The 69,414-nt window shown below is 40.3% G+C and overlaps 2 protein-coding genes across 3 annotated transcripts; one reads left to right on the forward strand and one right to left on the reverse strand.

Moving 5' to 3' along the window:
* The first annotated feature begins 2,067 nt into the window (after positions 1 to 2,067).
* On the forward strand, positions 2,068 to 11,607 carry SFRP4 (secreted frizzled related protein 4). Of its 2 annotated transcripts, XM_065883502.1 has the most exons (6): positions 2,068 to 2,813; positions 4,115 to 4,195; positions 4,296 to 4,361; positions 6,284 to 6,482; positions 9,054 to 9,117; positions 11,066 to 11,607. In XM_065883502.1, exons 1-6 carry the CDS (start codon positions 2,369 to 2,371, stop codon positions 11,249 to 11,251), a joined length of 1,041 nt encoding a protein of 346 aa, XP_065739574.1. In that variant the 5' UTR covers positions 2,068 to 2,368; the 3' UTR covers positions 11,252 to 11,607. The 2 variants fall into 2 exon arrangements, with proteins under 2 accessions (XP_065739574.1, XP_065739575.1); XM_065883503.1 differs by lacking the exon at positions 4,115 to 4,195 and having other exon boundaries at positions 2,092 to 2,813.
* A 13,952-nt stretch (positions 11,608 to 25,559) lies between these two features.
* On the reverse strand, positions 25,560 to 58,284 carry NME8 (NME/NM23 family member 8). The gene is made up of 14 exons (XM_065883893.1): positions 58,216 to 58,284; positions 57,192 to 57,231; positions 57,056 to 57,113; positions 56,751 to 56,857; positions 54,068 to 54,139; positions 50,431 to 50,547; positions 44,195 to 44,261; positions 42,845 to 42,918; positions 41,291 to 41,383; positions 40,015 to 40,202; positions 36,329 to 36,501; positions 27,801 to 27,945; positions 27,014 to 27,121; positions 25,560 to 25,674 (listed from the first exon to the last, which is right to left on the reverse strand). Exons 2-14 carry the CDS (start codon positions 57,222 to 57,224, stop codon positions 25,632 to 25,634), a joined length of 1,278 nt encoding a protein of 425 aa, XP_065739965.1. The 5' UTR covers positions 57,225 to 57,231; positions 58,216 to 58,284; the 3' UTR covers positions 25,560 to 25,631.
* Positions 58,285 to 69,414: the final 11,130 nt, after the last annotated feature.

Raw genomic sequence — 69,414 nt, forward strand, 5'->3', positions numbered from 1 at the left:
AGTCCCTGGAGGAGACTGAAAAGGAGCTACCGGAGAGAAGCCACCAACCAGGGGAACTTCCCCAGTTACATGAGCTTTTGGCAAATCAATGTCAAGTATGAGGTAATGGATTGAGTGCTAAAGCCGGGCAAGAAGATGGAGACTGGTTGACAGACTCTCCGGATGAATCCCTCAACAGTGCCACCCTCTCCTAGAAACGCTAAGGCCAGACTACCAAGAGACCTAATGGGATAAGCAAAGAGCTTTATGGAGAAGGGTTCTTAACTTCCCCTCTCCCTTTCTTAAAGGACATGCCATCTGCGAACATGAGGGAAGCACCTGAAATGTCGCGATTTGGTACTTGCATAGCTAAACTAATGCAGCAGGTTCAAACTGGCTGCAGAAGTTTGAGTCCTCCTCAGGTTTGCCCTCCTCAACTAACTCCAGGAAAAGGACAGGGAGTCCAGCTCTCTCAAAACTGTATCTTCTTCCCTGGTAGGAACTTGGGCTGAAAATCTTTTTCACTAAGCCAGGCATTTATACCTACTGGAGTTTACTGCTGAAAACGGCTTGAGATCTCATCTGGGCCATCCCCTTCGCTTGATATTTCACTAGCCTGCATTGGCATTTTTGAAGCTTGAGATCTGTTCTACAGAAAACTGGAATATCTCGCCAAATTGGCCTGCCTGTATTTGGTCACCCCGGCCTTCCCACAAAATAGAATTGGACTCCTTGGGTGAATACTGAAATGTATTTGTCTCTTTTACCCTTTCAGCCTACCGTGTTTGATTCATGTTCCTGGGGGAAAAAAAATAAGATCATGCATTTAAAGCACTTAGCACTACCCCGAGCCCATTGTACATGCTCAGTAAATGTCAGTTGTGCTTTTCCTTTCCTGGGCTATTTTAATCCTCAGTCCTGATCAGGGTCAAAACTAAACTAACTTTGTGGATCTAAGCTTTAGAGACAAAAAAATCTGTCCGCCTCAAGTTCAGATTTCCAGTTAAATCATGTTTTTAAAGATTAACATTCAGATAACGTGTTTTCATATTCTAATGCCCTAAGAAAATATCATATACCAGAAATCTTACTGCCTGAAGATTGATGTACACTTGGAACAATAAAGCCTCCCTTTTCTGTGGATAGCTGAGCCAGCAGTGGATTCTACTACCTCTTTCTAATAAAAATAAAAGAGAAAACAAAACATACATCATTGTTCTCCATGGTACACAGCTTCTTACTTCATTTAAATAACAGTTTCCAAGCAAATCAAAAATCAAGATGTTAGACTGCTGGGTTGGAAATCACTTGGCATGAAGGAGGGAAAAAAAATCTTTCAAATTGTGGTATCCAAAGTCTTCTATGTTTTCTGCTTTCATTCACGTTGGAGAGAAGAATAGGGAGTCAGGAGAAGGAAAAGGGGATGTTGGTGGATGGAAGACGTTCTCAAACTGGAAGATGCTGTTACACCTTCAGGCAGTTCTGTTCCTGGAGCAGGTACAGATCAGAGGCCATTCTGGAAAAACTTGAGCCCAAAGTAACGTCTACTAGCCACAATAATAACAAAAACAAATTCCATACAACTCGCGGCTGGGAGGGGGGCGTCCTTCCCTCTGCAGCTGCACGCTCCCCGTCCCACACAATAGTCTCACCGCTCAGCGCTTCTCATGCCCCCTACTGGAGAAGGCAAGTATGTTTCAGAGTTAAAGAGCTGCAGAAGTTCCCATTTCCCTCCAACTCTACAGTTGGGGAACCCATAAGGCAGAGGGCGCAAAGTTCAGCTTTGACTGGAAAGGCGGTCCCTCCCTCTCTTGAAATCCTCTCTTGCACCTTCTTGGATCCGGTGTCCAAAACGACTGCCAGAGGCTCTTTTTCTTGGTCTAGAGAAAAAGGACTGGCCAGACTAAAAAGGACGGACTTTGGGGGAATGCAGGATTCCAGCCCTGGGCTGCGGCCCGGAGGAGATGATGTCACCACTTCTGCAAGAGAGGGCCGAGGGTGGGGCGGCCGAGGGGGAGCCCGCGCCGCGCCTGCAGCTGCCAAGGGAGCGTTCCCGAGCCCACGTCAGGGGAGGTGTCGGGATAAATAGGTCCCGCAATGGCCGGGACTGGCTGCGCTCGGAGCTGCCGGGCCGGGGGCTGGAGCTACCAGGGCGGGTTCACGCCCCGGAGGCTGAGGGCTGGTGCTACTCGTGCTGTGCGCGTCGGACGGCGTACACTCCCAGCCGGCCCCCGCGGCCCAGCGTTACTGCCCACGGGAGTTTGGGACGAGCACATCCCCTGTGCCCTAAAGGACTTCCTCCTTTGGGAAGGGAGGGAGAAAGCCTAGGGGGACGGGGAGAGAAGGGCCCGTTCTGCCTGTCGGGGTGGCGGCGCGGGAGAGCAGTGCCATGCTCCTCTCCATCCTGACCGCGCTGTGCCTGTGGCTGCGCCTGGCGCTGGGCGTGCGCGGCGCGCCGTGCGAGGCGGTGCGCATCCCCATGTGCCGGCACATGCCCTGGAACATCACGCGGATGCCCAACCACCTGCACCACAGCACGCAGGAGAACGCCATCCTGGCCATCGAGCAGTACGAGGAGCTGGTGGACGTGAACTGCAGCGCCGTGCTGCGCTTCTTCCTCTGCGCCATGTACGCGCCCATCTGCACCCTGGAGTTCCTGCACGACCCCATCAAGCCGTGCAAGTCGGTGTGCCAGCGCGCGCGTGACGACTGCGAGCCCCTCATGAAGATGTACAACCACAGCTGGCCCGAGAGCCTGGCCTGCGACGAGCTGCCTGTCTACGACCGGGGCGTGTGCATCTCGCCCGAGGCCATCGTCACTGACCTCCCGGAGGGTGAGGCCCGGGGAAGGACCGAGGGGGGTGACGAGGCACCCTGGGCTGTCGCTGCCACGTGAGAACCCGACGGCCACACCTACAGCTGCCAGCCGGTGGTCGAGCAGCCCCCCGTTCTACTTAGGAGAGCTGGAGGAGGTGGGAAGGGCAGTGACTTGATTTCGGGAAAAGTCTGCTTTCTCTACTGGAGTTTTGGGAGCTAAGGAGCACCATGTCCCATAAGGAGGGGCGGGCGATTTTGCTTAGATAGGGGACCACTGGGGACATTTTCCTTTATAGTAATAAAATAAATAGTAGCAGTAGTAAACAAGTATATAGGGTTTAAGGTGGATCTGAGCCAGCTTTAAGTACTTCACATGTTATCATTTAATTATTAAAATATTCCCACCAGAATTCTTCATTTAATGTTAGCTCTTGAAAGCTCTTCTGAAAAAGCAGTACTAGTTCTCACTCCCCACCAGGAGTGCAGTTTGTAAATTTAGTTGCCCTGGAAAACTGTGACATCTGTTTCATGGTCTTTGACCCAGGGCCAACCTCTGTGGCATCTTAGTCAACTCGAGCTCAACCACCACTTCCTTCTTTTCTCTTTGGTCTTTTTCCCTGCTTTTCTAGGAAGAAGGAGCAGGTTTAAATCCACTTCTTGAAATAAAACCTAAGTACATTTTTGCCTCCTTTTATGCCTAACCCAGGTTGCTGCACATTTAAAGAAACTATGGTGTTGCTTTAGTGTAGTTTCTGATGTTATACCTCAGAGCATTGCCCAAAACGTGGAGGAGAAGAAGTAAAATGAAGAGGAAAAATCGAAACTCCTCTCTAATTCAGAGTTTTAGAAAAAACATATTCATTGCTTAAATTATAGAAATGATACAGGGCTATGCTTGTTTGGGGTACCTAGGGACTGTTTCTGCAAAATGTGAGGTGGGGATTTGGAAATATTTGGGTTATTCTGATTAGTGTAAACTGTCAACTTGAAAAATCAACATTTTAAAATAGGTTTGGGGCGGAAGGATGTAATTTATCCAGGTTGACTGTATGTATCAGCCAGTTTAAATGGACGTGCCTTCACATCAATTTGTTCTGGATAAGCAGTCCCAGCCAAAAGTCTTCTTTCCTAAGCCCAGAGAGTCTATATGAAAGAAGTAGTTGACAATCACATACAATTTTTACCATTCAGGATTTGTGTGTGCGTGTGTGTGTGTGTGCACTGCTGTGTTGTCAGTGTGTCCAGATGATTCCTTATTCCAACTGGGTGAACAGACCAAATCACTGACCACACCCATGTGGCCCTGTGTGTGTTTCAGACGTTAAGTGGATAGACATCACTCCAGACATGATGGTACAGGAAAGGCCTCTTGACATTGACTGTAAACGCCTAAGCCCTGGTGAGTTCTTTGTCCTCAAGGCTCCCTCTCTTTTTCTTCTCCCCAGAGTGATTTCTGAATCTTTTTTTTCAATTTTTGGTCTCTCTTTTGTCTTCTTTAGACCGGTGCAAGTGCAAAAAGGTGAAGCCGACCCTGGCGACGTACCTGAGCAAAAACTACAGTTACGGTAAATCATCTGCTGAAACCATTGGGTTGGGGACTTGGCACATGACAAAGCCAGGTCTGCTAGTCATGAAGTGGTGAAGAGGGATTTTTCTAGTTAATCATGTGGGCTCTAGGTGGCACAATAGAAACTGTAAAAACGTCTTGCTTTTCTGGGTAAAGCACCCAGATGAGAAGGGTGGTGTGAATTAGCGTGATTCCTTATCCTACACGTCCTGGTGAGAAGTGCTGTCAGCCGGGAGAGCACCTCACTTTTCTCAGGATTTCACTGCTGCAGGAAGGATGGGTGACGATCCATGGATTTGACCCGAGGCCCAGAGACCCAGGAATTAAGATCTGCACATGTATCTTTTTACCTATAAATAGCTAAAAATATTAAACACCTTAAAGAAATTGTGGGAATATGTTAATCACAAGACCCTGTGGCTGTAAGTATTGGCATAGCTTAAATGCCCTCTTCTCTTATTTGAAAGACCCAGACAGCACTTTCTTCAGAGAATAAGTCAATCATGCTACTTTGAATGTTTTCAGCAAATTTAATTCTGCTATCATCATTTGAAAGTAGATTTAATTAAAAATGTGTTCCTTTAAAATATCTTTTTGGGTTATTTTCTGGGGTTTTTATTTTTGCATTTCTTAAATTATTTCTACTGAAATAACAGAAACTGTTTGGGGAAAACTGTTCATTTTATTTGCTAACTCAGCTTTCCATATTTCAAACTGAAATTTTATATCATAAGAACCTTTGTATTATACAACCCACATAAAAGCAGGAAGACCATGGCACTATAAAAGTCTGAAAAAATAACCTCTTATTTAGGTTGTCGGATTTTAGAATCACACATAGCCGAAGTGCATAATTCAACCAAAAAAAAAGTACACTATCTTTTCTAGTAGCTTTTTGTTGTTGTTATTTTAAACCTGTTCTATGTAGATATCATCGTAATCTGATCCACAAAGTCCCTCATCTGACACTATCCAGCCTTAGTTACTTAGTTGTCCAGTCTGAGTTTCACTGTCATGCTGTTCTCTGGGGAAGCATTGCTTCAAAACCACTTCGATAATGAAACTATTTTCTATTTACATTGTTTAGCTGCTTCATAAACCAGCTTCCTAGGATGGAATCCAAGATAGAGCCACCCTCCGCCGATTACAGCTCCACTGCAGGCAGTAATAGCAAGGGACCAAAAGAGTCAGAATTGAAAGCAGGATCAGAGACAGTGGTATTACCAGCCATCTGTAATAACAGTTCTACCTCTACCCACCATGGACCCTGCTTGGGCAGTTTGGGAAATTAAAGGATTGAGAACAGTAGTCTTCAGAGACTCCTTCCGGTGCAAAAATGTTATGACTGTAATAACTTCCTCTGGAGCAGAGCGAGTTCAAGCAGCAGATGGGTGATGGAACCACACAAACTTTCAGGTGGCTTCTGAATCTGAGAATATATGATTCTCACTTCAAATCATTACATGACAGAGTAGAAGCGAGTATTGTTTCTATAAAATTTTATCGACATTCTATGTAACTCAATTTCCTGATATGTTTCTGGCCCCCAAAAAACCCCTAATCATAGAATTATAGGATTTTAGGGCTGAGAAGGATCCATGGGATTCTCTATTCAAATCCTATCTGTGGTCCATTGTGGAGCAGTCACTGACCCAGAGACAGATCCCAGACTAAGCCTGCTTGTGAATTTACTTTTCCGTCTTGCAGCCTGATTCAGAACTTTTAAGACATTGTTGACAATATGCGAGGCCTTACATTTAGCACATGATTGTGTGGGCTTTTTTGCCTGCATTCGGGCAGCTTGGACATGACCATAATTACAGGAGTGATTCTTTAAGAGAGACTCGGGAATTGGCAGGAATAAACCATCCATATTTTTCTGCAAAGCTTCAATAACACGTATCGATTTTTCAATTGCAGTCATTCATGCCAAAATAAAAGCTGTGCAGAGGAGTGGCTGTAATGAAGTAACTACAGTGGTGGATGTGAAAGAGATCTTCAAGTCCTCATCACCCATCCCTCGAACTCAAGTCCCACTCATTACGAATTCATCCTGCCAGTGTCCTCACATCCTGCCCCACCAAGATGTTCTCATCATGTGTTATGAGTGGCGCTCACGGTAGGCACAGACGGGAAGAAAAAAATTACACACTGCCTAGGAAAGACATAAAATTCCACTTAATCGTGGTTTAAAAAGGAAAAAAAAAAACGGCTCTAGCTTTTTGAAAGATCAGTTTGAATAGATGCCTTGGTTAGGATATCGTATCTCCTAAATATCGATTAATTCTTCATAGAATTAAGGAAAAATGGAAATATATTTGAGTGGACTCTTTAAAAATCAATTTCAGAATTCGTTACCTGATTTCAAAAACTTATAGACAAATATATTACTTTGAGTAAAACCAATTCTTTTCAAATCAATCTTAGTGTGGCAAATACTGAATTTTCTTAAGGTCTCTTTAATAACTTACAAATCAAAAGAAAATGGCCATTTGAGACTACACTTCCACACATTTTCTTTACACTGAATTTACAACATTTGTTGGTTGGAGTGTTACATACACACACACGTACACACACGTGCACACTCACATCTATTATACGCGTATCTCTAGCTGAAGGTGTCTCCCCACACATCTTTCTTTAGCATCTTTTTAGTTTTCCTTATAATATAACAAGTCCTTAAAATATAAAAATCAAACACTTCAGTGCAGGTTCCAGACTGAGTCCCATAACTTGCTGCAATCTATTTCTCCAGCAGAACTACTAATTTTTATATAAAAAGTCTTCCCTTTGATTCTCTGCCATTAATAATGCTCCCCTGTTTCTTCTGGATACAGCTCAAGGTTCTATTTCTGAAAAAAACAAAAACAAAAAAAACACCTTTTGAAACTGACTTCACTTGAATACTTACTTTCTTGTTCTGGAGTCTATCAGTACTTAGTACCCTCTTCAAAATTCCTTGCGTTCTTGGTTTTAAAGCTGTTTTGCTGCTTATATCTTGCCTTTCTAAAGACATTGAGTGAATGAATGTTGAATGAATATTCCTGGGCTGGTCTCTTGCTTTTGCATCCGCTCCAGTACTAGAAGCAGTTCTGGGGATGTGCCGGGTCGCTGCACAGGTGAATGGATTATACATGAGTTAAATAACAGCCTTCGTGTCATTTTCCCATTAATTTATAGACAGTGTAATTCTGATCAAAATCCTAGTAAAAATTTTATGGATGATTGAGATTTATGTCTTCACAAATAATGCTAATGATCATTTGGAAGAATAAACTGGTAAGGGCATGTAAAGGAGGTTCTGAAAGTAAGAGGGATGAGAGGAAATGTGCCTTATGAGACAACAAGACTAGTATAAAGCTAGTTCAAACCATGCGGAGCAACAGTCGATGTGTAGATAAATAAAGCAGAGGAAAAAGTCTTGCAACAGATTATAATTCATACAAGAATTTGTATCATGAAGGGAATATGGCAAATCAATAGAAATGAAACTATTATTTACTAAATGTTGCAAATAGCTTTACTTGGAAAAATAGTATGCATTTTCACTTTGTACTCTAAAATAAATTTCAAATGGGTTAAAGAGGTAACTAGTGGGCTTCCCTGGTGGCGCAGTGGTTGTGAGTCTGCCTGGCGATGCAGGGGACGCGGGTTCGTGCCCCGGTCTGGGAGGATCCCACATGCCGCGGAGCGGCTGGGCCCCTGAGCCATGGCCACTGAGCCTGCGCGTCCGGAGCCTGTGCTCCGCAACAGGAGAGGCCACAACAGTGAGAGGCCCGCGTACCGCAAAAAAAAAAAAAAAAAAAGGTAACTAGTTTAAGAACCTAATCAAAAAGGATAAAGTTCGGTAAATAAATGTATGCTATCTGAAAAGCAAAGTGGTTTGTAAACATAAAAGTAATGTAAGAAATTACGAGGGAAAATGTCAATGCACATATTTGATGACACTATTGTGTACATAAAAATCAAAAATAAAAAGAGAAAGACAAAAAGTACTTGCAACAGGTATGACAAAAGAATAGTAATCTTACTCTATAAAAAGTTCATATAAATTAATATTTAAAACATTGACTACAGTATAGAAATACATGTACATCTGTAAATCTATACAAAGTTGCAGAAGTACAAGTAGTAAATAAACATTAAAATATTTATCTCCTAATTCTGCAACGCAAATAAAAACAAGATTCCATTTTTACCTAGTCTTAGTGTTGGTGAATTAAATGACAGTTCAGCCGTTTTGAAAATAATTTAGCACTATGCATTGAAAACCTTAAGAAAAAAAAACATACTCTGACCCAGATTTCTACATTCGGAAGTCTATCTTAAGGATATAACTAGCCAGGGCACACTAGCGATATTCAATGCAATGCTAATAATAATAGCTAAGCAAAAGAGGAGGTTCGACAGTGGAGAAATAGTTAAATATATTATGGCTATCCATAGTTATAATTTACATGGTTATGAAAGTTATATTTCTTGAATTATTCAATTATATCAGAAAATGCATACAATGCTAAAAGGAAATATACAATGTGATCTAAATATACAGTGTGATCAATAAAATATAAATGGGGAATTGTGGGGTAAACAGTGAAGAATTTTGTTTTTTTACAATTTTTTGTATTTTTGAACTTCTTACTTTCCTCATAAGTATTGCTTATTAAGATAAATTACTTTTTTTCAGGATGATGCTTCTTGAAAATTGTTTAGTTGAAAAATGGAGAGATCAACTTAGTAAAAGATCCATAGTAAGTATAATTAGCAATACTAGGAATATGGATTTGAATGCACGTAAAGAAATTCTATAGAATTTGGGAATTCTTCACATTCTTTCATCTCCAGGCTATCGTAGGAGCCGACAATAGCAGCAGTATTTGTCTTTTGAATAGGTAGTTAAGAGAATAATTTTTCTCACTTGGAGTTTCTACCATAAATTTCTCTTTAGCTTCAAAGTTCATTTGGTCGCGTCAATACGGATCTACTGGTTATTTCCAGATTAAATTCGTTTTTTGGTTGTTTTAGCAAACAGTCAAGTACTTGAACAGAATTAATATCCAGTGGGATTAATACAGACATATACATGTAGGGGTGTGAATACCTAGTTTTAAAAATCACCCTATCACTCTATAAGGCAGAATCTTTCCCTGTATTTAGAATAATTTTAAGACTTTTGTCCAAATAAATCATATACACAAAGTAATACTTTTGTGGCCAGACCCATAATTTTAGTAGTAACATCATAGAAATATTGGCAACTCAGAGGAGTTAGAATAATTTTTTGCCCGGACATGTGAAATCATTCCAGAACTAAATAAATCAGGTCATTGGGATGGAATTTTTAAAGCATCCCTTCTCCTGAAAATATATTTAGATATATGCAGGAGAATTTGTGTTGCCATGTTCACAACAGATACTGCTACTGCCCGTGTTCTCTTACTTTGCAGGAATAAAAGTTCCTGGGCAAGGGGAGAGTGTATATTAATACTGATTTTTGGAGAAGGTAGTTTCAACACAGCCTCTCCTACTGAGTGCATTTCTGAATAACAGACCCAAACACTGCTCTTGCATCTGAGCTAAACATTCATGAGCTGCTCAGGAGCACGCTTGGTCTTACTGGACAGAAAATTCTAGCAAAATTGGTTATCTGGTTCCCAAAACTGCAGTAGATTAGATGACTCAACCTAGAAGGCAAGGGTACCATAAAAACCTGACATTGTTGAGAGGAAAGAAAGCTTTCAAGAATCATAGCTGTTTGGGTCATTCATGTTGACAGCAAATACTCCAACTTAAGAATATGAAAATATAATCATGTAATAACAACATACAGTAATGAGTTTATTATTTTAGAACAGACTAGAGTTGTGCCCTAGGAGGGTGGGGACAGTGTTTTTCATTTCACTGTATTTCCACTGCCTGGTCTATGGTCATGTTCAAATATTTTGCTAATTGAAATATACTCTAACAAAGCAGGGACTTACGTGTTATAATGAAAAGTAATGTCTATTCAAGTGGACTCACTTTTTCATTTTTTTCTTACACATTTTCATATTTAAAGAGTAAATCCTTTTCTATCAAGGAGACTTGAATATCTAGAATGACTCATTTCTCATTGGCTCTGGGTAGCTAACACTTGATTGGATTACTGGTTGTGGGTGGAGCTTCTACCTTCCTTTGGATGTAAGAGTTAGGTGAACCCGTAAGTGTGATAAGAAACCCTGACTTTCTAGTGTAGCTGGAAAAATTTCTGCTTTTAGCCTTGGTAAAACGTTTTTTAGAAGGCTTTGCTGTATAGGAAAGTTGCATTAGAGGGCCTATGGGAAAAGTTGCATGAGCTAGGGCCCTGGGCTCTGGAGTCAGGCTGGTGAATTTGAATTCCAGCTCTGACATTTGTCGGCTGTGTGACTTTCTGCAAATAATATCACTGTGCTTGTTTCCGGGGTACGACAATGGTGTCCACCTAGAAGGGCTGTTGTTTCAACGAAATGATTGCTTGTCAAGATGTCACCATATACTCAGCACTTTCCAGAGCATCTGGTACAGGATACATGCTCACCATCGTAGGGTAGGGGAGCTATTGTAATCTTGGATGTCTTGATGAATATATTACAGTGAAAGTCCGCATTATTTTGGATATTAGTTTAAGAGCATAAAGGGGTGAGATGTACTTGACAGTCATGTGTACACGTTGCCTCCCAGCAGTGGGAAGAGAGGCTGCAGGAACAGCAGAGGACAATCCAGGACAAGAAGCGCACAGCGGGGCGCACCAGCCGCAGTAACGCCCCGAAACCCAAGGGGAAGCCGCCTGCCCCCAAACCAGCCAGCCCCAAGAAGAACATTAAAGCTAGGAGTGCTCCAAAGAGAACAAACCCAAAACGAGTGTGAGCTAACTGCTTTCCAAAATGGGGACTTCCTCTCAGGGTGAGGCCAGGCGTTACCCACGCAGCCTGTAGAAGGCCGTACACCCCTTGCCTTAACAACTGCAGTCCTTTTCATAGACACGTCTTGCAGCATTTTTCTTAATGATATGCTTCAGTTTTTCTTTTTAAGTCACTACAAGCCATAGTGGTAGGTATGCCTTTTGGTATGGAAGGTATATGAAAGCTGGTCGAAAGAGCTTATTGAGTTGAGAATAAACCATGTGCATACTCTGTGGGAGCTCCACGTGGGGAAAATGCTTTTGTTCTTACAATTTGACCTAATATGTGCATTGTAAAGTAAATGCCATACTACAAACAAAACACCCAATTTTTTTTTTACGATATGTTTTATTTCAGCTGGTTGTTAGGATGTTAGCGATTTTTTTAAAATGTGATTGAAAATGTAATGCTTCTAAGGAGGAAATCAAGAGGAATGAATGTCTAAAAGATCTTATGTGTTTACTGTTTGCAGAAGAATTTTTGTGATGAAAGGGGATTTTTGAACAATCCAGAAAAGTAGGATATGGAAAATTGTAATGAGTTTGGTTTTTGGTTTTTTGTTTTTACAAAGAAGCCTTTCTGCTCTGTTTTTAGCTAGAAGCTCTAAAAACGAAAACAATAGTATTGTTAAATAAATAAAAGGGAAAGGCAGACAGACAAAGTCTGGATCCTTGTTTTCTAGTTACCATGCCATGGTGGAGATGCTCTGATTTTATATGCACAGTGTTTATCAGTTCCCTTTAAGTAGCACCAGAAACTGTTTGTTTCTCCTCTTATGATTTAGGTACCAATCAGTCAACCCCAAGCATCTTACACACGTGGGTGTGGTGCTCATCTCTTCCCAGGACGTCCCGGGTATCTTGATGCCCAGTCTCTCTGCTGATTACTGGTGCTCCCAAGGGTGCCTTGGGTCTGAGGTGGCAGGGTCAGAATCCAAAGCCCCTGGTCCCCAGCCTGCTATGGCACCCTTGCCACACACCATCTCTGCACTTGGAAAAAGCAACTGTAATCACTTGTTCATCCAGCATTCAAGAATGTAGAGGAGCAATCTGAAAGCTTAAGAGTAAAATCTCCTTTCGATGTACCATTGTCCCTGCTTCTCAGAGAAGGGGTAAGTTACAGGTTGCATTCACACATGACTTTTTAATTTCATCTCTGTAGCCATTAGGACACAGAAGTGAGGTGTGTGGGTAAGCCAGGGGAAAATGGAGAAATAGCGTTAATGAGGATGCTGGCAAGGGCACCCATCTCCTCCTGAAAGTGTAACTTCATCTGCATCGCTACCCCAGGGCAGCAGAATTGAAGGAATCCAATAGATCCACCCACACAGGGGTATCAATAAAATACTCCGCTTTGGCCCTTAAGGAAAGCCAGACAGGTGTTTGGCATAGGATCTAAATTAAAGAAACCTAGGAAAGGCCATGAAAAGGCATTGGTACCCTAGCTTACCTCCTTAGCATAGTAGGAATCTGGGGAGGGGGGCGCGGGGAGGCGAGTTACAACTCTCAGTGGAAATGAAGAAAAAACGCTTCTGTGAAACTTTTTTTTAAAAGTGCAAAACGACATAATAAGAGTTTGGAGATGACTTTACAAACTTCAACACTGTTTCCTTTGAATATTTAACTGAAATCATATACTGCATATCACACAAAAACGTAATTAGGCACATTTATTAGTTTTATTAATTGATAAAAGATCGAGGCCACTGTTTGGATATTTATTATAAAAAAGTTGAAAATGAACAGCAGCCCTCACTGAGAGTAATATAACAAGTGTGGAAGTGGCTTTTGTGTGAGAGCCACGAATTTATTTTTCTCCCTTAAAATATTTTCTCCACCTAGATACATATGAGAGGTAAATATAAATATATGGAGAGGAAGGCTGTGGTACTATCTCCGAAATAGGTATTATTCGAGAGTTGGGTTACTTTAATCAGAAAAAAATAACAATTTTGCAATATGTTCATCAACAAATTTCATAATTGAGGACAACTAGAGGCATTTATTTTTAAAAATACTTTTGTTGGTCTTTCAATGATACAGTAAATATGTATTTTCTATAAAGCATTCAATAAATACATAAAATAAAAAAATAATGGAATTAAAATCCTACCTAATCCCACTCACCACTCTGCAGAGATAATCACTGTTAGTATTTTGGTATATAATTTTCCAGGTGTTTCCTCTGCATTTATATAAATACTCGCTCTGTACGTCCATTCTTCTCCCGAGTTCTTGTATCTTTTTTTTTTTAACATCTTTATTGGAGTATAATTGCTTTACAATGGTGTGTTAGTTTCTGCTTTACAACAAAATGAATCAGTTATATATATACATATGTTCCCATATCTCTTCCCTCTTGTATCATCTTTACGATTGTTACTCTGAACTCTTTCTCGGGTAGATTGCCTATCTCCACGTCACTTAGTTGTTCTTCTGGGGTTTTATCTTGTTCCTTTGGAACATATTCCTCTCATTTTGTCTAAATTTCTATTTATATTTTTATATATGTGGAAGGTTAGTTACGTTTCTTGACCTTGAAGAAGTGGCCCTCTGTCGGGGACGTCCTATGTGTCCCAGCAAGTACACTCCCTTCTTGTCGCCCAAGGTTCACGGACCAGCTGGTCCCAGGGTAGGTTCCGATCTGCGTTCTCAGACTCGATTCCGCAGGCTGCTGGATCGTGGCTTCTTCGCTTCTGGTGTCTGCCGCCCGCTAGTCTAAGTGGCTCGCGCAGACTTCCTGGTGGGTGGGGCGGTGCCTGCCCACTGGCGGGTCTTGGCCCTCTGGTGGGCAGGGCCATGCCTAGAGGTGGGTGTGGGCTCAGCCTGTCCGCGGATGGGTGGGGCTGCGTCCCCGCCCTGTTGCTTGTTTGACCTGAGGCGCCCCAGCCCTGGAACCTGTAGGCCTTTGGGCAGGGCCGGCTCTTGGTGCCCCCATGGCATCCTCCAGGGACTTCCCTGGTGGTCCAGTGATTCAGACTCTGCTCTTCCAACGCAGGGGGTGCGGGTCCTGGTCAGGGAACTAAGATCCCACATGCAGCACGGCAGGGCCAAAAAAAAAAAAAACAACAAAAAAAAACCCAAACCAAAATGGCCGCCTCCAGGAGCGCTCGCGCGGAGGACTATTCCCCCAGGACCTGCGCCTCCAGTGCCCTCGCTCCCACAGTGAGCCACAGCCGACCCCCGCCTCCCCCGGAGACCCTCCAGGACCCCCAGGTAGGTCTGGCCCAGGCTTTGCTTTGCCCTGGGTCCCGGTGCACGTGAAACCTTGCGTGCGCCCTCCGCGAGTGGAGGAGTCTCTGTCCCCCCAGCCCTGCGTGGCTCCTGCACTCAAGCCCCGCTGGCCTTCAAGGCCAAGTGCTCTGGGGGCGCCTCCTCCCGAGGCCAGACCCCCAGGCTGGGGAGCCTGGCATGGGGCTCAGAGCTCTCACTCCTGTGGGAGAGCTTCTGCGATATAATTGTTCTCCAGTTTGTGGGTCGCCCACCTGGGGGTATGGGATTTGATTATATCGCGAGTTCGCCCCTCCTGCCATCTCGTTGGGTTTCTTCTTTGTGTCTTTGGATGTAGAATATCATTTTTGGTAGGTTCCAGTCTTTGCTATCAATGATTGTTCGGCAGTTAGTTGCGATTCGGGTGGCTCGTGAGAGGGGGCGAGCCCACGGTATTTCGATTCCACCACCCTGTTTTCTTGATGAAGCCACTTTCTTCAGAAAACTCCCAGTTCTTTCAAATTCCATCAGTTTGGTTACCAAATACTTTCCCCCTGGCTTCTGCTGGTTGCTAGCAATGCCGGGCATTCCTCGGCTTCAGGCAGGGTAACTCCCATCTGTGCCTCAGCGGTCACATGGCGCTTGTCCGGGTGTCTGTGTCCAAATTCCCCTCTTCCTGACGGTCACTCCTCTCGCGGTCCACCATCTCCCTCTATGCCTTTATATAATGATAAAAAAAAAAAATTAGGAGCCTATTATACATACTGTTTCATAACCGTCAGTCGGCCCTTTATATGAAGTAGCTCTCATGTCAATCAAGCCCAGGCCAGCTTATTTATTATAATGGCCACGAGGTATTCCGTGGTGAGCATTACTCAACAGACCCTCATGTAATTAGGCATTTAGGTTGTTTCTTAACTGAATATACTGAATAACTGAATAAACAGCTTGGTAGCTAATATCTATGCACATCCTTAATTAGTTCTGGGGGATATGTTCGTTTAAGTGGCATTGCTGGGCCAAGGAGTATGCCCAGCAAGGCAAGTTCTTGATCCTATTGTCAGTAACCCTCCAGAATGCTTGGCCCATAGGTGTATCAAAGTGCTGATTTTCCAGCTCCTTACTAAAATGATCTTCTCCTTCTCGTAACTTTTATAAATTTTAGCTGGGAACTAGATGTCTCTCTTCATCTATGAGCCCTCTGCTGGCAACATTCTCCACACTCCAGGCAGCTGGGGAATGAATGACTAGTTTATTTTGTCAATAACTTGTGAGGATGGACTTTCGAATGTGGCTCCCAAGGCATGCCAGGGGAGGACAGATTTTTGTGACCCAAATAATTTTCCACTGTTATTGAGTTCTCAGGATCAGGAAAAAAAATGAGGCGCAAAAGAATACAATCCATAAATGCTTTCTTGTATTTTGTCTAATGAACATGTGTTGCTTTTATAATTAGAAGATACTACAAACATATTATGAAAGAGAGAGAGAGAGAGATTGAATGTATCAATAGTATGGATTTAAGCCAGGTAGACGCGCAGACATGAAAACTGTTTTATTGCTTGCATGTGTGTTAGTGAGAGAGAGCGGCAGGAGGTGAACAGGGCTGGGAGAACCATGACAGAGGGGGAAGCGGGACGGAAAGCTGGCGAGGAAGCCCTCCAGACTGCCTCAATGTCTAAGGAAGGTTTGGCAAGGCTACTGGGGAACTTGGACCCAAGCCAGCCATCAGGGAGTCCCTAGTCTCCAGCGACAGCTCTACCTTCCTATCCTACAGATCTTAACAATATTTACTGTTCTACCTAAGAGAGGTCTCTTTCTACTAGAATGTAAGGAAACCTTTTTTTGAAAGGAAAGTTTTGAAAGAAACTCTGTGGCGTGTAATTTTGCCTTTACAATTTCAGGCAGTATATGCATAAGTCTAATATATCTAGTAGCAATATTTATATGAGAGTAGTTTTATAACTAGATAATTCTAAAACCTGTAGCTGTAATATCTAGATGAGAACCACTTTGTAATGGCAAGTTTGGATCACATTAGTGATATATTTTAGAGGGAAAAAGAACATACTTGATTAGCAATTAAATATAGATGAGAGGGAAGACTCAGAACCAAGAGTGCTGATCCCAAATCTCAAAAAGTTGTAATAACATGAATAATAGGATGAGGTCTAAAAGCAAAAGCAAAAGATGGTATTATGAATAAAGTTCCATCATGGTATCAAGGGATATCTAAGATGCTGTTGTTGAATCAAACAGATGAGTGTTTAAAATTTGTTAACATTTTTAGTCATCTAATGGCTTCAGATATTTATTGTCATTGAAATATTTCAGCAGCTGAAAATCACGTGAACCATTGCTTAGTAAACTTTCTTCCTTTCTGAAAAGCATTTAAAAAAACTGGCTTTGGAGGTCATCCAAAGTAGCTTCCAAGGGGTGAGCAAGTTCGGACAATACAGGCAAGCATCAGTAGCAGCAGATTTTTTTTTTTTTTTGGCTGCCTTGGGTCTTCGTTGCTGCGCGCGGGCTTTCTCTAGTTGCAGCGAGCGGAGGCTACTCTTCGTTGCATCGCACTGGCTTCTCGTTGCGGAGCACAGGCCCTAGAGTGCGCAGGCTTCAGTAGTTGAAGCTTGCGGGCTCAGTAGTTGTGGCGCACGGGCTTAGTTGCTCCGTGGCATGTGGGATATCCCTGGACCAGGGATCGAACCCGTGTCCCCTGCATTGGCAGGCAGATTCTTAACCACTGCACCACCAGGGAAGTCCCCAGTAGCAGCAGATTAACTCCAGTGAAAAGAAAGGGCGCCAAGAGACTCCAGGAAGAGGGCCATAAAATAGAGCATAGCATATTTTAGGAAATCTGTCCATTTTCTGCAGAGCATCTGCTTACAGGGAACAGGATCCAGGGAGGGGATCCTGGAAAGTATTAGGCTCTAATCCAGAATGCTTCAGGTCTCCTGTCTTGGAAGGGGGCTAGAGGGGCCAAGTAGGGCAATCAGAGAAGCTCTGGCTTCAGGGTCAAGGTGCATGACTGAGCCAGTGCTGAAGGATGGAGACTGTTGTGTATGGTGGAGTTCATGAAGAGCAGACTCATCCCCAGCTCTTTCTGGCTGTTGGGATAGTGGTGCTTCCTTCCCTCACAGGCACACCATTGCCTACCTTCTGAGCCAGTCCGTGTATTTGGACCCATATCCCCACCATCATGTGCTTCTCATCATGGTTACAAATCTCAGCCCAGTGCTTCAAGGCACGCCCACCAATTTTGCAGTCCTCAACTGCCTCAGCCACAGTGGCCAAGGATATGTGTGTTCTACCTAAAGTCCAGCTAAGATTCAAGATCACATCACTGAGCTGGAGCCCTGATACCTTTCTAGTCTTTTCTAACCTTTCTTCCTCTGGGGCAAGAAGATATTCCCAGACACCACCAACCCCGGCTCCCCCAAATGCCTGCCCCATGCTGCTGCATCCCACTCACCAAATTTAATCCCCTCAAGACCAGCACTGACACAAACTAAAGTTTAATTGAGTATCTCTTTGGACATTGATTGTTAGTTTTCTGACTACTGAAAGCTAATTCTGCAATCTGAAAGAAATAGCTTTTCCCTACGTCTTGCTTTTAAAATCTTCGTACAGCCACGTACACATAGACAACTGAGTGACTCATGCCATCTGCTGGTTATTAAGAGTTTTTGGCTTTCATGCTTTTGAAGTCCTGGACCACTCCCGAGGCAATGGCAGTGTGTCACTTAACACAGTCATATTACGAATGCCCCGATACTACGTGTCAAGCATCAGATAAGGGTATTCAATTTGAAGGGGTGAGGAAGGTGAAGGTTTTTACTCTCTTTATTTCTCTGCATAATCCAAAGAAACCCAATAATTAATTTACCCTAGTTTGAGAAAAAATGTATTCTAAAGGGAAAAAATGAGAAATATACTTATGGATAATTCACATGCAATTAGATTTTGTGTAAGTTACCAATACAGATGGGTATTCACAGGTGTGCTTTTCAAACTATGCTGGAATACTAGAGTTTGGGAGTGAGTAATATATTATAAATACCAAATGATCAAGAGGTGATGTCAGCAAGATGGCAGAGTAGGAAGCCCTAGACCATCCTTCCCCCCAAACTCACCAGGTCAGCAAATATTCATGGACAGATTCCCTTGTGAGAAATCCAGAAACGAAGTGAAAAGCCCCTGCACTGTAGGTGACCATGAAAGCAGACCCTCCCACCTCAGGCTTAAGGCACCCTTAGGAGTGCCACACAACCAGAAAGAGACCCCCTAACTCCAGGGGAGGGAAGGAGTTCGTTCACGTGTCTGGTGCTCCAGCTTTCCTGAGAGGGATCCCAGAGGATTAACTTCTGTCTCGTCAGCCTTGGAGTTGGCTGGACCCACTGCAGCCTAACAACCTGGGGAGAGCAGAGATGGCAGCTTAGGATGTCACACATCAGAGGTCCCTCTTGCGCCCAGTGCAGAGAGAGCAGATGAAAAAGCAGAGGTCTGGAGAGAGGCCCCGCGTCCCACATGGGCAGGAGGGCCATATGGGGTCTGGCTCGAACGACCTCTGCAGCCTCCCCATCAGAGGCACAGTGTGAGGACCTGCTTGTCCAGGCAGTTGCCTTGGTGGGGAGGGGTAGGACCTGGCCACACAGGCCTAGAGGGCATGGATGCGTGCGGCCAGGTACCGGGTTGCAAACTGCACTGCCCCCACCATGCAACTCTCAGCACCCAAGGAGCCCAGATCCCCACCCCTGTGTCTGGACTGTGTAGGCAGAGGCAGGGTCACGGGCATGGGTACCTAGGGGCCATACTGCCCTGCCAAGGTCAGCTCACTCCAAAAGAAAGGAACCTGTTTCCCTGAAGGTTTTAATTCTTATGAAGACCAGTTTATCTTTTTCCTTTGTTGCCTGTGCTTTTGGGGTCATATTTAAGAAACTATTGCCTAATCCAAGGTCTTGCAGATTTTCCCCTGTTTTTTTCTTCTAAGAGTTTTAGCTCTTAAATGTAGGTCTTTAATCCATTCTGAATTATTTTTTTGTATATAGTGTAAGGTCAGTGGTCCAAGTTCATTATTTTAAAGGATAGCTAGTTTTCCCAGTACTATTTACTGAAGAGACTGTTCTCTTTTCACTGAATGACCTTGGCACCTTTGTCAAACACCAACTGACCATGGATGTAAAAGTTTATTTATAGGTTCTCAGTTCTATTCCATTTGTTTATGTGTCTTTCCTTATGCCACTACCACACTGTTTTGACCAGTGTCACTTTGTAATACGTTTTGAAATCAAGAAGTGAGAGTACTCCAACTTTGTTCTTTTTCAAGATTTTCTTAGCTATTCTGAGCCCCTTGAAATTTGATAATGAATTTTATATGGGTTTTTCCATTTCTGCAAAAAATACTGTTGGGATTTTTATGGAGATTGCATTGAATCTTTATATTAATTTGGGTAGCATTGCCATCTTAACTGTATTAAGTTTTCCAGTCCGTGAACACAGGATGTCTTTCTACTTACTTGTGTCTTCTTTAGTTTCATCATTGTTTTATAAGTTTCAGTGTAAAAGTCTTGCACTCGTACGTGGATTAAGTTTACTCCTAAGTATTTGACTCTTTTGATGCTGTAGTAAATTGAATTGTTTTTTTAATTAATTTTTATTGGAGTACAGTCGCTTTACAATGTTATGTTAGTTTCTGCTGTACAGCAAAGTGAATCAGCTATACGTATACATAGATCCCCTCTTTTTTTGGATTTCCTTCCCATTTAGGTCACCACAGTGCATTAAGTAGAGTTCCCCGTGCTATACAGCATGTTGTCATTAGTTTTATATATAGTATCAATAGTGTATATGTGTCAATCCCAATCTCCCAATTCCTGCCCCCACCTTCCCCCTTGGTATCCATACATTTGTTCTCTACGTCTGTGTCTGATTTTGAAAATCCTACCCATTTTTCAAGATCTGTTTCATCCCTTACCTTCTCCAGCTCCTACCCATCAGACATACACCCATCAATTCAGCCCTGAAATATACACTAATTCCAAATCCCCTGTATTATTCATAATGTTCCCCTCATCACAAAAGGGAGGGATATGTCGACGTTAGATCTACACCATATTTCTAACAGATGCTATAAACAGAATGTAGTTCTACTCACCACCACCCCCCAGTCATTCATCACTGACACGCTTAATAATGTACTGTCTGATGGTAGTTATAATTAGGTATTGTTTCTGTGAGTTTTGTCTCCCCATTATATTTGCATTTCCCTGAAGGTAACAGCCTTCACGATGGTGTATTAACCAAGAACCCATAGTTTTGTATTAACCAAGAACCCACAGTTCAAGCAGACATACAATACATATTTTCCCAACATAAATGTTCAAGGGTGGTGCCGTCATGCTTTGGTTTATCATTGAGTCAGACTACCGGAATGAGCTACACTATGAATTTATTTTACGCATCTGATATTTTGATGCAGTCTTCTTATACCTGGAGAAATCGTAGCCTAAATGGTAGTATCAGGAAACGGTGTGCTTGCTCGTCTGTCCCTGAGGAGCCTGCTGGGTGTGGAGGGCTCGCTCCCCTTCACTTTGCTTCCCTCTTATGCTCTGGAGGCTGAGTCTCCGTTTGACTCCTCCAGGTGGGCACTCCACTCCACACGTGAAGAAGCTGTCGACTCATGTTCATGTCAGCAGCCGGCGCCATACAGGTGCACAGTCGTGAGCCTGCTCTTCGAAAATAAAGAAGGAAAGCGGGTTTGATGGGGAAAATCATCTGTCTTACACTCTGTCTCCCACATTGCCCAGGATAGAAAAGTTTTTAAGTTTTCCATCAACAACTGAGCAGACTCAATCCACATACATATTATGTTACTACCTCTCCCCAGTAAGCACCTCTTTGTCAAGGAATAGGAACGATTGCCTTTTACTCTACACTTTCTAATATTATATTCTATTCCCTTATCATGTAGCACCCAGCGGTGGTTAATAGGCTCCAACTTTCCAGATACTTAGAGAGTAGAGTTGAGGCTGCTGAATGAGACTTTGGCTGTTCAGAGTGAAGGAGTGGAGGGAGATCAAGGAGAGACACTGGTGAGCCTGAGTCACGGCAGATGGCACGGACAGCTCAAGACGAAGCCTTGCAAACCCACGGGTGTCTCTCTTGCCCCACTGTCCCCCAGGCCCCTGGCATCTACAAGGCTTGGCTTTGAGGCTCCCAGGCTGCTATGGAACCGCAGAGTGTGTCTGACAGGTGAGGTTTAATACAGGGACATGGGAAAAGGTCTGGTCTTTCCACGACAGCCTTGTCTTAGGCCCAGCCACTGTAACAAGAAAAGAGGATAGAGTAATAGTTAAAGAGGTACTGTACTTTAGTTTTTCTCAGGGTTCTCAGCAACAAAGTCCTCAAACACTCTATTAATAGCCTCCACTGCCTCCTGCATATCAGAAGCTCCATGGACAGCATTTTTCAAAATGCTTCTTCCAAACTGGGCCCGGATAGAGTCTGGGGACAGAAGTCTTGCTTCCTCTGGGTCTGTGGGACCCATCAATCGTCTCCAGTCTAAAATAGCGTTCCACTTGGTCAGGATCATGAGCAAAGATGGACCCCTGCAAACAACAATGCTTTCAGAAGACTTGGGCTATTGACAACTGTAGAGACTGCATACACAGCTAAAGACAGAATGCCACAGCTTCATCCAGAGAGCTCATCTTTATTCTTTGTCCTTGTCAGTGTGATTTTGTGCTTTCTTTTTCTTCTTTGTTTTTTTATTAATTTTTTTTTTTGGCCGCACCGTGCATTTTACAGGATCTTAGTTCCCCAACCAGGGATCGAACCTGTGCCCCCTGCACTGGAAGCTGGGAGTCCTAACCACTGGACCGCCTGAGAATTCCCTTGCAACAGCGTTTTGTGCTAGAAGAGTGTTGTAGTTTAATTGTAGGGATACATGCCAGGCACTATTCCAATTACTTTCAATGTAAATTACTTTCAGTATATGAAGTACTTAGCCCTCACATTCGTACCTGTGAGGTAGGTACTATTATCATCCCCATTTTATGGATAAGGAAACTAAGGCAAAGATTAAATATGTTGCCAAAGCAGGGGTTTCAAATCAGATAGCCTCTATATCTAATGTGAAAACCTAAAAAAACAGAGAAAGGAAGGAAGGAGAGAGAGGAAAACAGAGAAGGAAAGAAGGAATTAGACAAAAAAAAAAAAAAAAAAACTCCAAATACTACCAGGGTGTCTTTTCATGAATTGTATTAAAAATGCAATATTTTAATGAATTTTTGTATTTTTCAAAGTTTCTACAATGAACAGTTACCACTTTTATAATGTAAAGACCTATATATCAGAAACTTACTCCGATAAAACTTCCAATACATCTTTATAGAAGTCTTTTCCTTTTATTTTAAAATAAACTTTGTCCGCTTCCTCTTCAGTTAGGAGGCTCTCCTTCATCTGTGTTATATCAAATCCAGCCTCTTTGATAAGCGTCAGGATATCCTCTAGGGAAAACAGATATTTGGTAGTCTTGGCAGACTGCCTCTATTTTTGCTCCGTATTCAAGTGGATTGAAATAACTAAGGAAGGTCACACTGTTACTTGAATCCAGTGGTTTTAAAAAACCAAAACTATGCTAAACTAAACTGAAAAAGCACCAGTTGGACGTTCGGAAGAACTTCAGTATGTTAACGCGGATGTTCAGTCTCAGGTCCATCTTTCCAGAATCCATCTGGGAGGCAATCTGCTCCTGGGCTAAAAGTGAACACGTGTTTTCATCCCTGTGCTGCAAATGCCAAGGAACTTCCTGCTGCATGTGGATTGAAAGGGCCAGCCTCTCTGAACTCTTCTCCCTGAACCGGCAGGGCACCACTACGGGAATTAAATGAAGTCAGTCTGGGCAAAATTCCCCCAACAGCCTAAACTTGGAGCGCTACCTCGTGACAATGAAGGTGCTCATTGCTTTATTCTTTCAACTTTACTGTAGTTTGCAAAATTTCACAAAATTTGAAGAAAAATGTATACATCGGCTCTATTTTTATATATTTACCTCTTTGCTGTTGAGTTACATGAGGTTTAATCAGTGCTGCAGTGTGTTCGGGAGGAAAGAAATATTGTATGTCCCTTTCGGCAGCTGCTAATGAATCACTTCCATACAACTGGTTGACAGGCAAACTCTCCACTGCAAATTGTGCGCATAAACTTTGAAAAAGAAGTCAAGTCAAAAACTTAGGACATATAATATAACACAACATAACACAATGTAAAACTATTCATATTTGCATTGTGCAAGCGGAAGTAACTGCAGAGTGGCTTGGGGCATGCTACTTCCTTCCAGGGAGGAACAGTCGTTAGGAAGAAAGGACATGAACATTTCAGTAATCATCATAATGGAGACTGACAGCTGTGAAAGATGGAATGAACGCCCTGGTGCAGTGAAAAGGCACAGACTATAGAACCCTGGTGGCATCACTTGTCAGCTGTGTGATACTCGGCAATTAGTTCCCTTCTCTGTGCTTCAGTTGTCTCAAACATAAATATGATAATAAACCCTGTTTTGGAAGGAGGCCTTGAGGATGTAATCAGATGATGTATTTGAAATATATGGTACCTATTAAGCTGTCAATAAATATTCCTTCCCCTTCTTTCATCACTAAATAATATCAAGCACTAGAGATGGCATTTGACCCTATACCAAAGATACCAAATTATAAATATTGAATCCAGGAGACACTGCAGTGGAACCCTCCAGGTGAGCAAAAGCAATAAAAGAGGAGAGTACAGGATGGCTTTGTGGAGAGAGGCAGGAGTGACATTGATGGTAATGGGCAATCCATGTTGGGGTAGACAGTTTATTGGTTCCGTTTCTGTATGGTAGATGAATACATACCTCTAAAATCAGTTATCGTTCCTCAGTGTTTTTCAGTTGCTCCTTTTTCTTTCTGTCTCTCCATCTATTTATATTTCAGTAGAGGAGATACTTATCGCTCATTACATTTTCTGCCCTTTACACACAGTCCTAAGCAGGCGACCCACAAAATCCAGCCACAGTGAATAACCTCCATTCTTGTTAATAGGCTGACGTCACTGGAAACTTGGCTTTCTGTCCTCAACTTAAAGACCCTCTTCTTGCCTCTCTGGTTTCAGTGACCATTTCAGATTTCCTTTTTTCGTTATCCAACTTGACCCTCCCACTCAGCCCTTGGCTGTTCTCACACCTCTGGTTTGAAGATATTAGCAGACTAAGACGCTTGGAGCCTGTGATTGCCAGGGATGGGGGATTTGCACAATGAATGATAAAAACAGCCTAACCCATCATCAGCACTGACTCCATTCAATGCAGAGAACTACAAGCAGCCCCTCTGTTAGGCTGTTAGACGTGATTATTGGAAAAAGTAAGTGTGCGTGTGTGTGTGTGTGTGTGTGTGTGTGTGTGTGTATAAGGATGGGAGAGAAGGGTTGCTTTGTTTCTCTTGCATGCAAGTGACTGTATTTCAGATTAAGCAATGGGGAGTGTAGATTATGACGCCCAAGGGCAGGAAAGGGCAGAGCTCTGCTGAAGGAGTTATTTCTAAAGCAACCTGGAAAAGGGGGACCGATCAAAAATAATGGTTAAGAGTAATTGTGAACTTGTGGCAACATTAGGGATCGTAAGGGCTTAGGATGGGAGCTCTCACTATAATAGTGGGGAGGAGAGGGGCAATTACTGAGTTCCTTCACCTGGAGAAAATGTCTCTATGCTGGTACGTAGCCTCCACACTTGGAACCACAATTTCTAGAAGAGTGTGCCTACATGCATAGGCCAGGTATTGATAGGAATTCCTCTCTCTGATGCCATGTATCGCATTCTCTGCTACATTTCATTTAAGAGGTTCTGTGGCACCCTGCTCATTCCACATAAAGAGTGTCCAACACATATTATCCTTTACAGTAATCGTCTGGCACAGGAGCAAAGACGTAAGTGAGTAGGGCTAAAAGGAGGGGTGAAATATATCCATTCAGGCCAAGTCCAATTCGTGATCTCCTACCCAGAAGAAAACATTGCAACTTTTATATACGTGATGTCTCATTAGTCCCGTTATTTATTGTGGCAGTGAGTATGCAAGTTTGCTGATAAAGCATCTTTACTCCTGCTCACTTAAAGGAGGGCTCTTCTTCCCCTGACTTCAGTCCTACTCTGAAATCAGCACAAAGAATTCAAGCGAATTACAATTCAGTTTGTTTCCATCAGCTACATGCCAAGAATGGAAATGCATGAGATACTGTCTCCCTCCTCTAGCTGAGACCAAGCCCAACAGCTAAGATCAAAAAATATTTTTAAAATGCTGCCTAGGTAACAGCTAACATGCCAGGGTTGAACTGATTACAAAGTTCTAAGATTCATCAGTACATTAACTTAGTAAATGTTCCTACCAAATTGTAGGCTACATATTGTTAATCGTCGTCTTGAAACTCTTCTTTTTTTTAACATCTTTATTGGAGTATAATTGCTTTACATTGTTGGGTTAGTTTCTGCTGTATAACAAAGTGAATCAGCTATATGTATACATATATCCCCATATCCCCTCCCTCCCACCCTCCCTATCCCACCCCTCTAGGTGGTCACAAAGCTCTGAGCTGATCTCCCTGTGCTATGCGGCTGCTTCCCACTAGCTAGCTATTTTACATTCAGTAGTGTATATGTCCATGCCACTCTCTCACTTCATCCCAGCTTACCCTTCCCCCACCCCGTGTCCTCAAGTCCATTCTCTACGTCTGCGTCTTTATTCCTGTCTTGCCCCTAGGTTCTTCAGAACCATTTTTTCCCCTTAGATTCCATATATATGTGTTAGCATACGGTATTTGTTTTTCTCTTTCTGACTTACTTCACTCTGTATGACAGACTCTAGGTCCATCCACCTCACTACAGATAACTCAATTTCGTTTCTTTTTATGGCTGAGTAATATTCCATTGTATGTACGTGCCACATCTTCTTTTTTTATCCCTTCATCTGTCGATGGACACTTAGGTTGCTTCCATGTCCTGGCTATTGTAAATAGTGCTGCAATGAACATTGGGGTGCATGTGTCTTTTTGAATTATGGTTTTCTCTGGGTATATGCCCAGTAGTGGGATTGCTGGGTCATATGGTAGTTCTATTTTTAGTTTTTTAAGGAACGTCCGTACTGCTCTCCATAGTGGTTGTGTCAATTTACATTCCCACCAACAGTGCAAGAAGGTTCCCTTTTTGTCTTGAAACGGTTATGATCAATTAAAGAATCTGAAGCAACTATCACACGCTTCTCAAAAGAACTTCTCCTGAATAGTGCATGGGGCAGATATTTCTGCCAAGATATGGCCTTTTTGGCTGGATAGCTACCACCTACCAGTCTCAAACCGAGCAGCCCACAACCTTCTCTTGCAAAGCCTCAGAAGAGAACCTTGGACTAGAGCTCTGGTTCCTATACCCCCATATCCCCCCAAAAATCACCATGGCTCCCATGAAAAAAGTTTGAGACCCATGACGCGAATCATACCTGTCTGGAAGGTATTCTTTGGCTTCTTCCACAGTACTTGGTCCAATTAACTGTTTCCAGTGTGCTAAGCCATTTTCTCTTACTAAAACAAGGACTAGAGATGGCCTGCTGTTAGAAAAGAAGAAACAAAGTTAATGAAAGGATAGCTTGTAGCTAATTATAGGTAGATAACACAAGTGTGTTTGTTAGACGAAAAAAGTAAAATAACCCTTTTTATCAAGAGTATGAAATTAATTTCTGTTGGTGAGCTCTCGAGGGCATATTCATAAAAGAATGGAAGCGGAGAAAGGAAGGGAAGAGAAGGGGCTTGGTTCTGATAGGGTGGTCCCTATATCGTCCCCATGCTCCTGCTGACTTATATACCCTCGCTGGCTTTCTGCCCCAGCTGCTGTTTCCTTTACTCTTCTAGAAACCTGACAGATTTCTAGCATCCCATTCGTCTCCTAGGACTAGTGATCTTTAGGATTACCAAAGTCCTTGAGAGTCAGTCACAGCTCTCTTACTTGGACCTCATGATGCTGCACACTGGCTTCCGGCATTCAACTCAACTGGACTCCACGGGCTTCACCCAGAACCTTGCGTCACTCTAATAACATCCCAGGAGGACCAGAGAAGACACACAGTTGAGCAGGGAATCAAAATGGGAGGGAGATTGGCAAAGAAGTAGACTCAGCACATCTTTACAGAATTGAGAGATTTGGCAGCTTGTACAGAAAGCAGGGTTAAGAGGCTTAAATGATTCAAACATAAATCAGACTGTGCTTTCTCAACCTGCAATCTGTTTTACCTGGTCATATTTTCTATAAGATTTCCAAAATAATCTTTATTTTCATATTCCATGCACAGTGTTTTTGCTTCTTCTTCTGATAACACTATTTGTCTCTGCATCAGTATTTTAAAGCCTTCATCTTGAATAATATTCAAAACATCCTCTAAATAAAAAGTCATAATAAGCTTTAAAGTGCTAGATTATTGGTTATACACACAATACAGACTGTATTATCATGAGGACATAGAATGCATTTCATTCTCATGTGAAATTTAAGTTTATAAAAATAGCTTATTAGATTTTAATTTAAGGTGAATAATATTCTTAACATATCAAATTTATGATGCCATTTCCAATTTTTCAGTGGACCAAAATCTATAGGTTTGGGGATGGGGGATTTATATAAAAAAAAATTGTATAGTCAGATAAGTTTTATTTCACACATAAAGTTAATATTAATGACGTTCTCGGATGTGCTAGGGCTCAGAAAACAAAATAATTAAGTACATATCTTTTTTTTTTTTTTTTTTTGCGGTTCGCGGGCCTCTCACTGTTGTGGCCTCTCCCGTTGTGGAGCACAGGCTCCGGACGCGCAGGCTCAGCGGCCATGGCTCACGGGCCTAGCCGCTCCGCGGCATGTGGGATCTTCCCGGACCGGGGCACGAACCCGCGTGCCGTGCATCAGCAGGCAGACTCTCACCCACTGCACCACCAGGGAAGCCCCATATTTTTTTTTAATGTGCTTAAATATAAGCTCTAGATAACTGAGAGATGAAATATAATTAAGTGATTAAAAAGTGTGAAATTAATGGACCTAAGGACTGTGGGAAGCATGAAAACTCATTTATATAAGAAAAATTCTATGTACGTCTGCTGTATACCTACCTGATTATAAACAAAATATAAATTGCAAAATACCATCAAAAGACGTCATGTAAAAGTAACTTAACATCCACCATCTGTGTACTAAAACTTCAAAGAACATTAACAAAAGCTAAGATAATGGAAGAAATTGGAAGTGGGGTGGGGCTGAGAATGGGGAGAGGAATAAAACTCTGCTAAACTTGAAACAGATTTACTCTTGATTTTACAGGATAATCAAATATGAGTTTAAACATACTTCAAACGTGTAAAAACAACGTAAGTATAACTGATTAAAAAGATAGTCATCTCCCAAAATACTGGAAAAAGTAATTGCAAGAGATGCTTAGTCCTTATAGCAAAATACATAAACCAAAGATTACAGCAAGGAAGCATAGAAAACAGAAATAAACACAGTTGTAATTATAAAACTGTATGAATTAAGGTCCTCTCCTAATAGAAAGAATCTCAGATTAAGGCCAACCCATTTCCAAATTCCGAACACTGAATACTAAAAATTATGAGTCCAAGCTAAAAGCAGCAAAGTCTTAATTACTGAGCAATAAGGAATTATAATAAATGGAGGGAAATTCAAATCCAGAAGTTAAAAAGGGAACAAGAATAGACACCCAAGGCATCAGAATGAATGCAAATGAATTATTATAGATAAAAACAAAAGAAATTATGAAAGAAATCCTTTTGCATTGTCTTTTGAAAAAAATTGTAATGCTTTTCTTTTTTTTTTTAAGAAAGTGAGCTTCTAATAAATCCAGCAAAAACTAAGAACAGACAAATAGAGCACATTATGAATGGGAAATAGGTACAATTACCCACCATGGTATTAAAACAGTTTTTGGTGGGTGTCCTAGGCTAGTACATTTGAAGGTAAAGAAATGAATTTCAAAAGAAGTATAAATTGCCATTCAATGATCCAAGAAGTTTTAAAAACTGGAAGATAGGTAACAATGGAAGAAATTTTAAAACTTGTCTAAAAGCCTACTTGTCCCCCCAAATGACGGATCAGCTTAGGTAGCTTAATTAATAAATTTTAAGTTATGTACAGTTCATCTGACACTTAAAACTCTCCCAGTGTACTTAACATCAAGAAAAGCTAGAATAATCCTGACACAATACCTGGGAACGATTAAAGAACAATATTTTAACTGAAATAAATATTATCAGACCAACTCCAATAGCATGGTATACACATGAGCTATGAAAGTTTATTCACAGAACCCAGGGGAGGATGAACATTTGAAAATCTGTTATAATCATATCAATAGGTCAGCAGGTCAAAGGAGAAAAAATATTTCATGTTCATCTCAGTAAATAACGAAAAAGCATTGGATTACATTCAGAATCGTTTTGTATCATGTGGCAGATAGAAAGATTTTGGAATATAGAGATTTTTGCCTAAACTCTAAAGCCAACATCATAATTGAAAACACTGGAGGCATTAATATCAGTCAGGGTAAAACAAAGGCAAGATGTTACCCTAATGGCCTTTAATTATTTAACATTTTTCTGGAAGTACTAAGCAATCCATAAAGATAACAAAAAATGTATTTTTCTTTTTTATCAATATTTTTTATTGCAGTATAGTTGATTTAAACTGTCGTGTTAATTTCTGCTGTACAGCAAAGTGATTCAGTTATACACATATACATTCATTTTTAATATTGTTTTCTATTATGGATTATAATAGGGTAATGAATATAGTTCCCTGTGCTATACAGTAGGGCCTTGTTGTTTATCCATTCTATATATAATAGTTTGCATCTGCTAATCCCAACCTCCCTATCCTTCCCTCCCCCTTGGCAACCACCAGTCTGTTCTCAATGTCCATGATACTGTTTCTGTTTCATAGATAGGTTCATTTGTGTCATATTTTAGATTCCACATATAAGTGATATCATATGCTATTTGTCTTTCTCTTTCTGACTTACTTAGTATGAGAATCTCTAGGTGCATCCATGTTGCTTGCAAATGGCATTCTTTCGTTCTTTTTATGGCTGAGTAGTATCCCATTTTATATATGTACCCCATCTTCTTTATCCATTCATCTGTCGATGGACATTTAGGTTGTTTTCATGTCTTGGCTATTGTAAACAGTGCTGCAATGAACATTGGGGTGCATGTGTCTTTTTGAATTATAGTTTTGTCTGGATATATGCCCAGGAATGGGATTGCTGGATCATATGGTAGTTCTATTTTTAGTTTTCTGAGGAACCTCCATACTGTTTTCCACAGTGGCTGCACCAACTTATATTCCCACCAACAGTGTAGGAGGGTTCCCTTTTCTCCACACCCTCTCCAGCGTTGTTATTTGTAGACTTTTATTTTTAATGCTGTAATACGCTACTTTATTCAAAGTGTCATATGGTCATTGTCCTACATAATAATTACTTGACAGATAATTATGCAGGTATTCAAATACATTGATATTTTATCATAAAATAATTATTTTGGTAGACTCTAATAAAGGTTTTTAAATGATTTTACATATTAGCCAACTTGATCTTTATAATAATCCTACAAGCAGATTAAGTAGGATAACAAAATTGAATGAAATGGGTAACATTACGTTTGCATATAAGCTGTTTGGAAAATTCAAGAGTCTATTTTTAAAAGGTACATAGTATTTAAAAACATAATTCAGTAAGTAAAAATATACAGAAGCCACTGTATTTCTTAAACAGAAAATAAATTTAGGGGGAAAAAGATGTCATTCACTATGGGGAAAAAAACTAGGAATAATCCTGAAAAGAAATAGCACTAAAACAGCAACAACAGCTATGAACAGCTGACCTTTTATTGAGTGAATACTTTGGAGCAAAGAACATTACATATATTACCATATTTAACAGAAAAATAAGATAACAAGGGCTATAATAAAGAAAACTTATATTTGAATAAAAGATGTAATAGAGGAATAGAGGTACACTATATTTCTTGAAAATAAATGAGAATATGGTGATGTCAGTTTTCTTCAAGTTAAATAATCCACATAGACTTTGTTTTAGAATTTCTTGAAGTGACCCAGAATAATTAAATGTCAGTAATCGTCAACATTTACTGAAAAAGAAGAGTGATGAGTTACCACGTAACTACCAAATGGCAAACATAGCAACCTGAAATGATCAGAAACTGAGGTTAAAGTCAAGCAGTGGGCCAGTGGGAGAGTGATATAAAATAACCAACTTCAAATTTTGTTTTCCCCCTTTTTAAATAACACCTTTATGCCATCCTCAAGTATCAGTACGGTTTGCACATCACAGTAGTAATATGTTATTATACTAACAGCTACCACCAAAATTCTTCATAGGAGAAAATTGTATTTGGTTGGGAAAAATTATTTCAACAAATTATTAAGAGTAGAAGGTGAGATCTTTGCAACTTGGTTGAAGGTGGATTTGCTTTGCTTAGAAAAATTGAAAAAAAATTATATTCACTTCGCAGGAACAGGAGTCAGGATTTCGGTGGCAATCCAAACCAATATGAAAGGTGACCAGTATGAAAGCAGAAACTGCTAAATACTACCAAGAGCTGTTGAACAGAGGACAGGCCATTTGAAAGTTGGATTTGGCAGTTTGGAAGTCGTTGGTGAACTTGACTAGGATAGTTCTGGCCAGAAGCTCAGTTGGAGGGGGGTCAGGAGTGGGTGAGGGTCCAGAAGACGATTCGCTGAGCCAGACAACTCCCTGAGAAGTTGCCCATTGCCGAGGAGCAGAGAGACGGGGTATCAGCTGAGGGGGTGTGGGATCCAATGAAGTTTTTCTGGTTTTGTTTTTATTTCACTATGATGTTTATTATCATGTTGGAGCATGTTTCTGTGCTAATAGGGAAAGCTCAGTAGCAAGGGAGGAAGTGATGTTGCAAGAAAAGAAGGGGCAGATGGGTAGAAATGGCACACCTGGACCAAGAAAAGGGCTGGCGTTTTTTTGTTTTTGTTTTTTTTTTGGCCACGCTGCACGGCTTGCGGGATCTTAGTTCCCTGACCAGGGATCAAACCCCAGCCCCCTGCAGTGGAAGCGCAGAGTTCTAACCACTGGACCACCAGGGAAGTCCCAAGGGCTGGCCTTTGATGGATCGTGTACACAACAGGGTTGCCTCCCCTCCTCTCTGCCAACGACACTGCTTCTTATTTACAGAGGAACCAGGTAGCAGAAGACACACCCCTCAACTTCCTGCCACCAGCGCATCAACTGGATCTGTGTCTGTCCAGCCCTCTTTCCCTCTTGCTATATAGCAGAGAAATCTCTTCTAAGCCCAGTCCTATGCATCTGCTACAGAAATTTTTTCCTCCCAACTCTCAGTGACCTTGGCCTGTCCTAATCTTCTCTCTTTTTCTTGTATCTTCAGCTGTTCCTTCTCTGCTGGTTGGTTCCTTCCCGTGAGGCTTTATCTATGATCAGAGTTTTCCAACCTCAAAATAGAATGACAGTTAAAAATCTGTCAAATATTACTTCTTTTTTAAAAAATATAAATCTGATTCTTTTTTTTAAAATTAATTAATTTATTTATTTACTTTTGGCTGTGTTGGGTCTTTGTTTCTGTGAGCGGGTTTTCTCTAGTTGCAGCGAGTGGGGGCCACTCTTCATCGCGGTGCGTGGGCCTCTCACTGTCGCGGCCTCTCTTGTTGCGGAGCACAGGCTCTAGGCGTGCGGGCTTCAGTAGTTGTGGCACGTGGGCTCAGTAGTTGTGGCTCACGGGCTCCAGACACGCAGGCTCAGTAGCTGTGGCTCATGGGCTTTGTTGCTCCGTGGCATGTGGGATCTTCCCAGACCAGGGCTCGAACCTGTGTCCCCTGCATTGGCAGGCAGACTCTCAACCACTGCGCCACCAGGGAAGCCCCAAATATTACTTCTTTAATTCTGGCTTGTTCTGGTTTCATTGTGTATAATCTCCCACCCCAATTTTGAGACTGACTTTTGCTGCAAGCACTCCACTGAAACTACTCAAGGTTCCCCTTTTCCTGGCTAATTCAAACTTGACTTCTTTAGTCTCTGTGTAAACAATGCTTACTCCAAGAAGTTTCATGTAACCGTCTCTGCTTGGCTAAGCCATACTTATCCTTCCACTCAGATACGGGCTGTGTGTCCCACCTATTTGATACCCAGTGAGGCATCTCTTATTATAGCACTTTCCATACTCAGCTGTTATTGCCAATTACTTAGATGTATTTTGCAGCAGATCATTGTACTAGTTGGGATAAAGATTATGCTGTGTAGAAAATTAAACCTAAAACCCTAGTGGCCCAATACATCAGAGATATCACCAATGTTACATGTTCATTATAAAGCTGCCTATAGCAGCTTTATTTATAATAGCCAAAAACTGGAAGTAACTAAGATGTCCTCTAATAGGTAACTAGACAAACTTTGTTATATTCATACAATGTAATGTTATTCAGCTATAAAAAGAAATGAGCCACAAAGGAACTTAAGTGTATATTGTTAAGTGAAGGAAATTCATCACTGTGTGATTCCAAGTGTGTGACATTCAGGAACATGCAAAATTCTAGAAACAGAAGAAAGATCAGAGAGTACCGGGGGTTGGGAGGGAGGAATGGAAGGATGAACAGGAGAAGCACGAGGGACTTTTAGGCAGTGATTCTACCATGTATGATACTGTAAAAGGGATACATGACATGATTTTGTCAAAACCCATAGAATGTACAAAACAAAGAGCAAACCTTAATGTCAACTATGAACTTTAGTTAATAACAATGTATTGTTATTGGTTCATTAGTTATAAAAATGTATCATAATGAGATACTAGTAGAAGAAACTGTTGCAGGGGCAGGCATATGGGAACACTGTACTATCTTTCTTAATTTTTCTGTAAATCAACAGCTACTCTAAAATATATAAAGTCTATTCGTTCGAAAAATATGTACTATCTTTCTTAATTTTTCTGTAAATCAACAGCTACTCTAAAATATATAAAGTCTATTCGTTCAAAGAAATATGTACATATGTACATAGAAATATCCAAAGAAGAGAACTCTAGGCCCAGATAGCTTCACTGGTAAATTCCAGTAAATATTTAAGAAAGATGTAACATCAATTCTACACCATCTCTTCTAGAAAACAGGAGTGACTGCTTTTCATCTCATTTGATGAGGGAGGCCTGCATTACCCATTACCCTAACACCAAAACCAGATAAAGACAAGAAAAGTCCTCAACAAAATATTGAAAATTCAAATCCAGCAGTATGTAAAAAAGGACAATATACAACCACCAAGTGTGATTTATCTGGAGAACGCAAGGCTGGTTCAGTATTCCAAAATCAAAGTAATTGTCATATTATTAAACTCAAGAAAAAAATTTGAGAAAATACAACATCCATTCATGATATTAAAAAAATAAAACCCAACACTCTCCCAAAACTAGGAATAAAGGGCATATACAGCTAACATTGTACTTAATGGTAAAAGACTGAACGCTTTTACTGTAAGATCAGGAGCAAGGTAACTTGTATAATCTCATCTCTCTTATTCAACATCATACAGGAAGTTCCAGCCAGTCCAATGAGGCAAACAAAAGAAATAAAAGGTGTCCATATTGGAAAGGAAGAGGTAAAACTGTCTCAGTTTGTAGATGATACTATTGTCTACATCGATGGTTCTCAATCCTTCAAGGGTGCATTTAACAACGTCTGGAGATGTTTTTTGGTTTTCACAACTAGGAGGTGAGCAGATGCTACTGACATGTAGTGAGTAGAGGCCAGGGATGTTGCTGAACATCTTCCAGTGCACATGACACAGCCCCTCAACAAAGCATTACCTAGCCCAAAGTGTAAGTAGGTCTGAAGTTCAGAAACCGTGGTCTACATAGGAATTCCCAAGGAAACTATGTCAAAGCTCCTAGAACTAAGTAGTTTAGTGAGTCAGAGAATACCAGGTCAACATACAAATATCAATTGTATTTCCATACACTAGATATAAAAAAGAATTAATAGTGTGCATTTATGGTTTGTGTTCTTGCTCTACTCTGTGAATATGGGATGAAGTTAAAAATAACTAGCACTTTTTAAGTGCCAGGCACTTTATTTATGTTTTCTCACTTTAATCTTCTGAATTTAAGCATGAAGAAATAGACTTGGTAAAGTATCCTTTTTCAAATCACACTATTAATGAGGGCTTTACCCAAGCTTTGAACTAAGGCATTTCACACATGAATGCTTCTAATCTTTATTATGTAATAATTCTTGCCCTGTTAAAATCTACCCTGACAAATTCCTAGGTTAGAAAACACTTTCTGAATACTTTAATTACAAAAATGTTTTATTCTTTTTATTGAGAAATTAGTCAATTAGTGTTAACTAAATTTCTTACTTCAAGTGCTTTTTCTTAAATTTTAAATTTCAAACTCGTATCTTTTTTTTTTTTTTTTTTTTTTTTTTTTGCGGTACGCGGGCCTCTCACTGTTGTGGCCTCTCCCGTTGCGGAGCACAGGCTCCGGACGCGCAGGCTCAGCGGCCATGGCTCACGGGCCCAGCCGCTCCGCGGCATGTGGGATCTTCCCGGACCGGGGCATGAACCCGTGTCCCCTGCATCGGCAGGTGGACTCTCAACCACCGCGCCACCAGGGAAGCCCTCGTATCTTTTAATATAATTATACTAGAGCTTATTCAAATCCCATGTACAAAGTAGTTAAACAATTTATACTTTATTCCTTACCTTTCCTTTCGTTAAAGAGGGCTGGTCGAAGTAATGCCAGTATCTTTTCTAATTTTATGCCTTTAATTTTTTTAAAATCAGGGATGAAGACATCAATAAACTTAGTATTACTTATATTCTCTTCAACATCACAAAACTGAGATATTTGTTGTCTTTCTAGGTATTCTTGGAAACTGTTGAAATCCAAAATGTAATTATAAACTGAAGTTTAATAATCATGCCAGAAAATTAAAATTGATAATATGTTCACAAATAAATTAGAGTTTAGTAAAACAAATAAAAATTGAATTTCACATAAAGGTAAGTTATATCTCTCTATCACATCAAAGAATATGTATTTAGTTCCACCATTATTGAACCAATCCAAAAATCAGTTACATGAAATCATGTATGTTTGATTTCATGAGAGGATTTTAAGGAGACCAAAATAAAATATGTTAAAAAATTTTTTTCTTTCCTCTATGTAAAGCTTTCCAGATAGTTTCTATTTTTCCTTTTAATTTTGTCTGTGAATCAAGGCTAATTTAGGAATACATTTCATGTTTTCAAATAGATAAGACATTTGGATCATTTTATTATTTATTTCCAACTTTATTGGATTATAATCAGCAAATGCATGCGGTGAGATCTTAATTTTTAAAAATTTGTTAAGGTTTTCTTTGTAAACAAAGCAAATTTATTTGTGGGATTTGAGGTTATATATTCATATTTCATATATTATAGATCATTTATTATACACAATTATGGAATATGTATTTGCCATCCCTATATACCCTTGCTTTTTTGTCTGCTGTGTATTGAGATCTCTGACCATAAAGTTATTTTTATCCAGTTCTCCTTGTTTTTCTGGTACTTGTATCTTTATGTAATCTATGTTGTTTGGGACATACATTTTTTGACTACTCTATCTTCTTCATAAATGTTTTCTTATACATCATGTCCTTCTTTATCAAGTTTACCACTTTTAATGTTCAATTCTAATACTTTATTTTTCCTGGCTAATTTTTTTACCATTCTTTTATTTTTTTAAATTTTTCTTTGTCTCTTCTAAGTAGAATGTAGATGAGTACAGTTTTTAAAACTTTTTATTTTGAAAAAATATAAATTGACAGAAAAATTGCAAGATCAGGATAATGAACTTTAGATTCAACAGCTGTCAGCATTTTGTCACATTTGTTCTTTCTCTTTCTCTCTCATCCCCCAATGAGAGTGTGTGTGTCTGTGTGTGTGTTTTGGCTTAACCATTTAAGAAAAGACTGCAGATATTTTCACCGTTCACCCTCCTAAATACCTCAGGAAAGCTTACACTGATATAAGACTATTATCTCATGAACAGTCCATATTCAAATTTCAGCAATTTTATAATACTCTCCTATCGATAGTAATTTTTCCTAATCCTGGATCATACATTGCATGCAGTTGCCTGAAGTGCCTAGGCTTCTTCAACCTCTAACAATGGCTCAGTCTTCCTTGTCTTTTCTTTTTAATTTCTTTTTTTTTTTTAACATCTTTATTGGAGTATAATTGCTTTACAATGGTGTGTTAGTTTCTGCTTCATAACAAAGTGAATCAGCTATAGATATACATACATCCCCATATCTCCTCCCTCTTGCGTCTTGTCTTTTATGATACTGATATTTTGAAGACTCCAGGCCAGTTGCTTTGTACAATAGGCTTCTCATTTTGGATGGTTTCAAACTATGGAATGGCCCCATAGTTTCCTATTACATTCTGAGTATGATACTTTGGGAATACCACACCAGTATACATCACAATAGGAGGTACAGACTGTCAGTTTTTCCCATTATTGGTGATATTAACATGGTCAGAGTGGTATCCCCCAGTTTTCTCCATTGAAAAGCTACAATTTCCACTTTGTAAATAATAAGAAATCTGAAAGGACACTATTTGAAAATGCATATATTATTCATACAGTGGATTTAGCACCCACTGATGATTTTTGTCTGCATCAATTATTATTATATGGTTTTTAATTTAGTTTGTTTTTGACCTTAATCTGGTAATCTCTACATTTGACAGGATAGTTAACCTTCTCGTATTTAGTATAACAGCCATATACCTGACTATATTCCTTCCATCTTACTTTATATCTACTCTTTATTCTACATGAGAGTTTATGTCCTTGATCCTTTAGGTTCTGGATCTGCTTTAAAAAATGGCAGGTGGAAGTTTACAGCACCTGTTAGGCCATGTCTGCAGAAAAAGAGCTGTGAAAACTGATTCCCAGGAAAACATGCTCCCTCCCACTTCGTGCGGCCTGCTTGGGTCGATGCTCAGGATAAACACAGGCCAAAGGAAAAGAGGATGTCCATTAAAAGGAAAATACTGCAGACTTTGCAAAATAACATCAACACATCTCATTCCACCCCAATCCCGCCAAGTGCTTAAATTGTTCATCTTATTATGTGCATATTGAAAAACTGGAGACAACTGCTTCCAAAAGTTGGATGCAGTAGACACCTACCTGAATAACAGCACCAATGGAACACTGACTCCTCTTATGCCAGCTGTGTTAATAGTGTTTCACAGAATAATTTTGTTAAAAAACGGCTCAAAAATTCTGGTATGAAATCTGGTATCTTTTTGAGCCCAACACTTCCCACCCAAACCTGCTCTCTAACCACTAAGTATCATTTTCCCTTAAAACTCACAGAGTAACTACTACTGTTTACAAAGCCCTTTGTCAGCAGTTGATTTACCCTATGAGTTGTTCTATCCCACTTCAAACTGGAAATTAATGATATTAGGGTCTCCCTGCTACCTAAAAATTATGACATCGCTAGGGACCAGCAGATGGACCTACTCAAGAAAAGCCACTATAACTTATTAATAAGACAGCAAGGAAAGTTCCAGAGATGCTCAGCCTAAACATGCAATGGAGGTGGGCTACCCAGAAGGGGGAGACACACATCACGAAGCCTCAGGACTCAGCTACTCTGAACTTGGTCCTGCTCACCCCCCTTTCTTTCAGACATGGCTCTGTTAATTCATGGGGTGAGCACTGGAGTTTCTGCATCTTCAGAGGAATAAAAGGCACAAATGGCAAGCGCATAAAACCCACAGTCTGTAAATGACTTATGTTCACTTTCGTATATTTACAAACCGTTAACAAAAATATACAACTGTTTAGTTGTTAGCAATTTCTCACCACTCACTCACTGCCTTGAGTAAAAGGGCAGAGTACTTTGGTGTCTCTATAGGACACGGAGAGGCAGAACTGGCATGTGGAGAGATGGGAGAGGGGGCTGGCTTGGGAGGGACTAGGCCTGGTCCCGTTCTACCCCAGGAGGCCAGACTGGTGCGCCCAGCATTAGAGAGACAAATGGGAAATTCTTCCCTTTGTAATCCTCTTGACATAAACTTTGAGGGCAACTCCAGCTTTGTTGAATATATAAAATTTTAGACTGGAAGGAATAGTTGTAGCTTCGACATAAAGATGTTTGTCCTTTTTTTCTTTTTGGCCATGCAGTACAGCATGCAGGAATCCTAGTTCCCTGACCAGGGATCAAACCCGTGACCCCTGCAGTGGAAGCACGGAGTCTTAACCAGATGGACCACCAGGGAAGTCCCTGAAGATGTTTGTCTTTAGATTTGTGATATTTGGACATTACACTCCATTACCTACTAACACATTGTAAACAATTCATTTCCTGGTCTGGAACTACCTTTCCCTCTTCAGCTTCATCCCCGAGGACTTGGCCGTCTTCTCGTGGTCATCCCACGGTTCTTTAGATTCCGTCTCAGAATTAGATTCACTTTCATCCCAGGAAGGCCATTTTTCCTTTCCTTGCGATACAACTAGAATATAGCTTAGGCCACTTGTCATAAAAGAAACAAAATCTTCAAAGTCAGGCTACAAAATAAAATAAAATAATATTATTAGACTCCCCAAATGGATAGAGTACAATGGTGGCCCCTACCCAAGTCAAGGACATCTTCCCCTTCATGATCACTGGGCAAGAGAAAGTTACACACAATCCTCCTGTTAACAAACACATCTGTGAAGGACAGAAGTTCACAGCTGGCAGGGACTGATCTTAAAGATAGTCTAATAACTACTCTCAAACTGCCGGATGCTTCCAGATCATCTGGAGGGCTTGCTAAAACACAAACTTCTGGTGTCCAGCCCCAGACTCTACGACTCAGTAGGTTTAGGGTGCCCAGGAATTGGATTTTCTCAGAAGTTCCCAGGTGATGCTCATGTAGCTGGTCCAACCCTTTCCCGGGGCCAAGAGAGATTGTCCGGGCGGCGCGGCTAGTTTATAAAGTGCCGTTCAGTAGAACTTTCTGTGACGACCAGCATGTTCTGTGTTCTCCAGCATATGTAACCACAGGCAGCTGCTGAGCCCTGAAATGTGACTACCGCCACTTGACTCCGAATTTTTAACTTCATTTAATTTTAATGAATTTAAGTTCAAATGGCCGCATGTATCTAATGGCTACCATGTTAAACAGTGCATTTCTAGAAGTCTCCTGATGCCCCCAAGCCATTGCACTTTCTAACACGAAGCTCTGCCCCCAGGCAAAAGAGAATCTAAAAAATAGCTTGACAGAAAGGATGTACCTTTAAGTAGAGAAAGGATTAAAGCTTTCCTGTGAAGTTTCCCACAGGCAGCCTTCAACCTGGGATAAGGACCTACAGGAAAGGCCTGGATATTCATATCCTGAGGGCTGATGCGGGGAGTCTTAGAGGACATAGCATAAAGAGATCTTCGCTCCAACAAAACACAATCAGAGCATCCACTTTTGCCTGGCTGCCTCTATTTCTACTGGAGATTTCTCCATAGTCCCCATCTTTGGATTAACCAGGATATGGACACCAACAGGGACACCTAGAGCTTACTTGGTTGGTCAGACCCATTCGTTTTTCTATAATGAGGATCTTAAACTTACAGGAATCCACTGTATTTGACAACACAATGGCTTTTTTAACTTTCTTACCTGGTCTGCTATTCGGCTGTAGAAGTACCTCACTTGTTCTTCAGTGAGCAGTTTCTTATCCTCTGCTTCTATGACAAATTCTGCATCGATAATCTTCAATTAGAGAGCATGGTCAGGTCCACATGTGTCGTGGGACCACACAGGTCAAACAAGTCAAGGACATTTGTTTCCTAGGCTTAATAGACCCCCCAGATTTGAATGCATTTCATAGTTGTGCCTCGGCACAGTCCATGGGACACGAGGTCGGAAGAGGCCCCAAAATATGCAAACAAAGAAGGTCTTTTTCACGCCCCCTAGTATTTAAGTTTTCACGGCTTGAACCAGAGATTCCACAATATTTCTATTATTTAAGTGAATTGTCTCAAGATGAAAAAAGAAAAAAAAAAATCTAATTGAATTCCAAGAAAGATACAGTTTTCTGAATCATTCAAAAAGACATACATTTACAGGCACTTCTGAACCATCTATTTTCAAAATTGTTTTCAGTTTCTTCTTTTAAGGCTTTCCTTCGTTAAGTCTGTAACCTGTAATCTAGTATATCTTATTCTGATGGCAACAAAAATGTCCAAATTACAGGGAAGGATAGAATTTAAGATGCAGCCATGCTTTGTCTTAAAATTTTTAAATTTAATGACAAATTCAGTGTGCATGTCACCCAAGTATAGCAATGTATAAAATGGACCATCTGCTTTATAGTAGTTTAATTGTTGCTGCTTTGGCTGAAGAAAGAATGCATGATGGGAAGTTCATCAAGAGATACCCAGCCCATCCTGACATGGTTCCCCATGTGACCTCCTCTGTAGCACATGCAACATTCTTACAAATTTCAAAACAATTTTGTTGTTTCAACACAACATCTTTGTTCAGGGGTCAGCAAACCACAGCCCACAGTCAAAACCTGGCCTGCCACCGTTTTTGGAAACAAAGTTTACTGGAACACAGCCATGGCCATTTGTTTATCTACTGTCTAATGCTGCTCTCTCGATAATGATGGCAGAGTTAAACTGCTGTGACAGAGATCACATGCCCCACAAACCTGAAAATAGTTACTGTCTGGCTCTTTATAGGAAAAGTCTGCTGACCTTTGGATTAGAAAGCAATTTTGCTCTAAAAATTTTTTATTTGGGCTCTAAAAGCAAAACCTTAAATGCTTCCTTAGGTTATCATGTATCTAAAAAGGACCATACGTTTGTGACAACACACAGGGAATAAAGCAAGCTGATGTGACCTTAAACAAGTCTGCACTGCTAACAACTAAACACAAGAAATCTGTTACAATCCAATGCAAGAACTGTAATTTTTATCATTTATATTGGATGCTGGTAGAGCAGAGTTATTTAAATAAGGATGTTGAATAGGTCTAGCCTTTGTAAGACAAAATATTCAAAGAAGACAAAACATTCATTCACACGAACCAGAAGTTCATTATATTCTGTTTTTCTCTAAATAATAAGCTTGTCTCCAAATTGAAGATTAAGGGATTGTTCTTTTGAAGTTAATTTAACAATTAATTTTACAATTAATTTAAACTATTCTTGGGGAAATATCACTTACTTTTTCTTTAATTTCTTGAACTTTTCTAGCAGTCACAGCATTGGGTTTGATAATGGCAATGCTGTATAGTTGGTCTAGGGAAAAGAATAGAAGAATTTCATTTTCTTGGCACAAACTCTAGAGAATGAAGGATTTGGCAATTAGAAATGTAAACTACTAATGTCCAGTGAATTTTTGTCCATCAACAGCTTTGTTATTATGGCATTGCAACTACCAAAGAGTTTCTACTTAGAATCAAAGTAGAGTTCCTATATTTGCATGCAGGAGAAACATTCACAAGAGTTTGTAGTCAGTAGGCCGAAAAAGAAAGAGTAGGTGGGCACTAGTTTTATTTTATTTTATTTTATTCTATTCTATTCTACTCTACTCTACTTTTTCTATTCTATTGCCACATCACACAGCTTGTGGGATCTTAGTTCCCCGACCAGGGATTGAACCCGGGCCCTCAGCAGTGAGAGCACAGAGTCCTACTAACCACGGGACCGCCAGGGAATTCCCGGCACTAGTTATTTTAATACAATTCACGTGCATTAGAATTGCACCCATGATCCATCCAGCTCAGTATCACTAGTGACGACAGTTTCAGTGCAAGCAAACATTACAAACCGATGGCTGTACCATCTATGAATTTATCCACATTTATCTACACATTCTGATGATGAGCTTTTAGTGCAGAATAGCTCACTGAGCAAGCAGTTTGCCTCTGTTCCCTCCAGGGTGTGAACACACACTAACACGCCCACTCCGACAATCCAATGAAGGCAGGAAGTTGTCCATCTTAGAGTAAACCAGGAGTGTGGGTCATCAAGGAAGAAATTATTTTTACAAGTTTCTGGAAGATGATGAAGGATGAAATAAGAGGAAACTGCTGTCCAGATTACTCACAGGGCACAGGAGCCCCTGATCGAGGGTAACTTCTGAAGGCAAGGCACAGAGACCAAAGGCAAGGCAAGGGGAGGAAAAGAGATTGCTTTTTTTATTTTTTTTTTGCGGTACGCGGGCCTCTCACTGCGTGACCTCTCCCGTAGCGGAGCACAGGCCCCAGACGCGCAGGCTCAGCGGCCATGACTCACGGGCCCAGCCGCTCCGCGGCATGTGGGATCTTCCCGGACCGGGGCACGAACCCGTGTCCCCTGCATCGGCAGGCGGACTCTTCAACCACTGCGCCACCGGGGAAGCCCGAGATTGCTTTTTAAGCTGAATCCAGTATCGCACAAATCATCATTGATGCTACCAGTCATTTATCAATTAACACTGGTGTCACTACCAGCTTTGTGCTGCAAGTGATGCCGTAATGAGCATCCATGTACACAATTTCCCTCACTATTACTTTAAAGTAGATTTACTTACCAACACTTTCATAGCTTGCTTCCCCAGCATCCTCTGAATCTGAGTCTACAAACATAATTTCATGATACTATGGAAAAGGAATGGAAATAAAACAGTTACATTTTAATACGATAGTGAAAGAATTTTTAGAAATTTTGTTTTTAATCAGTATTTATAATCCAAGGGATAGAAAGTAAAGTGGAAATGTGCCTGCATTTATCTAACACTACTTTTCCCCAACCTTCCCACTAAAATAAAATTAGGAATAAACAGAGTGGGCAGACGATGAGAAATAACGCATATATATGCTGTATGGAAAATGCTTAAAAACAAAATGTTTAAAACTTAAGAGCACAAGGAATAAAATAAGAAAGAAGCAGAGATTAACAAGTAAGAAAGCAATAAACATATAATTATTATGGTAAAGATTGAAAGGGCATTTGTACGCTTCAAGATCCATTCCTGACCATTGCCCTTAGTAAATTAGGAACAGAGGGCTTCCCTGGTGGTGCAGTGGTTGGGAGGAACAGAAAGATACTTCCTTAACTTATGAAAAAAAAAAAAAAAAAGCCTTTCTCAAAACAATAGCCAATTTCCTACTATAGAGTAAAACACTAGGAAGGATGGGGGATTCTTAATTTCTGGAGAAGTCCTGAAAGTGCTTCTGTGATTCTGTAAACAACCTGAAAGGCTTATATATTTACATATATACATTTCAGGGGCAAGAGATTTGCAGAATTTCAGATTCTCAATGGAATATAGACCCAAAAATGTTTGGAAGTAACTACACTGAAAGCATTCACTCCTATTATAGTCAGAAATAAGATAATTATGCCAGCTATAACTTCAAAGTGACCTGCCTTGTATTTATTGGACCTGCCCTGACAAACAGGGCAGCAACTAACCACATAATGCTGTATTTGAGCACCTGAAATGAGGTTAGTCCAAATTAAGATGCGCTGTAAATTAACAATACACAGCACATTCCAAAAATTTAGTTTGAAAAAATAAATCTGGAATACCTTATATTTTACATTGAGTACATATATTTTTAAACATTTTATTGACGTATAGTTGATATACAATGTTGTGTTTAATTTCTACTGTACGTCAAAGTGACTCAGTTATACACATATATATATAACATTATTTTTTCATATTCTTTTCCATTATGGTTTATCATAGGATATTGAGTATAGATCTCTGTGCTATTCGGTGGGACCTTGTTGTGTATCCATTCTATATATAATAGTTTGTATCTGCTAATCCGAAGCTCCCAATCCATCCCTCCCCGCAACCCCTTGGCAACCACAAGTCTGTTCTCTGTGAGTCTGTTTTTGTTTCGTAGATATGTTCATTTGTGTCATATTTTAGGTTATACATATAAGTGATACCATATGCTACTTGTCTTTCTCTTTCTGACTTACTTCACGTAGTATGAAAATCTCTAGTTGCTGCAAACGGCATTAATTCATTCTTTTTAATGTCTGAGTAGTATTCCACTGTATAAATGTACCACATCTTCTTTATTCATTCATCTGTCAATGGACATTTAGGTTGTTTCCATGTCTTGGCTATTGTAAATAGTGCTGCAGTGAACATAGGGGTGCATGTATCTTTTTGAATTATAGTTTTGTCTGGGTATATGCCCAGAAGTGGGAGTGCTGGATCATATGGTAGCTCTTTTTAAGGAACCTCCATACTGTTTTCCCCAGTGGCTGCACCAATTTACATTCCTACCAACAGTATAGGAGGGTTCCCTTTTCTCCACACCCTCAACAGCATTTATTATTTGTAGATTTTTTTTTTTTTGTAGATTTTTTTAATGATCACCATTCTGTCCAGCGTGAGGTGGTATCTTATTGTAGTTTTGATTTGCATTTCTCTAGTAATCTAAAAACTGAGCATCTTTTCAGGTGCCTGTTAGGCCTCTATGTGTCTTGTTTGGAGAAATGTCTGTTTAGGTCTTCTGCCCATTTTTTGACTGGGTTGTTTGTTTTTTGTTATTAAACTGTAGGAGCTGTTTATATATTTTGGAAATTAAGCCCTTGCTGGTCACATCATTTGCAAATATTTTCTCCCAGTCCATAGGTTGTCTTTTCGTTTTGTTTATGGTTTCCTTCACTGTGCAAAAGCTTATAAGTTATATTGAGTACATCTTTAAATGGCAATCTTTTTAATATACTGGATGTAAGAAAAGATGTTTTAAAAATTAATTTCACCTGTTTCTTTTTTTATTATTTTCAATTGACTAGTAGAATATTATAAATTACGTATGTGGCTCACATCGTGGCTTGTATTTTATTACTATTACTGCGCTAGACAAGGCAATTGATAAGAAAACTAAATAATAGAAGTGTCCAACAAAATGGAGTAATATAAAATAAACATAAGATATTAATAAATTTCTTACATACCCACTATTATTCATGAAAACAGGATGTCATTCTGCAGGAACAACAATAAAGCCACGTACAGAGCGCACATAGAGAAAGCTGGGTACAGTACAGCAATTAGAAGAATGTGTTTAAAAGTCGTTCTGCCTGACTTCAAATTCTGCTTTTACCTCCTACTAGTTGCCTGTTTCTAAGGAAAGGACATAATGTTTTTAAGCCAGTCTTATCGTTCATAAATACTTCATAAGCTTTCTCCAGGTTCATATTCGAGATGACAACATAGAAGGCTCCTGAACTCACTTCCTCCCTCAGACATACCAAACCTACAGCTGCTTGTGGAACAGCTCCCAACTGAGTGACTCCTGCATATCAGACAAGTGAGAAAAGAACACATACCGAATGGGGTAGGAGAGGCTGAGTCAGAGTCTCGCCATAAACTCCATCCCCGGCACAGCAACATACAATTGAGAGGGAGCTCACAACTCCCAGCATCTCCCTGAGGACTGAAGGGCTAGAACCCAACATCTAGTGACCTAAGACTTCCAGCTGAGAGATGGGGCCCCCAAATACCTGGCTGTAAAAGCCCTGGGGCTTGCATCCAGACTATAGTAAACTGAGCTCTGAACAGGCTTGGCTTGTGCTGGACTCCCTGTGGCTATCCCCCCAGGGCTCAATGCAGGGGCCTATTTGCAAATCTGATAAGCTGTAGCCTGAGGGTCAGGCTTCTAATTTAACACAGGTCTAGGGGCTAACAGCAATCCTTTCCAGAGACCAGGGAAGCCAGCAGGGGCCATCTTCATGCTCTCCCTCTGCCCCGCTCCAGGTCACTAGTGTCTTTGTGAAGATAGCCTGTGTGCACATCTGGTACCCTGGCTTTTGTGGCTGTTACTCCAAGGACACAGCACTTGATAGCCCGGCTCTGGCCCCCAGCAGGGCTGGTGTCCCTGGGTTCAGTAGAACCAGCAATGGATAAACCATCCAGACAGAAAATCAGTAAAGAAACATTGGACATGTTAGACTAGATGGATTAAACAGATATATCCCGAACATTCTATCCAAAAGCAGCAGAATACACATTCTTCTCAAGCACACATGGAACGTTCTCCAGGACAGATCATATGTTAGGCCACAAAACATTTAAGTAGATTGAAATCATATCAAGCATCTTTTCTAACCACAATGGTCTGGAACTAGAAATCAATTAAAAGAAGACAACTGGAAAATTCACGATGTGGAGATTAAATAACATGCTACCGAGCAACCAGTGGGTCAAATTAGAAATCAAAAGAGACATAAAAAATCTAGAGATGAATGAAAATGGAATTACAGCATATCTAAACTTATGGAATGTAACAAAAGTGTTCTAAGAGTGAAGTTCATAGCCTATATTAAGAAAAGAGAAGGATCTCAAATAAACAACCTAACTTTACACTTTAAGACACTAGAAAAAACAAACAAACAAAAATGAAGCCAAAGTCAGCAGATGAAGGAAATAAAGATCAGAACAGAAATAAATAAAAGAGAGACTAAAAAGACAATAGAAAAAAAAATCAATGAAACTAAGAGCTGGTTTTTGAAAAAATAAACAAAACAGAACTTTAGCTAGACTGTGAGGGAAAAAAAAGAGAGAGAAGACTCCAATAAATAAAATTGGAAATGAAAGAGGAGACATTATAACTGAGAAGACTCCAATAAATAAAATTGGAAATGAAAGAGGAGACATTATAACTGATACCACAGAAACACAAAGGATCTTAAGAGACTATTATGACCAGCTATGAAATCACTCTCTCAAAAAGTTATCTGCCCTCCCATGATCATTGCACCATTATTTACAGTAGCCAAGATATGGAAACAATCTAAGTGTCCATTCATGGATGAATGGATAAATATATGATATATATATATACATGATGAAATACTATTCCTCCATAAAAAAGGAGGAAATCTTGCCATTTGTGACAGCATGGATGGAGCTTGAGGGCATTAATGTGAAATAAGTCAGAGAAAGATAAATACTGCATAATCTCTCTTATATGTGGAATCTGGAAAAAATAACTCATAGGCACAGAGAACAGAATGGTAGCTGCCAGAGATGGAGGGTGATGAGTAGGGGAATTGGGTGAAGGAGGTCAAAAGATACAACTTCCAGTTATAAGATAAATAAGTTCTGGGGGTGTAATATACAGCATGGTGACTATAGGTAATAACGTGTATTGTATATTTTGGAAGTTGCTAAAAGAGTAGATCTTAAAATTTATCATGAAAAAGGTTTTCAGACAAAAATTAACTATGTGACATGAAATGTTAACTAAGTGTAGTAATCATTTCCCAGTATACACATATATCAAATCATTATGTTGTATACCTTAAACTGATAAAATGTTAGTTGTCAATGATATCGATAAAAGTGGGATGTAAAAGATTAAATGAGGATATCTTTCTGAAAATCTTAGCAAACAGTAAGTCCACAATAATTCCTACTTACTATAATTTTCAAAAAGAAGTAGGGGGAGTGGGAAGAGGGAGGGAGGAAGGGAGACGGAGAGAAAGGAAGGGTGAAGATTCCCTGAAAAACAAGAAAACATGAAAATGTCCTTGGGTGAGAAAAATCACTATTGTAAATGTAAATTCCCCATATTTGTCATTTGTCAGTTTTCCATCAAAATGTTCATTTTTTTTTCCTTAATACTTTTAAAGTACTTTGTACACACTATGGATATTAGCACGTTGATACACAGTGCAAGCTTTTCTCCAAGTTTGCTGCTTTCCTTTTAGATTTTATTCAAACTTTTAAATAATCAAATCTATCCATTTTTTCTTTTTTGATATCTCTGCTTTATACTATACTTACGAGGCCTTTCTCAACCTATGACAAGATAAATGTTTTCCAATATTTTCTTCTAATATTTCATGCTTTGTTTCAACATATTCAGCTCTTTAATTCATCTGAAATTTGTTTATGTATATGGGGAAATAATACAAATCTCTTATACAAATAGTTAACCCAATATTACTAAGTTTGTTTTGTGAGTTTTTTATCCTTTCCTGATGTAAACTGACACTTTTTTATAGTAAATACTTAATAAAAGCTTGAGCCTATACCTTCTCATTATTTCTATTTTTCAGTATTTCTCAGCTAGTCTCTATTTTTTGTTTCTTTTGTTTCTTGTTTTTGTTGTTTTGTGTGCATGTGTGTGTGTTTAAATAACACCAACCACTCCTATTTATCTGCCTATATTTCTGATCACTTTCCTATACGGCTTACTTTCTTATGCTATTATGTTCATATCTCTACATGCTTTATGGTTCATTTCTGAATTTTAAAATATTTTATTATTACACAGGTAATACATTTCACACCCATAGGATCTTATTCTAAGCATCCTGTTAAATAATACTCTATTTTTCATTTGTCAGTCTATCTTGGCCCTCTTTCCATATCAATAAACAGAGCTAGAAGATACTAAATAATATTCCACTGTGTGAATTTGTATAATTTATGACATAAGTTACAGACATTTATGTCATCTATTCACTGTTGCTAGGCATTTAAATTAATTCCAAATTTTTAATAACACAGACAACACTGAAATAAACGTCATTTTCTATATTTGTTTCATTATCTTCTTAAGGAAAATTATTGGAGTGTAATTGCTCGGTCAAAGGATATATGTGTTTTTTAAGGCCTTTGATTCATACTGCCAAAATACTTCCCAAGAAAGGTTGCACCATTTAGACACCTAGATAGCTATAAAACTAGGGAAAATGCTTTAGGAAAACAAAACAAAAAAAGACATAATGGATCTTTTTTTAAAACTAATTTTTAAAAATAAAATTATCAGGAATCCAAAGTATTACCTGAGGGCGAACCATTTCACCTGCTGCAATTTTCCTCTCCTCGTTGATCAAGGTAATAATTTTTTGACTCACAAGTGGTGCATTTGCACCCTTGATTTTTGCAACAATTTTGCCATTCTATAAGGGGAAGCAAAAACAGGAAGGAAACTCATTTTCAGGATGGGTCAAAAATTAACACTTCAGCTGGACTAACTCACCCCACCCTGACCCACCAATCCCTTTTTAGCTACTGTAATTAGTCATTTTAAAACAAGTATTCGTGATATAAAAGTATTTCCATTTGGTAAATCCAGCTCTTTGAGTTCTACCTCTAATTTATCTGTCCTCCTACAACCAAAGACAGGCCATCGCTGCATTAAATTTTAATGGTTCTGTACAGGCCTCCCAACACTACTCCCCCTAATTATTTTTGATACTATTTCCCTTTGTCTGTCTTTCAACACATATTTACTAAACACCAGTTTACTAGCATTGTATCAGGCATGATGGTATGGAATAATAATCCTGGTACCTAGTGTAATTAAATTACCGAAAAACCAACCCCACAAACACATTTGAGATAACAACCATGACAGGTACCACCAAGAGAGGTACAGAGAGCTGGGAGCATCTATAAGAATTTGTTCTGATCAAGAACATTAGCAAAGGTACTTTGTCAATATCAGGAAATTAAAATGTGAAGGATAGGTTAAGAAATAAAAAGGAGAAGAAAGGGCATTCTAGGCAAAAGGAATAGAGCCACAAGCGTCCTACGGCTGGAAGGGAATATGGCAAATAAGGCCAGTGGAGAAAGTGAGGGGATGCCTGGTATAAGACGAAGCCCAACAGCTAGGGGGAGCCATACCGTTCAGAGCCTTCTGGGTCATGGGAGGATGCTGCTTTATCCTAAGTGCGGTGGGCAGCCTTTTGAATGTTTAAACATAGGCAGGGACCACAATTAGAACTGCTAAAGATCCGTGTAAAGATCATCTTACCTACCATATAGAGAAAGGGTTAGAGGTGCAGTAGAAGAAGCTGTTTGTATACAAATCGGAAGCTATTCTAGAGGTAAAGATCGGAGAGACGGTTGCTCAGTCTACGGCGGTGCTGTTGGAGATGGAAAGAAGGGAAAAAAGCAGACGAGTGTGAGAAAGACTTGGGTAGTGAAATTAACAGGACCAAGGTCTGGTGTGCATGGGGTGTGATGTAAGGAGAAGTCACTACAATGACTTTTCTGTTTCTGACTTGAGAAACTGAGTAAGTTGGGATGTTATTCACCAAATGAGGCAACTCTAGAAAATAACGTTTCCAATGGGGATGGGGAAGCCCAGGAGTCTGCTGTTGGACCAGTTCATTGTGAGATGCCATTGAGACACCAGAGGAGAGATCAAGGGCCCAGTTGGATACACCAGTCTGGTGCTCAAAGTATAGGATTCAGCTGAAGACATGAACTTGAGTTATTGATATATGAGGTGATGATTGAAACTATGTGTCGAAGAAGTTTTCTAAGGAGGGTATATAGCATGATAAAGTGGATATGTAATGGCTGCATGAAGAAAGGTGAACCTGCAAAGGGGAGGGGGAGTAGGATCTAGGAAGCAAAAGGAAAACCAAGTCACAAAAGCCAAAAGAAGAAAATGTTCCAAACAGGAGGGCATGGTCCCCACATTTACTGCATTTGAGAGGTACAAAACGATGAGCACCTAAAAGCATTCATTATATTTAGCAACAGGCTGGATACATTAGCAACAGCCAATTTGGTGGAATAATCAGAAAGAAGTTAGATTGAATGGGTTGAAGAATTAATGGGATGAGAAGAAATGGAGTGGAAATAAATATAGAAACTCTTCTGAGCAGTTTAGCTGTGAGGTAAAGCATAGAGGCGAATGGTAGCTGGAGAGGGACGTGGTATCAAAAAGAGGTATTATTTCTTTTCATTGGAAAGATTTAATCATATTCAAAGGCCAGTAAGAAGGCTCCAGTTGAGAAAGGTTTGAATGAAACCTGACACTCTGTTTACTATTTCCCACTAAAAGGAACCGCCAAGAGCTTTCTAATATCCACTGAAAAAGCCCTTCCTGCTGAGACGCTGGAATGAATTTGCTGTCAGCTAAGAATGCTGCCCACTGCAAACGTGGTTTTGTGGTCACAGATTGAGATTCTTTTTTTTTTAATTTTTATACAATGTTTCAAGGTTACTTTCCATTTGCAGTTATTACAAAATATTGCCTAAATTTCCCATGGAGATTCTTAAATTAGAACATGGAACAGGGAGCAACGGATGATAACAAAGTCTGAGGCGTGACTGGAGGAGGTGCGTTGGAAATTTCATTGACAGTTAGGAGGTGAAGAATCGAGAGGCCAGGATGTTGAAGCCCCAGAGTGATGGCAGCACGTGGGTTTGAAAGGAGGATTTTGGGCCACATGCCAAAGTCTTCAGGGTGGGCATGGGTCTGCTGCTCAGATCTGACTCGCTCAGCAGGTGATGGCCGCCCCAGAGCTGCAGACGGGTGGCCATCTGCTCAGCCTCTCCTCCTCAGTCCCAGGCTCCCAACTGCTGCTGCTACTAAAGCCTTCTCATTGTCCAATTAGCCCGCCGAGCCCACTTCTGCCTCGTGCAGTTACCTAAACGACATCTAGGCCAGGGCTCAGCAAAGTATGACCCAGTACAGAGAGAGTATTTCTGCAAAGCTGAAACACTTACTCTCTGGCCCGTTACAGATAAGCTGGCTGACCCCTCACATAAATCATCAAATCCTTCCTAGCCAATTCCTAGCCAACTGACAGCAAGATCTACAGTGTAATTTTTAAAATTCAATTAACCCAGTCATTCACCTCCCAGAAATAGCTGTAAGATTATTGTTTAACAAAAGCAAAAATTATATCTGACAAGTGTTTTTTTAATAATTATTTATAATATCAAAAAATGCCTTTTCAACAGCAAGAGAACAGTCCACACCCTCTCTGGGAGGTGTTTCCTTACTATCCCAATTCTTTAGCTATGTAGCAGCTATGCTCTGTATCACACAAGTTAGCACTTACCCAGATATTCTTCTTTTAGAAAACAGCACTTATAAGGTTTTTCTGATTATTAAAGTTGTGTTTATCTTGGAATATTTGGAAAATTTTGAAAAGTATAAGAAGAAGATTTAAATTACGCATCCTTTCCCCATACATAGAAAACTACTATTAACTTTTGGTGAATACACTGCCTGCCTTCTTTCTATGCATTTGTAAATACAGAGATGAAAGCAATATACATTACAAGATAGTGACCATACAAATATTTCCTCGTATTGGTATACATGAATATTTATAACCATTTCTCTTCCACTGGGTACCCAAGACATTTCCAATTTTTCACTCCTGTAAGTAATAATTCATCATACAAGTCTCTGATATTTCCCTAGGAAAGGTAAATACCATTTTATTTTTCTTTTCCCTGATCAACTAAATGCGTGGTAGTCTAATCTTCTCAATCCGTTATGAGCTCCTACAGGTCAAGTTATAAATATTTTAATTGACAAGCATATTTAAGGCAAAAAAAAGTCTACAGTTACTGTCATCAGAAAACAGTTCCAGTAGTTGTACAGTGTTACTTGCTCTTTAGCTGCAAATTGGAATCTGATAATACACTTGAGAGGATAAATATACTTACAACACTAAAGAGAAAAACAGGTTCACATTTATCTCTAAATGGCTGCAAAGTCACAATGCTGTCAGCTTCCGCCTGAAAAAGATTATTTCATATAATAATAAAGGACGCTACACTCAAGTCATTTGATGTACTATATTCAAAAAATGCAGAGATACTTTTTTCTATGTTTACTACAACATTTTATGAGTATGTTATAGCTGTTTTTAGAATCAAATTGCACATTCTGGCAGTTCAGACCCAGCATCATTTGGCTTCAACCTTACTTCTCACTGTTCATCTTTACCCAACCTGCAGCTAAACTGAGCTCCTGTGGTCTGCGTTACACCACCTGCACTTTCCCCCTTGTTACCTGCTCCTGCCCTTCCTTTTCCAACCCAGCTCGAATGTTCTCCACGAACTCTGCCTTGACCCTCCTGCCGCAAATCATCTCCCCTCCACATAGCACTTCACTACCCTTCTCTCCGGGCGCCTATAGTTCCTTTCAATATTGTACTACCGTTATAGGGACCTAGCTCATCTCTGTTTGGAGAGCTGCATGCAGAGAGAGATGATGTTTTATACTCACCCTCGCATGTCACCCCCACCTGATCAGTCAGAGGGCCATGCATAAAAAGGAGCTTCCTAAATGTTTCTTGAATAAACTGGTGGTCAGATTTCAAAGTCTTTGATTTTAAAGTTTTCTCACAAATTTCAAGTTGTCCTAAATTGATTACCAGCAACTATATATTAAGTAATAGTATGTTCCCGCATATTAACATAACATCCCTTGGGCCAGCTGTCAGGATACGTTGTGTTGTAGGGTCTTCTACATAAGAGTTGTTTTTTGGAACCTGAGGCAATTGTTTTCAAACTGGGATTTCTAGAGGTGCCTCAACCGTGGCCAAGGATGGTGAGGGCAGAGCGGAGCCAAGGTCCCTCAGCCCTGTGTCAGCCAGCTAGAGGGGCTGTGTTGTAATCTTTTTTTGGCATATTGAATTCTACATCATTCTCTCTCTTTCTTTCTTTTCTTTCTCTCTCTCTCTTTTTAAAAAAGTAGGTTCTATTGTTGAAAGGAACTAATCTATAATATTAAAAGACAGCAGCCAAAGATTACATTTAAAAGTAGTCTAGCCATCATCATTGCAATTTTTATATTATAATAAAGTGTTAACAATTAAAGCATTTGGTAATATTCCTTAAAAACTATAATATAAAACATTTACTGAATTTTTATATGTATAGGCATAATGTTAGGAGAAGTCTTCAAGTCTTTTAAAAGGGGAACATAATAGAAAAAATTTGGTACTGACCATTCAGCTTAGGGTGATTTCAATAGGTAATGAACCTCATAGGTTTTAATTTTGGACTTATGTTTACAAGTTCAGAAAGGATCCCTTTCCCTGATAAACTGCAGGAAGAAAAGTATCCAGCAGAGGGCGCCCCTCCATTGCGCCCAGCAGAGGTTTGGAGACTTCAAATTTTTTTTTTCATTGTTGATGAGCTGATCATAGCAGAAAAATAGTATCGATCTATGTGAATGTACTACAGTTGGATATGCTCACACAGAAGAGGAACCATTCAGAGGGAATGCTCAAAATTCTTTGTTGTTAATTTCAACAGATGATAGCATTATGAATAGGACATATTTTGGAAAGAGTTCACTAGCACTTCCCAGTGGTATAGACATAGTGATGAAATGAACTGGTCTGGACATGTTTCTGTCCAATAGAACTAGAATGTGAGTCACATACATACTTTTAAATTCTCTAGTAGCCCGATTTAAAAACTAAAAAACAGGTGAAAATAATCTAATAATATACTTCACTTAATCCAGTATATCCCCAAATGATCATTTTAACATATAATCGATGTAAAAAATTAATGGGATATTTCACATTCTTTTTTCATATGAAGGCCTCAAAACCTAGTGTGTATTTTACACTTAGAGTACATCTCAATTTGTGGGCCAAATTTTAATCATAAATAATTGATCTCTAATTAGATTTCATAAAGTTTACAAAGAGGTAGATTCACATATCCAGGTTGTCCCAAATAATTTTAAAAGTTTTACAATAACCGAATGGAGTATCTGTTTTTTTATATAAATTTAATACAATTACACTAGCCACAGTTCGCGTGCTCAAAAGCCACTTATGCCTAGTGGTTATATTAGACAACAAAGCTCTAAGCAGTTGATAATTTGACATGGATAAACTGAATAATCAATACATTGGGGTCTCCTGAGACCCCAATGGCTCTCTCATGAGACCCTAATGAGTTTGGCTGTAATATTTTAATCCGTTGTCGCATGTGGGAGGCAAATGAGGGAGGGTAAAATCGCTACCATATTACAATTAATTGGGTAAATGACCAGAGTCCTACCCAGTGCTTTCCAGTAAAAGGCATTTACAGCTCTTATTCTAAACACACACCATATGGTCAAGTGAAAAGAAGTAGGGCAATAGACAGATAACCATTTTTATGTTTTTCTAACGTTCACAACCATGGTAAATAACCTCAGTATTATAGGAATGGGATAAAAATTACATTCGTTCTCAGATCCAGTAGAATTAAATATAGAGTAAAACTGCTAACTAAACACTGTCCATTTTGAAGGGTTGACAGATTGTTTGAATTAAGACGATCCTTAAAGAGACTATAAAGTAACAAGAAAATAATAGTTTAATGGAAATGAAAGGCTTACTACAGCAAAATGCAGAATTTCATCTTCGTTCAGCTCATTTTTCAATTTTCTGAATAAGGTTTGCATTGCTTTGCAAGGTCCACACCAGGCTTGGTAAACATCGATCACTAGAAGATAATAATATTTGTGAAAGAACAGAGTCAAAGAGTCTAGAGTAGCAGCTTATCCCAATCTTTGGGGCAGGGGCAGGGTAAAAACAGAGCAGCTTTTTATTCTGGTAAGTGGGGAGTGGTGCTCCATGTTGGGGTGCCCGGAGGTGCCCTGGATCCAACTCCAGGTGGCGAACACCTGCGGAGCCCCAGTACCTGTTAGGCCTTTGTTCTGCAACATCTCCTCCCACAGGCTTTGATTATTGATGGCCTCCTGCAAAAAGGAAGGTGCTGTCAAAGGTCTTCAAGGGGCAACGCACCAAGTAAAGACTTGTTGATGTGTCATGCCCACCTGTAACTGGATTTCTCGCTGTTTGCTTGCCATGTATCCACTATCACATGAAAGGGGGAAGAAAAAGAGAAAACACGTAAAAGGAAATTTAAATAATGTTATTTCTTTATTCACTCAAGCAGCATCTTACGCACTACAGAAGTTTTCCTTCAGCAGTACTGGATTTGCACTTTCCGCTCTTCTGGAGAGAGAGAAGCCAGGGTCTCTGAAGAACTCTTCAGGCTGGGCACTGTACTAAACGCTTGCAGCAGCCGTAGTATCTTTCTCTCCCAATAATTCTGAAGCAAAATAAGACATAAAAGAAGCAGACTCACAAATATCGAGAACAAACTAGTGGTTACCAGGATAGGAGGTACAAACTATTGGGTGTATGACAGGCTCCAGGATGTATTGTATAATATGGGGAATATAGCCAATATTTTTTAATAACTGTAAATAGAAAGTAACCTTTTAAAATTGCATAAAAAAATAAACATTTTTTTAAAAAAGGTGTTCCGTAAGATGAGCAACCAGTTGTGTGTTTTGCAAAACTATGGCCAGCTCGGTAATGTACCCACTGTCCTTCACTTTAGGTTACCTGGGCCTGAACCGGCAATAAAGCATTAGCTTCTAAAAAAAAAGAACTGTTAGGAGTCACAGTTTCTTAGTCTTGTTTGCCTGCAGTACAATGGAGTGTTCTCTCTGTGTGCACACGTGTTAGTTGTCTATGAACACGCTCATGGATCTTTCTTGGGTCCATGCCAAGGAGATTTAATTTTTAGAACGAGGCCACTAGTGTGCTCTGGGCCAAGACATAAACTTTCCGCAGTTGTTAAATCAGTGAGGCCCAAGCGCCCTATTCACGGGTGTCAGGGTCATTTAGCTGCGGATCTGACTGCGTGTGTGACAGCGGACACTAGTGTGAAACAAAGGAATGACCACAAGCAGACTCCATCCAGCAACGGGTGTGGGCTCCTCCTGTGGTCGCTAGATTGGGGTGTTTCAAGAACACGAACTAAAGGGGGATGTAAATCACCTCCCTTACCGAGGCCTGAGTTTCAGCGGGGTGAGTTCAGCCAAGTCCAAGTCCCTGGGGCGCCCCGCAGGACCGGGGCGGGGGGGTGGGAGAGGAGACGGGGCGCCGGGCTCCCAGGCCGCCTCTGCCCCGGCTGGTCCCGCTGAAGGACCAGGCAGAGGATGGATACCAGGATGGGCCGGGAAGCGGAGGGCGTCAACGTTTCCTTCCACCCATCCGGCTGCCCGCGAGCCTTGTCCCCCGCACCGAAGGACCGCGACTCCAGCGCGCAGACCTGGGCAGCGGTTACAGAGCAGTTGGCGCCGAAGTTTGTCCCCTCCCTGCTGCCTTCTCCCGTCTGGGCGCCCCCAGCCTCTCCCCTCCGCCTCCAACGTGCGCTCGCTCGCGCAGATTCCGCTGTGTCTCTGCCACGGCTGCTCACCACGTACAGGAATGAACCTGTGTGCCTCGGATTGGAGCGGAGGGCTCTCTGAGGTCCAGGCCAGCCGGTCTCTCCAAATTCTCCTGTGCCTACCTCTGCTCTTCTTTTGAAAAAAATCATTTAGAAATCAAGTTAGACTTAAAAGAAAATTGCAAAAGTAGTACCCTGAGCTACCATACGCTCTCCCCTTAGCTTGGCATCTTTCATAATTATGGTATAATTATTGAAACCAGGAAGCTAATGTTTGATAAAGTGTTAACTACACTGTAGACCTCGTACAGATCTTTTCCGTTTTCCTAAGAATGAACGCTTCCTGGTCCGGGATTCCAGCCTGAGTCCCACATGACATTTAGTTGTCCTCTCCTTGCACTTCTCCAACCTGGGACAGTTGTTCTGGCCCATCTTTCTTCGTCTTGTAAAACCTTGGTGTGTGTGCGCGTCTGTGTGTGTGTTTTCCTTCATTATGTCATTTGCAGAATTTATATCAGGAAATTTTTAAAGTAACTTTAAAAAAGCATACTCTCCTTTTCATGCCGTGTGAATTCTATCATTTACGCTTACCTTAACGTTTTTCAGCTTACTTTGTTTCCTCTTACTCTTAGGATACAAGTCTACCCAATGCATTGGGTCAGCTGACTGTTCTTCATGGTGATTTTTTTGTTTTTGTTTTTTTGGTGTTTGTGACTTTTCCTGTGAGTTAATTTTTAGCAAGGATTGCTTTTTAAAAATTTTTATTCAAGTAGATTTACAATGTTTTGTTCATTTCTGCTGTATAGCAAAGTGATTCAGTTATCATGTATTCTTTTTCATATTCTTTTCTGTTTTTAATTTATTTTATTTATTTATTTTTGGCAGTGTTGGGTCTTCTCTGCTCCGCGCGGGCTTTCTCTAGTGGCGAGTGGGGGCTACTCTTCATTGCGGTGCGCAGGCTTCTCATTGCAGTGGCTTCTCTTGTTGCAGAGCACGGGCTCTAGGGTGCGGGCTTCAGTAGTTGCGGCACGCAGGCTCAGTAGTTGCGGCTCGCGGGCTCTAGAGCGCAGGCTCAGTAGTTGTGGCGCACGGGCTTAGTTGCTCCGCAGCATGTGGGATCTTCCCGGACCAGGGCTCGAACCCATGTCCCTGCATCGGCAGGCAGATTCTTAACCATTGTGCCACCAGAGAAGTCCCTCATATTCTTTTCCATTATGGTTTATCACAGGATATTGAATATAGTTCCCTGTGCTATACAGCAAGACCTTGTTGTTTATCCGTTCTATATATAATAATTTGCATCCAGCAGGGATTGCTTTTAGTATGAGCCCCTGTGACAGGACTGTGGAAGCATAGCTACACAATGATGTCCCATGTGCCTTTCCCTGGCCCATCAATATTTAGACCACCAGACAATATGTATGTTAATTTCTCAGCTTAGATTTCCTATTTCCCTTAGCTGAAAATCCAAATCCATATTTATGACTAGCACAATTGTGGGACTTGGATTTCTCATCAGTGACTTTTTATCCAAATAGAATTCCTATGGATGGCAAGCACCTCACTCCTGCCACTAAACCAGTTGGAGGGCAAATGTTTATAGTTCCATTTCAGAAATGGGACAGCCCGTCTTTATTTCCAGCGGTATACAAGTAGTTGGAGCGAACTGTGAATTATGGACTCTCAACCCTGTAGTATGTGGACCTACAGGGAAGTAGATATCAGAATCCCAGCCACATCTGTTAAGGCTTGTTTTCCATTCTAACACTCCAATGAAATCTTTCTGCTCCAGTCAGCTCACCCCTATGACTTCAATTTCCTCTTTTGCCTCTCTGTCCTAGGTATTTCTTTCCCTTCGTTTTCAGCTAAATTAAAAGTTGCTGAAATTTAAAAATTGAGTTATTTTATTCAGTATTTTATTTAGACCTAAACTGGGCATCTTTCTGCGCCAGCTCAGTCAACCATGTTGACTGGATATTAACCTCCTGATTTTTCGTCACAGCCTCCCCTGTGATTATTGCCTTCCCTATAACTTTATGATTCTTAACTTTGCTTAAAAATCAAACTTTCCTGAAGTTTTCTGTAATTTCCTGCAGCAGATAATTTTTAGAGATGGTGCTTCTGAGGCCTCCTTAGCTACTGCCTTTCCAGTGGTCTAACTTCCTTTCCCCATTGCCCCAGGATGAGTGTTTTCTCATCACCCCTCCTCAGAGGGTAATAGACAGGGTGAGTGGCTGACTTGGCCTGGGAATTACTTTGTACCCACTTTTATGGGGGTGAACTCACTAGTAATATCTATACTTGGAGTACAAGTTGCGTGTGTAACTTCCAGTTTAATTCCCTGTTTTAAGCAAGTTTCACATGGGTCACTCAGTTCTTCTAAGGTGGCATCTTTCTCACGAACTTTTTATTTCTCTGGTTTGCTGGAGAAAGACAAATACAACTCTGGTTACCAACATTCCCTGCTTGTGTCTGTCCTGGTTCTGAGCAGCCTGGGAACACACCTCCCACCATGCACTGCGCCATTCGCAGTTTGTTTTTTTTTAACGTACATAACTATTTCTTGATTTTAGGCTAACAGTCACATAATTTCTGGAGCCCATTTCACAAGCTTTAGCTTTTTTTATCCCAGTTCTTCTCATAGGTTCCCCCAGAAAGCCATCTGATAAACCTCTGGGGAACCAAAGTTTTCCTTTGGGCTCACGTTGGCAGCAACACAGGTGCCAGAACTTTCCTCTTTAGGAACCTCTTCCTCTGTGCCAACTATTGGGTTGAACCTAAGAGTCAATTTACTGACAACCTAACCCTGGTGAAATAGCAGTTATCAAAAATATATACCACTCCTATAACACCAGAAGGTGAAGTGTAGAGACAATACGTACCCTTCATATATATCCTTGATTGTAAGGTGCTGTTCAGAAATCCTCTTGCAGGTAATTCTGCTCATCTACTTGGTCCATTGTCGGAATAAGGATCCTGTCTACAAAGGTCAGTTGCATCTCTTAGCCCTATAGTTGCTTCCTGTACTGCAACCCATGTGCAACACTTGGAAACTTTTTTAATGAAATTTCTCGTATTAACCCAAAACGATGTTATTGTGCAGCACGTCCAGGAAGCGTTCAGTAGGTGCCACAACTGTTCGTGCACGTGTTTCAAAGTCTTCACATAGTGATTTTACTATTTAAGGAAAAACATCACTGCTACAAAAAGAAGCTTCAGTCTATTCTCAGATGATCACAGTGTTCAGGACATGCAAGGCAATAGGTGAAATTGAGGGTTTTTGTGGGTTTTTTTTTTGCGGTACGCTGGCCTCTCACTGCTGTGGCCTCTCCCGTTGCGGAGCACAGGCTCCGGACGCGCAGGCTCAGCGGCCATGGCTCATGGGCCCAGCCGCTCCGCGGCATGTAGGATCTTCCCGGACCGGGGCTCGAACCTGTGTCCCCCGCATCGGAAGCCCAAGTTTTTAAACATCATTCCTACTAATTGCAAAAAGCGTGACTGTTGAGGCTTTGAAACAGAAATTTGATGAGCTTTTGATTTGGGTCTTCCTAGTATGGACTTCAAGGACAAGTGCACTCTGAAAATGTTATTTAAAAGAAAATATATTTATATTTGATTATAGGAGAGTGTAAGTTAGAAATGCCAAAGACCCCCCAAGAGGGTTACTCCTGAAGGATCTAGTAGTAGTTTGTTTTGCTTCTTGTATGTATCTGACATATCTTTCAAGTTTCATTCAAAGTGCTCTTTCCTGCCCTGCCTTTTTTTTGGTCCTTGTGCAGCACTATCTATAGCATTCAGTTTTTTTCTTGGGTCATAGGTTTATCAGCACCTTACTGTTTTACTTGTAGGTTCTCTGGATCTCTGAATATACATGAAAACCCAGAGGAGAGGAACTGGGTAGCTGAATTGCCGAATTATCTTCACTTTACTCTCTTCCTCTTGCGGTTCTCTCTGGCACCTGGCCTCACCACTTGCACATAAACACTCAAAACTTAGTTGGCAAATTAGTGCATTTGGAAATAGCAGATATTCTTGACACATTTATAAACTCCTTAGTGAGGATACACAGAACTCCTATTTTTAAATGCAGGTGATCTGGTAGAGGTAATTAGGCTATAAAGAAAAGAAATAGTTTAGGGATTTACTTTCAGTTCATTACTTGAGCTAGAGATAGAAGCAAACTAGTCTATCTAGGAGAAATATATGCACATTTTTGTTAATTTTCCCTATCTCCTTTAGATAAAAAATTCCAGATTTTGATACCAACTTAAATGTCATCTGACTAATAATATTCTCTTTTCCCACTAAATACAAAATTAAGGCTCTGAGAATAATGAAAATGTAAGACATAGAAAGAAATATCATTTAGTTTCTTCTCTGCTCTCAGTCTCTGGCACCGTGTCTTAGCATGCCAGAGGAAAGTTGCTATGATAGAGGTCTGCATAGGATAATAGGGGAATTAGTTAATGAGAAGGTTCATAACTCAGTCTGGAAACAAGGAAGGGACATCATGGGATCTGGTCCATGAGCCTTTGCAAAAGAAATATAAAATAATTAATTACTCCCTCTGCTCTCCATAAAGGACTGGAGGCAGAAGGTAAGGTAGAGTTGAGCGTGGACCATAGAAGTGAGGCCATTGGGATGAAGAGAGGACGAGGGAGGAACGTGACTTCAAGGTGGAGAAAACAGGCTGTGCCACGTCACAGAGATGAAAGAGTTGGACACATAGAACTGTGAATGTGACGATCTGCCTGAAATCAAGGATCCACGTGGGGTCATGATGAGCCTGGAAAGGGCAACTGTGACTGGAGCACGGAAGGTCCCATAAGCGAGATAGTACATGTGGGCTCCATGTGAAAACAGTGTCAAGCTTCTCAAAGTTTAAAGTGGGAGGATTTACAATCCATGGTTGACATAAAAAGTTTTCAATAGTAGGAAAACCACTGCGACATCAGCCTGGCAGTTGAAGCAAGTGTGGTTGGGAGGGGGGCCAGGAGGTAATAGACAGAGGACTGTTGGAGCAACCCAGGAGAGGAGGGCTAAAGACCTCAGTGAAGGAGGCAGAGACCAGAAGTGCAGTGTGAAAGAGACAGACTCGCGTAGTTATGAATGGGACTCAGGGATGCTTCGTAGGGAGCAGGTAGGAGAAATTATAGAAATCTCCTGAGTTTCAAGTTTGGGTGAGTGAATGATGTTTTTCACATGAATGAGGGATGTGAAAGGAGGGACCTGGAGGGAAAATCGTGAGTTCAGCTTTTAGGATGGCGGGATGGAAAGAGAAGACTCATTGCCTCTGTTGACGGTCAGTCAGGAGCAGCGTGGTGATCCATGGGATTGGTGAATCCCCAGAAAACAAGTCATCGGCCTTGTGTACAATAGCGTGAGGTTTGAATAATAGCACAGTCAGGATTACCCTGGCTCTGTGTGGTCAGTAATTTGTGACTAAATAAAGCTTATTACATTAAGCCTTTTTCTAGCTAATTTGTCCTCCTCCCTCTGCCCAACACACACACTTTTCTATGAAATCCCCATAAAACAGTATTAGATATGGTAGTCTTTGTGACCTTAAGCAAGTTTCTTAACCTCTCTGTAGTCTTTACTGGAGCTAATAACAGAAGCTATTTAATGACTGCTGTGTGGATTCAATGATTTACAAGATGTAAAATGCTTAGAGCAGTCTCCAGCTTATGGTGAACGTTCAGTAACCGTTATCTTTTGTCACGCAAAGATATAACTCTAAAATATTTTGATTAGCAAACCTGTGTGGAAGGCCAATCTACCTAAAACTTGCAAAAGTAGCTTTTCACAAAAATTCCTATCTCTGTTAAGAATTGAATGGAGATGGTGGAGAAGGAATGCAGGGGAGATAGGAGGGGGCGTGGGCAAGGGAAAAGAATTACATGACTGAAATGTTTTCAGATGATCAATGCTGATATCCTTTTACACGGATGATTCAGTGATCAATAAAAGAAGGAAACAAAATTTTATTATGGCATCTATATGTAGGTCATCTTAGCACCATGATATCATCTGAGACAAATTGCTCAGCCCACAGAATAAGAAAGAAGGTCATGCATAGCTATGACATGTTGTCATATATTAAATTCCTGTGATTCTGGCCAAGATGGCATAATAGAGACCAGATTTAACGTACTACCTGGAACAATAAAAAAAAAACTGAAAAAATATGTGTAACGATGGTTTTTAAGACATTGGATGGGCATCAGGTAAAGAAGGGCAGTGATCAGTGAGAGATGGGAAATAAAAGAGATGAACCCTATGATGGCTTCAGTTTACTGCCTTGTCAGTTTCTAGCTTGCCACACAGGGAGGGAGAACCCAGGTGGAACCAGGCAGAATTCCTGGGTTGAGGAGGCTGAGCTGAGAATCCAGGCAGCTAGAATTTTCAGAGCAGAGTAACAGAAAGGAGAGAGCAAAGCAGAGAGAGAACTCCAGGCATTTATATAACCACCCCCTCCTGCGTATTCAGCTGAATACTGATCTGTCTAGGGAAGGAAGAATATAAGAGGATTAGTGGGAATTGTGCCCATTGCTCATGTAGGGTTGGAAATAATACATGTTCCCACCAGACAGATTGAAGAATTTAATAATTTATGAGACATTAGGTATAGTACTCAAGAAGATCTTGCCTGAATAGTGTGAAATAAATAGCCCTAGATGGAATACTGCTCTGGACCTGCCAACAGATCTTAAAAATAACACCTTAAAGGATCAAACTGCAACCCAGAAGAAAGCTCAAGAATATTTATAAAAATACAGAAATATCCAACATCCAACCAGGTAAAATTACAATGAATGCTAGTAGAGGGCAGGAAATAATGAAATTTACAGTGGACATAAATAAAAAAAAGAACAGAGAGAATCGACAAAACTGAAAGTTGATTCTTAGAAAAGATAACAAAAATTGACTTACCTTTAGCTAGGCTGACAAAGAAAATAAGAGAGAAAATACAAATACACGAAATCAGATATGAAAGTGGGGAAATTACTACCAAGCTTACAGAAATAAAAAAGGATTTTAAGAGAATACTATGAACAATTGTTCACTAATAAATTGGATAACTTAGAAGAAATGTATAAATTCCCACCAACATACAAATTACATTAAATGATTCAAGGTGAAAGGGACAATCTCAACAGATCTATAAGTAAAGAAATGAAATCAGTAATCAAAAACATTGTAAGAAAGAAGAAACCAGGATCAGATGACTTCAAAAGTGAATTCCAGCAAACATTTAGAGAAGACTTAATGCCAATCCTTCTCACACTCTTCCAGAAGATAGAGGAGGACTATTTCCAAACTCATTTTATGAGGACAGAATTATCCTGAAACCAAAGCTCTAAGTGAGAAGATAATGGGAGAAAAGAACTGTCAACCTAGAATTCTATACCCAGCAAAAGTGTATTTGTAAAAAAAGATGAAATAACAACTAATAAGAAGATGCCAATGTGTGTATTAGAACTCCCTTGCTGTGTTCCTCAACCATCATTGTCATGCTAATTCTTTTCAATTTTTAAAAATTTTTTCATATGATTATGTTTGCTTTTACTGATCCTGATCTCCAGGTTCTTTACTATGTTTTATACAATTCAATTCTCTTTTATGAGGTTTTTCAATAGAACCTTCATTTCTGAAATGTTTCTGTTGCTTATTCCTTGAAATGTGCCAGCTTATATTTTATCATCTTTGTTTTCTTTTTTAAATCACATCTTGCTACCAAGTTTGATCTCTGCTTTTTGCTTCTGTTTTAGGAGCAATGACCTCATTAAGGAATATTTTTGAAAGCCAGGGTTTGTCACCATTTTTCTCCATGATTCTCTACCCTGCTGTCCGCCCAGAGAAGCCGACTTGTATGAACCTCCTCAATAGTCTCCCTTGCCCTCTGGCTTCTGGGGAATTCAGCCAACAGAGAACATCACCAAAACATTGGAGGGATAGAGAACAATAAGATGGTGGTATTTATTCCACTGGTTTCTTTTCTGCAACTTTGCCTTGAGATGATGGATTTGTCAGCCTAAGGTCATAGCTTCTTTCAAAGCAGCTCACTCCATGTTACTCCTATTTCCAGCTTTTGGTCACCACTCTCCCTGTTTACCATTTTGGGCATAGGGATAGTGGCAGCGCTTCGGTTACTAGCCCTGGAATACCATTGTTTCTGGTTTCCCTGCATTGTATCCACTTCTTTATAACTAGTTCTCATCATTGAGTTATCGTTGAATTATCCTGATTTGTGTGGAACATCATTTCCTCGTGGGACCTTGACTGGATCAGCTCAGAGGAGTTGATCCAGCTGATAGCCCCTTTCTAAGACTGAAGCACTGAAGATTCTGGGTTTAGTATTAGTAAAGTAGATAGAGAGTTTATCTTTGTTGTAGTTCCTTATAAATGGAGGGCTTAATAGTAACTTTTTATGCACAGAGTTTTATTGAAGATTTATATGCTATCCAGGGGCAAAATAACTGATTGAGAGGAAAAGAAAATTATCAGTAAATCAATTAATCAGAAGATCTGTCCTTGATCTGGTTAATCTCTGAAATCTAGAGTACTCTCCATCTCAATAATTTTCACTCTGAAATATCAATGTTTATCATCATCCAGATTGAGAGACACTTGCACAAACCTCCATCTGACCAGATTTATGAGGTCACTGGTTTACTATCTGTTGTGTGAGCAGCTTTCACCCTAGGCAGAGGGCTCATGAACAGATGATTACTACTTGAGGACAGAATTCACAATTCCAGATTTCACAATATCCAGCCCCCAGTATCTGATTCCACCCTTTTCTAGCTTCAAGAGTGGTTTGATTTGTAGGGTAGGATTAAATATATACAATCAGATAAGACCCATTCATTGCTTTCAAGTACCTCATGGTCTGAAGTGTGGGGAGTATAAGAGATAATTACATACAGACAGATAATTATAAGGCAGTTTGACAAGGGCAATAATAGATGGTCTGTACAAATACATTCATCAGGTATCTGATAGTAATACCTGATATGTTGTTTTTCTGTATTATCTTGATAGTTACATTTCATTACATTTCATCAAGATACTTCACTAAACAAAGAGTAGTCTTATCCCTAAGAGAAAAACCTTTTGAGAGAGAATATTGTCATTGCTTGAATGGTCTTCAGGAACAGTGGATTTCAGGTTATTTTGATATTACATCCTTATCATTAAAAAAGATTTGTATACATACCGATAAAGTAATATTCATAGTTTATAGCCATGCATTGCTATAGTTCCTTTATGAATATCAGTACAACATACTATATTTTAATAGAAAATAAATAGAAATAAATTTCTACTACTATTTCTGCATTCCACTAAATTATTATTGTTCCCACTCACACTCTGAAGACTACTGCTCAAAAGCAAATGCATTTTAAAAAAAAAAGATTGTCGGGCTTCCCTGGTGGCGCACTGGTTGAGAATCTGCCTGCTGACGCAAGAGACATGCATTCGAGCCCTGGTCCGGGAAGATCCCACATGCCACAGAGCAATGAAGCCCGTGCACCACAACTACTGAGCCTGCACTCTAGAGCCCATGAGCCACAACTACTGAGCCGTGTGCCACAACTGCTGAAGCCCGCGTACCTAGAGCCCGAGCTCCGCAACAAGAGAAGCCACCGCAATGAGAAGCCCGCACACCGCAACGAAGAGTAGCCCCCACTTGCCACAACTAGAGAAAGCCCACGCGCAGCAACGAAGACCCAACCCAGCCAAAAAAGAAAAGAAAAGAAAAGAAAAAAAAAAAGATTGTCGCCATATAACAGTTTTATGATGGTGAACTTTAGATACTTCATCATTTCTCCCTGGTGCAGGGGGTACCATTTTTCCTCCTTTTCAAGTAATCTATTTGACTTTCTGCCTGATAGACCCAGTAGAAAATCATGTGGAAATGGAAACTCAAAAGCCAATTTCAAGATACATGTACATTTGTAATCATTGGTGCATTTTTTCAGTTTTCTCCAAAATCCAGAATGAGTTGGAAGAAGTGGTAAGTCCTCTTTATGGAGCATAATTATACGCAAAGCAAAGCATAAGGGCGTATCAATGTCTGTACTTGCTAAGTAGAATCTGAGTTCTGAATTGGTTTTCTTGGTTGTTTTATTGACTTTAACTGATACCAGTGTTGATTTTAATTGTATAAAACCACTTGGTCATATAGGATGCCTTGAACCAGCTTGAGGACAGTCCCACAGTCTGAAAGGCATGGCTCTAATACAGTCTGTCATCACGCTTAAACTAAGTCCAGCTGGCTTCCACTTTTTCCTATTTCTTTTCCTGCTTCACGGATCCATGTCTGGGAAGGTAGATCTGGGACGTAACCTCGGCTTCCTGACTACCTACTATACCTTAATCAGAATCAAACCACATCAATACCCCGTCAGTCCCGAAAGAATTTCCTCTACGTCTCTTGACTATCTGAGCTAATCCTTTCCTACACATACCACAGCCAGCGGCCATAGCTTTCCTGGCTATCAGAAATTTTCAAGAAGTTGAGGGTAAGTTGAATAAGTTAAGCCTTCTGTAGAGTCTTTATCTTCAGGTTCTCTGGACTTTGAAGAATAATTTAGCAATAGAGGGAAAGAACATTCTACGATCAAAGCTCAGTGGGAGTAAATGCAAAGAGGAGAACAGCCTGGAGAGTGCATGGGGAAAGGCAATAGCTGTGCTTAGCGGAAGTAAACATTGCAAGAAAAAAGAGGTAGGGGTTGAGTCTGGATGGTCGGGGTCAACTTGTGTAGAGTTAAGGTGATCAAACATATTCTTCGTTAATGAAGAACTGATAA

The sequence above is a fragment of the Phocoena phocoena genome, chromosome 9 (genome assembly GCF_963924675.1).
Source record: "Phocoena phocoena chromosome 9, mPhoPho1.1, whole genome shotgun sequence".
Lineage (NCBI taxonomy): Eukaryota > Metazoa > Chordata > Mammalia > Artiodactyla > Phocoenidae > Phocoena > Phocoena phocoena.

Excerpts from the sequence above, each read along its gene's own strand:
- NME8 (XM_065883893.1), bottom strand. The coding sequence starts at position 57,224 with ATGGCAAGCAAACAGCGAGAAATCCAGTTACAG. Across the intron at positions 40,203-41,290 it reads ACAGCCGAATAGCAGACCAG|CCTGACTTTGAAGATTTTGT; the intron begins GTAAGAAAGTTA and ends TTTATTTTGTAG. Across the intron at positions 27,122-27,800 it reads CTTATAGAAAATATGACCAG|CAGGCCATCTCTAGTCCTTG; the intron begins GTAAAACAGATT and ends CTTTTCTAACAG.
- SFRP4 (XM_065883502.1), top strand. The coding sequence starts at position 2,369 with ATGCTCCTCTCCATCCTGACCGCGCTGTGCCTGTGGCTGCGCCTGGCG. Across the intron at positions 2,814-4,114 it reads CGTCACTGACCTCCCGGAGG|ACGTTAAGTGGATAGACATC; the intron begins GTGAGGCCCGGG and ends TGTGTGTTTCAG. Across the intron at positions 9,118-11,065 it reads AACTTAGTAAAAGATCCATA|CAGTGGGAAGAGAGGCTGCA; the intron begins GTAAGTATAATT and ends GTTGCCTCCCAG.